The sequence below is a fragment of the Pseudophryne corroboree genome, chromosome 4, assembly GCF_028390025.1.
Source record: "Pseudophryne corroboree isolate aPseCor3 chromosome 4, aPseCor3.hap2, whole genome shotgun sequence".
NCBI classification, from domain to species: domain Eukaryota; kingdom Metazoa; phylum Chordata; class Amphibia; order Anura; family Myobatrachidae; genus Pseudophryne; species Pseudophryne corroboree.
Window position 1 is genome coordinate 749,253,797 of NC_086447.1, and position 72,089 is coordinate 749,325,885.

Consider the following 72,089-nt stretch of genomic DNA (forward strand, 5'->3'; position numbering starts at 1 on the left):
GCAGAATAGAAGAAAGAAGACACCTTTGTGGGGCAGTTTTCATTACTGTTTGTATACATGTAAAAAAAGTGGTTAAAATGTAACATTTATTGGGTAATTATTAAAAATGATGAGCTCAAGTATCTATATGGATAATTACAGACAATGGAGTTGATTCAATTGCATTGCAAAGTTACTAGCGCCCGGAAGGAGGTCCCGACTTTTAAATTCCACAAGCTGGTTTGTCCAACAATGCTTATACTCGCGCCTTAAACAAGGTCATTGCATTTTTTTCCCACGCATCTCCAGATCAAGTCTGATTTTTCCGAAAATCTTTATTTTTAGGAAAAAAGATAAAGTCACCGGGACTTGCTCTGGCACCCCGGCAAAACCCCCTCCCTCTCCCCTCCCTGAGGACTTATTATGCAATTGGAAGTTTCCAATTAGCTTATTCTGTAATTACTCAACTTCAAAAGTGGTGTCTTCGCCTCCAGCGTTGGGATCCGGGTATTCTGCAGCATGGTGTGTAAAAAGTGTGTGTGTGTATTAGTGTTTATTTGTGTGTCTGTGTGTGACCCCCTCTCCCCCCCCCCCATCTCCTTGCCATCCCTGACCCTCCCATCAGCCTCCTCCCCAGTATAAAGATGGAGGGAGACCACCAGGAGCATTGGAGACCAGCGGTTGGGTGAGTATCATTTTTTTTTAATACTCCGTAGGGTTTTCAGAACTGAAAACCCTGCCACCATTTTTTTAAAATTGGATAAAGCTGGTATCGCGAGTGCGCACACAGTACCTGCAGTAATCCAAATTTGGGCATGCCCCCTCCTCTCTGGAGGGCTTTGTGTCAGAACTTGAGTTCCCCTCCTACTGCACGTGCCCATGAGGAGTGATAATCTGTTATGGTCCCGAGACACCTCTACTGTGCATGCGCAGGCAGTGTCGGACTGGGGTATGAAGGGCCCACCGGGGTTAATGCAGTGATTGGGGCCCATACTTAGGGGTGTGGCCAGCCTACAAAGAGGGTGTGGCCAGCCTCCACGGAGGCTTGAAATGCACAATAGTCTTGTGCAGTGTAATGCAACACATCTACCATTTATAATACAAGTGCACAGTCTGGAACGTGATCCCTAGAGGAAGAAGTGGGCCCTCAGGCAGTGGGGCCCACCGGTGGCTTCCCCTGTACCCCTGTGGGCCATTCTGACCCTGTGCGCAGTTCTCTGGGAACATGGTGTCTACACTATGTTCCCAAGACATCTCTACTGCGTATGTGCAGGTCTCCATGAACATGGTGCCCACACTATGGTGGTAATTCAGCTCTGATCGTAAATGTGCTAAATTTAGCACATCTACGATCATTTACTCAGACATGCGGGGGGACATGCGGCTAGTCCGCGCCCGCATGTCTGGCTCTGCCACCCCCGTCCCCATCCCCCGCTCCCGCAAGGGTGCAAAAGCATTGCACAGTGGCGATGCTTTTGCACCCGCTGAGTAGCTCCCTGCCAGCGCAGCTCCTGCGCGCTGGCAGGCAGCTACTCGCCGCGTCCCAGATGGTCCGGACATGCCTTCATCTAACGCCGTTGGCACGCCCCCTCCCACCCAGCGACCGCCTCTGCCTGTCAATCAGGCAGAGGCAATCGCAGCCCTGAGATGCTTTTAGCATCTCACTGGACTCCCGGGGTGCCGCTGCAGCAATCCAGTCTGAATTACCCCCTATGTTCATGAGACATATTTACTGTCCATGCGCAAATCTCAAGGGTAATGGACATTTTCCTGGTGATTTCTGTCAGCAACGCTGGCCAACGTGGTACTAAAAAGAGGTTAGTTTGATAATATGGGTGCAAGGTGTTACCATTATAGATCTGCCAATGCTTCCAAGTAACTTTCACAAAAGCTGTGGATGTAGTGAAATGATATACTTTATAGGATTATATCAACAATACACAATAAAAAATATATAGAGAAAAACTATTATTCATTAAAAATGTCTTGTGTAAAGAAAGCAGTAACATTTTACAGTTTTAGAAAATAGTACTTTCCATCATAGAATGGTAGAACATGGTCTCTCTAAATTTCACAGATATTAAAACAAACAGAAAATTAGGGATTTCATTCGAGCCCTAATGGGAAGAACTTGTCTTAACAAATGTTCATGTATGACGGATATGGAGTCAGAATGTTGACACTGACGTAGGTTCAATACACAATTGTTGCGTTAAATAATAGGTCTCCCACAGGGTTTGAGAGAGTAGGAAGGGTGTAGTATGGTATGCCGGTGGCCGGGCTCCCGGCGACCAGCATACCGGCGCCAGGAGCCCGACCGCCGGCATACCGACACTGTGGCGAGCGCAAAGGAGCCCCTTGCGGGCACGGTGGTGTGCTACGTGCGCCACGCTACTTTATTCTCCCTCCAGGGGGGTCGTGGACCCCCACGAGGAAGAATAGCTGTCAGTATGCCGGGTGTAGGGATCCCAGCGCCGGTATACTGTGCGCTGGGATCCCGACATTCGACATACTGAAGACCACCCAGTGGGAAGACTACCTCCCATACTCATTGCCAGCAACTTTTTAAAAATGCTAATTTCAGAGTCCACTATTCCCAGCTATTTTGCTGTGATCCGTGGAATAGGCAAATGCAGGGGAGGGGAGGGGAGGGGGGGGGGTTCTGGTTGCCCGGAAACCCCCTCCTCTTGACAAGTGGCTCAATTTATGGCAACAGCAATGGTTACTAGAGCTGTCACCACATCATGCAGTTTAAGGGACAGAGCAGAGCTGCTGCACATGGCCGTGGTAGCAGCTTCTTCTACCACGTTTGCTGCGTGTGAGTCCTCAATCAGTGCACTGGACCAGAGCGTCGCTACCAGGAAGAAGAGACAGGGGCCTTACCATGTGGTGGGAGAATGTGTGCTTAGAAAGTGCAGTACTGGTTCTATTATATTTGTGTCTTTATTTTTTATAGTTTGTTTAACCTATTTCTGACCACTTATTTATATTATTTAAATATGTTTGATGCAGCCTATACTATAGACCATCTAAAGGGTTAAATATTAATACTGTATTCCATGTTCCACAGAGTGGGAGATTGTGGATTGTATTTGGAAACCCCCCTCTCGAAATCCTGCGTTTGCCACTACATGGAACCACTTGCACCACAGAGACCTGGTGATGCATGCTTCAGATACGTTCAGAGAGGAAAGGGGGGTACACACGGAGAGATCCGTGTTTAAAATCGAAGTAATCTGACTAGATTGCCTAGATTTTAAGCACAGATATGTCATGTGTATGCCCCCCAGCGATAGCGATGCGTGGCCCCGCGCGTTGCTATTGCTGGTGCTAGATTGGCCTGCATGCAGGCTCAATCTAGCAGGTTGCTCACTTCAGCGCTGTGTGAAGTGAGCAACCCCCGCCCCCTTCCCCCTCGCTCAGCACACATCACGCTGTGCTGAGCGGGGGGAGAGATGTGGGCTGAGCGGTCTGTGTTAAGATCGCTCAGCACACATCTCTCCCGTCAGTTCTGGCCTTTAGTGTGTTCATACATTCTCACTTGCTCTCTGGGTAGCATAGGAGACACATAGGGGGTAATTCCAAGTTGATCGCAGCAGGAATTTTGTTAGCAGTTGGGCAAAACCATGTGCACTGCAGGGGAGTAGTCATGGGCAAAGTGATTCACTGAACTGAGTTGAGACACATGACTCAGTTCAGTGAAGTGTCTCGAGTCAGTGTCTCGGCACATGAGTCATGACTCATTTGTATTTTAATGTATTGCAGAGACTGCACATGAATCAGTGAGTTGCACTGTGCTGGCAGATCAGTGCTGGACTCATGGAGGGAGTTATTCAGCTGCAGTGATTGTGCAGTGCATCTGGGGGATGCAGCTGCTTATGCACTGATTGTTAATAATATATTAACATAGATTCACTGTTATGTTGATATATTATTAATAACCACTTATTGCATACTAGTTACAGAATATGCACATTACTTCTGGTTGAGAGTAAGCTTAACACATAGTTGCCTACCCTCCCTCATTCTGCAGGAGACTCACTGAAATAGTAGCAATCTCCCTCACTCCCTGACTGGTCCCTCAATCTCCCTGAAAAAAAAAAGAACTCATAGATACATACATTTAAATGGTATCATCAGTGCCATTTCCCTATATTGGTTATAAGACACAATGATCCCTATGGCTACATGTGTTTTAAAGGTTTCTTGTGGCCACTTACAGTATATGGAACCTCTTGTAAAGCACAATACACAAACAAATCCTGCAAAATATGAGAGTCTATTCTTCAACAAGTAGATCTCACTAACTTTGGGGCTCATTTACTTTTAGAAGTAAGTCATTTTCATGACACGCCTCTCAGATGTAGCAGTACACGCCCGCACTGATAGGTGTTACTTTCACAATCTCCCTGAAATACTTTTTCAAAAGTAGGTAAGTATGGCTTAACAGCCATGAAACACATCATTCAGTCTGTAACTACACCAAATAAAAACATTTTTTTTTTAACTTTGCATACTTTGCTAATTGGATGATTTTAGGTGGCCTTGGTGTGGCCGGACCACCCACCAGCCACATGGTTAATGGTGGCTGCGGCACTGAAGGGGTTAACCCTCAGTGCCCGGCGCCATTATAGGGAAACTGGGCGCTTATTTTAAATGTACTGGGCGCTAGGCGCTGTGTGTTTTAAAAAATTTCTTTTTAAATATGTACCGCGGTCCCGGACCTCTCCGGCGACCGCGGCAGTGAGGGTGGCCCCGACGCACTGAGCAGTGTGTGTGCGCCGGGGGAGAGGGGAACCGCTGCAGCCGGGAGATCGGCATAGAGCACAGCCCCCCGTGCACCAGCTCCCTAGCGGCGGAGGCACGTGAAGGGCAGTGGGCACTGGGGACGCCCCGGCGCCTCAGCGCTCCAGAGACACAGCGCCACGGCAGCCGGGACAAGTGTCCTGGGCCGCCGGACTTTAGGTCAGGGGGGTGCGCCGCACGGTGCGGTGAGGACACCAGGTAGTGCCACACTCCTGCCAGCTCCCTGGACCCCAGTGGCAGGCAGGCAGGCTGGAGGATGGGGGAAGCCAGCCCCATACCTCCAGCACTGATAGAGCCCTAGCAGCCAGGCTGCAGGGCTAGGGGAGCCCAGCGCTGAGCGCTGGGCACAGTATTCAAAAACCAAATGTCACAACTGAGGGCCTGAGCTGACGGGAGGCAGCCTCAGTTGTAGGGACTGTCACAACTGAGGGCCTGAGCTGACGGGAGGCAGCCTCAGTTGTAGGGGCTGAGGTGTAATGGAACCTGGCAGGTTGTATCAGACCCCTAGACATGTAGAAGAATTGCCCGAAGGCGTGACCACGACAACCAGGAATAAAAGTCAATGATGTTTATTTATGACAACTCCGCAACACAGCAGCAGTAAAAGAAAACGTAAAAGTCAGCAAAGAATAAATACAGTTCCTGGGTACTACAGGATGGCAGGAGCCACAGGGCACTGGTAGTGTGAGATAGTTCTTATGATCTTCTAGATGGAAAGTCCTTACCAGGCCCGACTGTAGCAATGGAGATAACCCAGGATTGTGCCAGCTGGTGTTCCAGGAAAAGCTGGGTTGCTGAAGATAAAACAGCTGCTGTGGATACTGGCTGGAACCAGACTGTTGTTAGCACGGAGTGGATACTGGCTGGAACCAGTTAAATAATAAATGAACTTGGGAGCGATGAAATATGAACTGAAATGTAGAACTTGAGAGCGGAGAAATAATAATACCGGTGGAGAGTGGTAAAGTGTAGAAAGGACACCGGCCCTTTAAGGGAAGCTGTACTCTGCTGGAAGCTGAGCTGGAAGCAGGTAATGTTGTAGCTGGAAACAGATGAATCCACAATGGATTGGAGAGTCAGGCTACACCGCAGGTGGAATGCTGGTGCGGGTCTCTATGGTGGAAGTCTTGAGACAGGAGCTGGAACCTGGAAGACAATCACAGGAGAGAGACAAACAGGAACTAGGTTTGACAACCAAAGCACTGACGCCTTCCTTGCTCAGGCACAGTGTATTTATACCTGCAGCAAGGAAGGGATTGGCTAGGCAATTATGCAGATTAACAATACTGACAACAGATTGGAGGAAATGATCAGCTGACAGAATCCAAGATGGCTGCGCCCATGCAGACACTTGGAGGGAAGTTTGGTTTGTAATCCATGTGGTAATGAAAACAGTAATGGCGGCGCCGGCCACTGGAGACAGGAGACGCCAGGCTGACAAGTGCACATCCAACCACGCGGACACAGCGGAGGCCGCGGCTGACGTAATCGCCACTCTGACACTCTGCATGCAGAAGCTCAGGGACGGCGGCGGAGGCCGCGGGAGACGCCATGCCAGATGTAATAAGGCGTTACTGTGACAGCGTCTCAGAGAGACAGGAGAGGATGCAGGAATGTGAACATTAGGATAACAGATGGGATCCGGTCCTGGAGCGTTGAGCCAGCCTTAGGAGGCATCTGATGGGTAAGAAATGGCGTCCAGATACCCGGATCGTGACACCAAAACATTGTTTTAAAATGTAATAAAATGTATATTGTGATGTGAGGCACTGCAGTGCCTAGGTATGTGGAGCCTGTGCAGGGCACAGGCTCAGTGTATATTTAAAGGTAAAATGCACTTACTTGGTTGTGTGTCCCAGGAGGGGGGAATCCATGGCTGTGCAGGCTGATGGATTCTCCCAGACCTTTTCCCCAAAAACTGAATACTTTCCCTTCCAGCCTCACAGTTGAAAGTGGCATTAGAAGAGAGAGGAGAAGCTCAGCTTTGAAACAAGCTGAGTGGTTTTCTGGAGCTCCATGTAGATCACCCGTAGTGGCCAGGAAACCCTGACCGGGGATCTAGGCTGCCCAGCTCTGGAGCCCGAATCCAGGCTGCAGCCAGTGGGCTAGGTCCCGGGCAGGTTTCTGGAAGTCAGTTTAGGTGGGAAAACTTCCCCCAGCCTAGACTGAACGGCACTGGGGCGTATCCTGATCCTCCAGGATGGAACAGTCAAAGGAGAGTGACCACTCCCCACTGTCCATAGAGGACAATGTTAGCTGTGCATGTGACCAAGGCATGCACAGCCCATGGGTAAACATTGATTGGTTGTAAACCACAGGGCGGGCTTACCCCCTGTGGTAGTGTGTATTGGAGTAGGATAAAAGGAGGGCAGTTGCCCCATGAAAAGTGTATTGTACCATCTTAATTCTGCTGTAAACATCTTGCTGTACTGCTGAAGTTCTTTTCAGAACTATTTGTTGGCATTAAAACATCATCTGCCTCAAGAAGATTGCGTCATCTTGTGACCTACAGGGCTATGCAAAACATAGCCCCGTTCACCGGCTGTCTAGGGTGAATCAGCATCTCCAAGTTCCGCCTTCTGCCAGCTACCGGTAGCGGCCTAGTCAGGTGACTAGTGGGGATTCGTCAACACCACACAGGTGTGGTAACGCAGTGTGTCGGCACATACAGAGCAGAACCGTGGTTCCAAACGGCGCGGCAGGTTAGGAGTTTGGTGGTGGCAGCATAAACCCGCCCACAGCACAGTGGGTGGAGTCAGTAACAGGCAGTTACTGACGGTAAGCGGGAACCCCTATGTGGTCAGGTCCCGTGTGACCTAACCTTCCATTTTGTGCACTGGGGACGAGCCCGTCCGGTCACACTTGGATTTATTATAATATCCACTATCTAGCCTCCAGGGAGTTTGCCACCCACAATCATACTGAGCAGGATCAGTGAGCACTGAGCTGAGAGCCCTGTACCACAGGGGCTCCACCTCCTGCAGGCTTATGCTGCATGAATCAGATCCATCCACTGAGTCTACACAGTGTACAACTGTCTCAACTCACAGGCAGACTCAGAATGAATCATGATTCATGAAATGGATCAGGCACAGCAGCACAGCACTCAATGGGGGAGATTCAGTTCTTTTCACCCCTTTCCACACTCGTTCTGTTTCTGCCCCCAGGGACGTTGTATCATTATTTCAGCTTGCTACCCCCGGAGTAGTGAGGCACCCAACCCTTTACCATACCTCCCAACTGTCCCGATTTTCGCGGGACAGTCCCGTTTTTTGGGGACTGTCCCGCTGTCCCACCCACGGGCCGCAGTATCCCGCGGTGGGGGGGGGGGGGGCAGGTGGGAGGCTCTGTCTGTCGCTGCCCTGCTTAGCAGAGCAGCGGTGAATAGACGCTGTGCGCATGCGCACAGCGTCTATTCACTGAAGTCAGAGGGAGGGGGCATGCCAGCGGCTCACAGAGCGCTGGGCATGCCCCCTCAGTGACGAAAACGGGGGTGTGGCTCGCGATCGCGGGTCATCCCGCGAAGCCACTCCCCTTTTCCTTAGGTCACGCCCCTTTTTGGGAAGCCGCGCGTGTGTCCCTCTTTATACAGAAGAAATGTTGGGAGGTATGCATTACACAGTAAACCTGATTACTATATACGCAATATGCGCGATAATGGAGATCATTTTAGAAAGGAAATTGGGCGTGATATATCATTTGAATCTCACCCACTGACTGGTGAGTCGTGACTGCTCCCTCCCCCCTCCCACTGGGTGTCACCTGGTATAGCCTCTGGCCAATCACAGCTAAAGACACTCAGCAGAAGACACTGACTGAAGGACACACTGAGTTTCCTCCCTCTGGCTGAGAGAAGCTACTGCTGCAGCTGTCTTGGCTCATTAAACAGTGAGTGACTCGAATCATTCATACTTCCTGATGATTCAAGTCACTGTGTTGAGACAGTGAGTCAGTAGCCATCTCTACAGGGGAAACAGATTTAACATGTGCAGAGAGAGTTAGACTTGGGTGTGGTGTGTTCAATCTGCAATCTAAATTGCAGTGTAAAAATAAAGCAGCCAGTATTTACCCTGCACAGAAACAAAATAACCCACCCAAATCTAACTCTCTCTGCAAATGTTATATCTGCCTCCCCTGCAGTGCACATGGGCCCTCATTCCGAGTTGTTCGCTCGTTATTTTTCTTTGCATCGGTGCGATTTTCCGCTAACTGCGCATGCGCAATGTTCGCACTGCGGCTGCGTCAAGTAAATTTGCTAAGAAGTTTGGTATTTTACTCACGGCATTACGAGGTTTTTTCTTCGTTCTGGTGATCGGAGTGTGATTGACAGGAAGTGGGTGTTTCTGGGCGGAAACTGACCGTTTTTTGGGTGTGTGTGAAAAAACGCGGGAGTGGCTGGAGAAACGGGGGAGTGTCTGGGCAAACGCTGGGTGTGTTTGTGACGTCAAACCAGGAACGAAACTGACTGAACTGATCGAGGTGGCAGAGTAAGTCCCGAGCTACTCAGAAACTGCTAAGAAATTTCTATTCGCAATTTTGATAATCTTTCGTTCGCAATTCTGCTAAGCTAAGATTCACTCCCAGTAGGCGGCGGCTTAGCGTGTGCAATGCTGCTAAAAGCAGCTTGCGAGCGAACAACTCGGAATGAGGGCCATGGTTTTGCTTAACTGCTAACAAAATTCCTGCTGCGATCAACTTGGAATTACCCCCATAGAACACCCCTCGACTACCTATAAATATTGCATTTACTCCTGCCTATGATTGTGATCTAGAACAGATCGCTCAGGGCACATGTCTCCCCCCCGCTCAGCACACAACGGGAGGGAGACGGGGGATGGGGGGGCTCTCATTTCACCCAGCAGTGAAATGAGCGATCTCACTCAATTTGGCATGCATGCATGCCAATTCTAGAGCCGGCGATAGCGCTGCCACCGGCACCCTACACACGGAGAGATCCGTGCTTAATTTCAAAGCAATCTAGTCAGATTACCTGTCTCAAATGTCACTTGAACTAAACATTGTGAAACCTTTCAGGGAGCAATAGGAGGAAAGGAGAGATAGATATTTTGACTCTTAAATGCATTAAAGCAGGGGTTCTCAAACTCGGTCCTCAGGACCCCACACAGTGCATGTTTTGCAGGTAACCCAGCAAGTGCACAGGTGTATCAATTACTCACTGACACATTTTAAAAGGTCCACAGGTGGAGCTAATTATTTCACTTGTGATTTTTTGAGACCTGCAAAACATGCACCGTGTGGGGTCCTGAGGACCGAGTTTGAGAACCTGTGCATTAAAGGAAAGCTTGATAGTCAGCAACTGCTTATCTGCTGTGTAAGGGGTACCGACAGCTTTCCCAGTGACCTTAAGTGTGTGCGAAAATCTTTACCTTTTTACCTCAAAGGAGGAGCCCTAAGGAGAGCGAGAAGCTAAGCAGGGAGAGCTAGGGCCCTTTGGAATAGGATCAGCCTATCCCTGGAAACTTTACATATTAACATACAGTGGGCAGAGCTTGGTCTGTCATTTTAGCATTTACAGCACTAAGCAGGGCAGCATCAGAGGCAGGACGGGGCACAGAAGTAGGCTGATTATTCTCCTCAGCGCCAACCGTTTGACAGCATCAATCCAGGGAAGGACCACCCAGAGGTGCGGCCTGACAAAGATATATGTAAAAAAAAATGTAAAAGCAGTATTACATTTGCTTAAATACCATACCCTTCAACTGTACCTTTTTAGAAGGTACAGTACTTTTTTTTTATGGTCTGTATCGATTTTTGGCTCTCTAAACTTCAATTGAAAGTATAGGAAAAGGGGTGTGGCCACGTCCCTTTACCCATGGCCACGCCCCTTTCCTAATTTGTACCAATTCTTATGTGTAAAATGTTGGAGGGTATGAAATACCAGCTCTTTTCATCTCTTTGTGATTATACTTGAAATTCCGTAGTGAAGATGCATTGGATCCTCTACATCAGGCATTCCCAACCACGGTCCTCAAGACACACATCAACAGTGCAGGTTTTAGTGATATCCAGGCTGTAGCACAGATGGTTAAATCAAAATAACTGAGCTACTAATTAAGGGGGTCATTCCGAGTTGTTCGCTCGCTAGCAGATTTTAGCAGCATTGCACACGCTAGGCCACCGTCCTCTGGGAGTGTATCTTAGTTTAGCAGAATTGCGAACGAAAGATTAGCAGAATTGCGAATACAAAATTCTTAGCAGTTTCTGAGTAGCTCGAGACTAATAGGCCCTACACACTTGGCGATATTCTGAAAGATATGAACGATCTCGTTCATAAATGAACGAGAACTCGTTCATATCTTTCAGTGTGGAGACTTAAGCGATGAACGATGCGCGTCCCCGCGCTCGTTCATCGCTGGTCTCCCGTCGGCTGTGCATGCAGGCCAATATGGACGATCTCGTCCATATTTGCCTGCACTTCAATGCAGCCGGGTGACGGGGGGAGTGAAGAAACTTCACTCCCCCCGTCACTGCCCCCCCGCCGCCGGGTTGCTCGTCGGCCGTATCGGCCGTCGGGCACCTCGGCGGCGCATCGCCGAGTGTGTAGGGCCCCTTACTCCTACACTGCATTCAGCTCAGCCCGTTTCGTTCCTGGTTTGACGTCACAAACGCCCTGCGTTCGGCCAGCCACTCCCCCGTTTCTCCAGACACTCCCGCGTTTTATCCTGGCACGCCTGCGTTTTTCCGCACACTCCCAGAAAATGGTCAGTTTCCGCCCAGAAACACCCACTTCCTGTCAATCACACTCCGATCACTTCAACGATGGAAATTCTTCGTTCGGACGTGAGTAAATCTACTAAATTTGGTGCTAAATTACTTAGCGCATGTGCACTGCGTACCATGCACCTGCGCATTTTCGCCTTAATCGCTCCGTTGCGAAAATCGGCAACGAGCGAACAACTCGGAATGACCCCCTAAGTCACTTGTGCTGAAGCCTGGATATCACTAAAACCTGCACTGTTAGTGTGCCTTGAGGACCGTGGTTGGGAATGCCTGCTCTACATGCCTAGTCACCTCTTGACTGCTTCCCCCACTCCCCCGTGGCCAGCTAGCCCTGACCCCCCTACCCATTGCTGCTCCCGCAGTGGAACTCCCACCCAATGCATGCACAATGCAAAGATTATGTACCGGAATCCTGGATGCAAGGAAAGACAGGATCGCGGAGAGGCCATTTACCGCAGGACAGGTACGTTTCCGGAACATCATTATATCGTATCGATATAATGTGATCTATAGTGCTAGTTTCTGGTAACCATTCCTGATTGTACATCATACTTGCCTACCTGACCCTCTCCATGAGGGAGAAAATGCTCTGTTCCTGGACTTTCCTGGTAATGTATGATAGCCATCACCTGTGGTGAAACATCTTTCTTATCCATTAACCAGCTCACCACAGGTGATGGCAATCATACATTACCAGGAAAGTCCAGGAACAGAGCATTTTCTCCCTCATGGAGAGGGTCAGGTAGGCAAGTATGTTGTACATCAGAGCTGGCCAAACCAGTCCTCGAGATCTACCAACAGTTCACATTTTCCAGACTTGGAAAATTTGGGTGGGTTATTTTGTTTCTGTGCAGGGTAAATACTGGCTGCCTTATTTTTACACTGCAAATTAGATTGCAGATTGAACACACCACACCCAAATCTAACTCTCTCTGCACATGTTAAATCTGCCCCCCCTGCAGTGCACATGGTTTTGCCCAACTGCTAAAAAAATTTCTGCTGCGATCAACTTGGAATTACCCCCATAGTAAATTCATAGGGGTGAATTCAATTAAGGGCGATATTCCCACCTCCGTGAATAAGTGCGGCTATATCCCCCACTTACAGTACAGCTGTACCTACTGATCCCCATAGTGCTGCAGGCAAAAATGTGCAAGTCCAAGCCTTCAGAGCTCAGAGGGGCAAGTTAAGTGACCCCCCTCCTTCCCATTAAAAAAAAGAAAAGAGTGTATAATTGAGATTCCATATAGCTAACATGATGTCATGTGAAAGACACTATCTAGTTGCCAGCCACCAGAGTGACAATACAAGCAAGTTATAAAACACAATGTCAGTCTCTGTACGGGGGAGGGGTGGGGGCTGTGTGTTACTTAACTTTGGGAAAGTTATACAACTCTCCCCTCTCCTGACACGCCCATAACTGTAACAATATAACAGTGGCTGAACACGGCACCAACATACCCACACACACAACTGTGTACCCTGAAGGCAGACATGGAGTCCAGGAACTTGATGCTGCTGAGCTGGCTGGCTGTGCTTGTAGTGGCTGAGGAACCACCTTCATTTTGCAAATTAGACTGTCCTAAGTACCAGTTGGTGGAGCAATATGATGTAAGTGGGGAGAATGGGGCTTTTCTGCAGAGGTTGTAGTTTCAAGGGAAGTTAAAGCTTACAGTATCTGGTATCTATAGTATTTGGTAATTTGCAATGAACCTTACAGTATTTACCTATTTTCTGTATATATGAGCATATTTTGTGTTTGTTATAAGCATATTGTGTTGCAGGGATCAAACTATAAAGCTCCATTAAGTGTACCTTATTATATGACTGATTGCAAAGCTGACTAAAAAAAATGTTACGTTATGTTGGGCAGCACGGATGGTGTAATGGTTAGCATTACTGCCTCATAACATTGAGGTCATGTGTTTGATTCCCATTATGGGAACTGTGTGGAGTTTGTATATTCTCCCCCGTGCTTGCGTGTGCTTTCTCCGGGTACTCCTGTTTCCTACCACAATTCAAAAATATACTGGTAGGTTAATTGGCTCCCGACAAAATTAACCCTAGTGTGAATGTGTGTGCATAGATTGTAAACTCCACTGGGGCAGGGACTGATGTGAATGGCCACATACTCTCTAAAGCATATGTGTGCGCTATATAAATAACTGGTAATAGGATGCAAATGAGAGTCAATGATATTCTACATTTCTATATAGTCAGAAATGCATATCTAAGTATATGGGGTATATTCAATTGCAATCAAAAGCTGCTGTCGGAAAGACGGCAGTTTTGGTTCCGACCTATTCAATATACCCTCAAATTATCCGACAAGTCGCGAATTCCGACTTGTCGGAAAGCACGTGGATCGGCGGAATAGCCGCCGATCTGCGTGCTTCTGTCGGAAGCGGGGCCAAATCCGACAGGTTTTGGCCCCCTTTCTGACCATCTCAATCCGACTTTAAAAAAAGTCGGATTGAGATGAGGGGTGTAGTATGAGTTGCCGGCGGCCGGGTCCCCGGTGGCCAGCATATCGGCGCTGGGATCCCGACCGCCGGCTTGCCGACAGCGGGGTGAGCACAAATAACCCCCTTGCGGGCTCGCTGCGCTCGCCACGCTGCGGGCACGGTCGTGGACCCCCAAGAGGGAGAAAAGGTGTCGGTATGCCGGTTGTCGGGATTCCGGGGTCAGTATACTGTGCGCTGGGATCCCAGCAACCGGTATACTGAACACCACCCGAGATGAGGGAGCTGAGGAGGAGGAGACGGGGGAGAGCTGCAGGGAGATGGGGAGAGCAGCGGGGATACGGGGGAGAGCAGTGACTACAGCAGCTTTAGCAGGAGGATGGGGCACCGCCACTGCTCATGGCAGCGTCCACCCAGCTCCAGCAAGCGAGGTCCCGATTGCTGGAGCCGGGTGGATGTTACCGTGAGGTCTGGCAGCGGTGCCCCATACTCCTGCTACGGCGCTACGCTGTTGTAGCCGCTGCTCTCCTCCGACTCCTCACTGGTCGCCCTGTCTCCTCCTCCTCAGCTTCCTCATCTCAGTCTGACTTTTTTAAAGTCTGATTGAGATGGTCGTAAAGGGGGCCAAAACCTTTCGGATTTGGCCCCGTTTCCGACAGAAGCACACAGATCGGCGGCTATTCCGGCGGCTAAGTCGGATTGAGATGGTCAGGAACGGCCAAATCCTGTCGGATTGGCCGTTCATTGAATAGAAATACAAAAGTATCACCAATTCCTTTAGTGCAGCTTTCTTAAGAAACCTGCGCTACAGAGGACAACCTACTAAAGGCCCCTTGGTTAGGCTCTTGTATATCTGCTCCCTACCATCGTAAGGTGCGAAGTGTAGCAATAGTATTTCATAAAGACCTTCCTGTCACTATTTTGTCTCAAGTTGTTGACCCGGAGGGCCGTTATATCATATTGGACATCGACCTGTACCATACCCAATATACTCTAGTCAACCTCTATGCCCCTAATATAAATCCACATGTATATATCCAAGATCTTGGGCACATCCTTCAGGGCAGAACGAACCATTCCCTCATCATAGGGGGTGATTTTAATATGGTAGAAGACCCCTCTTTAGATAAATTGCCTCCAGTGAAAAGACCTTCTAACTTCTATGCCCATCTTTACCAATCCTTTAAATTGGACTTATGCCTGTCGGACCCTTGGCGCCTTTTGAACCCTACAGACAAAACTCAAACATATCTCTCAATGGTCCAGGGTTCCCTTTCACGTATCGATAGGATCCTTATTTCAGATAATCTACTCAATAATATAGCTCACACGGATATTCATGATATAATGGTGTCGGATAATGCTCCAGTCTCCATCTCCCTGACTCATCTGCACATGCACCCTCGTAGCCATATATGGAGATTTCCCCATTACTTAGCACACTCAGACGATTTTAAGACCTACCTGATTGGTCATTGGACTAATTATGTCGATGACAACCTTGAACACTGGGATGACCCTGTTCTTTTCTGGAGTGCCTCTAAGGCGGTTATGAGGGGTCACATAATCAGTTATGTCTCCCAGAAACACAGGCACTCTAGGAGAGAATATGAAGCACTTAAGGCTGAAATGCAAACCTCCTTTGTTCAATACACAAATGCACCTTCAGACGATACCAAAAACTCGTATAGACAAGCCCGCCAATTACTGGAGACATATCTTGCCACCAAGGCAAAACAATCGATTGACTTTACACGAAACAAATATTAACGCTGGGGTAATAGAGCAGGGAAACTTTTAGCAACAATGTCTAAGCCATTTAGGAAACGCCATGTTATTACTACTTTGAAACATCCCGTTACGGAGGCTTTATTGACTAAATCTTCGGATATAACTGCACAATTCCGCCACTATTTTGTAAATGCATTTCGCTCAACCCCTATTAATTTGGCCGACCAGATGACTATCCTTTTGGAATCAGTGCTTCCTAAACTGACGTCTGATCAGAGAGAAGCACTTGCTGGCCCAATAACTATGGATGAAATCAATAAAACCATATCTAACCTTCCTAATGGAAAGGTTCCGGGACCTGATGGTCTTTCGGGCGACTATTACCGAATTTTACAAGCCCACATTGCCCCGACCTTGCTAGAATTATTTAGGTCTATACACGAAAAGGGAGCTCCCTATTCCTCTTTCAATGATGCTTTCATTACCCTACTTCCTAAGCCAGACAAGGCACGCCTTTCAGGGTATTAGAGTTGGGTGTAGAGAAATAAGGATCTCTGCATTCGCAGACGATATTTTGTTGTATGTATCCAACCCGGAACACTCCCTAGATCAAATATTACACACAATTAATTTATATGGTTCCATATCCGCTATAAAAAGAGAAAGATTTCCAGCGCTTCACTTTGTATGAACCCAATAAGCTTTTTGTTATAAACAGATTTTATAAATATATTCCTTTTATTGTTGTCACAGATTATAAACACTTTAACAAATAAAAATGTTTTTTTTTTTAAATTGTGCTTGTGATCACAAGAAAGCATTTTTTAAATATTTGTAAAAATGCTTTGTGCAAATTTCAGTACATTTACTTAACCCACATGGACAATACACATACACATACAGACATTTAGACACATGTATCTATTACTGGTAACTGTTTCTGAGTCAGAGGGAGTTGACACACTTTGTAGCGGTTTACTCTACTCCCCTGTATTATAAGGAATGTTTCCAGCTTCCAAATGTCAATTTTTGCTGGTTTAATTTGGTGTTAGTACTAGTATCCTAATTCACAGTCTGTTAATAGGTAAGTTCAGGAGATGTGTCCCGTGATATTTCAATATCAGTTCAAAGTCTTATTTGCTGTTCCGCAATGTAATTGATTTAGTCTGCCGGCAGACTTTGACACTCTCTTACCGCGTCGTCCTCCTCCTTGGTCCTGGGCTCCCCGTTTACGGTGTCCGGCGTCAGGTGAGGGTTTGCAAACCCTCACCTGACGCCGGACAAGTCTGTGGCAATGCTCCTTAGGGGTACATTAACTCAACCTCGCTGGGCCTGCCATTTGTCTCTGCAATGGGCCAGAACATTTATCCCTTACTTGGGAATAATTCTACCCCGAAATCCGGTCAATTTATACCAGTTTAATATTAAAAAGGTAATACGTACTCTTATGGAAGATGTGAGACGTTGGGAACGCCTGCCACTCTCTTTCCTGGGGCGAGCAGATCTCTTAAAAATGGTAGCAATACCTAGAATATTGTACCCACTACAAAACCTTTCAGTACTTTTGACTAGAGCAGATACGGTTCACTTGAACGCTTTAATTAGGAAATTTATATGAAAGGGAGGGCGCGCACGCATAGCCTTACGGAAGTTACATAAACGAATGGCGGCATCAACTTCCCTGATGTCACTGGGTATAATTACTCAGCTCTCTTGCGACATTTACGAGACTGGCTACAGGAGACATCGATTTATACTGATGTCTCTCTGGAACAGGAATTTTTGAGGGACACTGCATTAATAGACTTGTTACATCAACATGATCAGGAAGTGGAGGAACATATCAAATTGAATACTTTGCTTTGGACAACGCGGAGGCTTTGGCACATCCTGCGTCACAAGGCTGGACTCAATGGTTTCTATTCTTTATATCTGCCCCTGGTCAAAAATCCTCAATTCCTAGACGGCATGGCTGCTCATCCCTTCACCCTATGGAGACTCGCGGGAATAGAGAATATTGGGTCTCTAGTGTCGGGGGAGAAACACCCTCTCACCTTTACAGAACTGTCCACTAAATATGCCATGGTTAGGCCATATCCTCTGGCTTTCCTGCAGACACGCTTTTATGTAAGCCACGTCCTACAGCATTTTTCTGACAAAGATTGGGATAGCCCCCTAGACGTCCTCTTGAAAAATACAGTCCCTCAACGTAAAGCTATCTCGATCCATTATACATTTCTCAGAGATATTATGGATCATACTAAAGTGACGGGAGGAGTTTCGGGGTGGTTGTCACACTTCCCTGAACTAACAATCTCAGATTTGGAAAAGGCCCTTCTGTATTCTCGCAGAACTCTCCATTCTAGCATGTAAACTGAGCTATTTTTAAACATATTTCATAATGCATATCTTTCCCCGCTACGTCGATTTCATATAGGAACCTCCATGACTCATAACTGTCCCAGGTGTCATCGGGAGGGGGTGGATAACTACCATTGCCTGTGGGCTTGCCCTATTGTAAAATATTTCTGGCACTTAATACGCAGATATGCTGAATTAAAATTGACAAATTATGTCCCATTTACCCCGGAGTGGGCAATTTTTGGAATGGTTAATCCTATGCTTCGAATAACCCCGGGTAGTAAGAAATTACTACTGGCCATAAGCGCAGTGGGTAAAAAAACCATATTGCAGAGTTGGCTTGATAATACACCCCCTCAGATGCCATTGTTTTTTAATAAACTATACTTTTTATTTCGAATGGACTGGATGGAGATACTCCTGCATAAGGAAAGGGAAGTGGAGTGTTTTTTTCACTCTGGGAGTCGTACATAGACACGCTCCCACTTACCACTAGAAATCAGATTCATTATAGTCTTAAGGACACCACATGGTATCTTACCAGGCTGATAACCCATGATCCTCCAATAGCCTTGGCGTAGGGGGAGGGAGGGGGACACTTACTCTTTGCATGTTGGCCGTTGTTGGGTTTCAGGACTCGCAGTCTTATTTGTTTTTGTATGTTCAAAAATTATTTTTGGGACATTGCTGTTGACGATTATTGATTTGTACTGATATACAATAAGTTTTCCTCGAAACCAAGAGATGTTCACTTCGAACACTTAATGTTATACTCAGAGTTACTTATTTGTATGACTGTTTCCACTATAACGAGAATTTGTATCAATGTATGATATCTGCTTTGTCCGCATTTTGCAACTGGACTTATCGAATCAACATTGTAACTACTGTGGTATGTTTGTATCACTTCCTTGTTGCCTCAATAAAAAAAAGATTAAAAAAAAAAAAGAAACGAAACCTGCGCTAAAGGAATTGGTGATACTTTTGTATTTCTTTGTGTTGTTTAAGTGTGTGTGACACTTATTATCACTGAATCCTAGAGCTGCGGTTAGCGCACTGTTTGGGCACACCTTTTTGTATTCGTTAATTGAATAGCCCTTAGTAGATCCATTCCGACAAATGCATGTCTGAATGGATCCGACTTTAATTGAATATACCCCTATGTATTTATTAATGTATATGTGTAATGTGTGCTGCCAGTCAATCTGTGCCCAACCAGCTCTTGTGGAACTAGATATCCCAATGCTTATAGGCTAGTGAGGCAAGCTGTGACCTGTTTTAAACAGCAGGAGTACCACAGGATGCCTTATAAACACTGCCATGGTCTATCTCAAAGTGCAGTATGTAACTGTGGTTTGCATGCCCTTACATGTAACAATGTGTGGTGGTTAAATGATGCGTGCAGTACTCTGTGCAGGGCGGTATTAAGGCCTGAGGGGTCCCGCATGCGGCCAGTAGGTACCCCCTTCTACTCTGCGCCATCTTCCCAGAGATATTAGAGATGATAGCTCATGTGTAAAAGATAACAAAGGCTCTGATACAATGCCAGAGAATTTTCTTTTGTGGCATCGGGTTTATCCTCAAGCACCCGCAACATGTCATGTTTCCAGAATTTCTGTTCTGTCTGTTGGAACGGTCTCTAGGTCGACCACACTTAGGTTGACAATGTCTAGGTCGACCATTATCGGTCAACAGGTTTTCTAGGTCGACAGGGTCTCTAGGTCAACATGTTCTAGGTCGACAGGTCAAAAGGTCGACATGAGTTTTTTACAATTTTTTTTAAAAACGTTTTCATACTTAACGATCCACGTGGACTACGATTGGGAATAGTAACCTTTGCCGAGCGCAGCGGAGCAAGGCACCTTTGCCCGAGGGGACAGGGTGCACTAATTGGGGTTCCCGGTTACTGTACAGAGAAAATGACAGCAATTTTAAAATAACAACTCATGTCAACCTTTTGACCTGTCGACCTAGAACATGTCGACCTAGCAACCGTGTAGACCTAAAATCCTTGTCGACCTAGTTACTATCGACCAATAGTGGTTGACCTAGACACTGCTGACCTAAGTGTGGACGACCTTCCATACCACTCCCGTTGGAACAGGTGGGATAATTATTGACCAAGCAAAAAGTCATCTTTGCATAATTAAAGACTTAGGGATTGGAGTTGAGAACCCCTTTTACAGCTGTTAATTAGAAATCAAATACTTTGTCCTTCATCCAGTGGGAAATTGAAACTTTATGTTCTGTATCATCTTGTCGTAGTCCAAAAGGTAAGAATTCTTTTTTTAGGATATTCCACATAAACAGTAATCCAGGTAATGCTACTAGTAGTCTGTGAATAATCTGGACTTTCATTTACCGCCAGTCAATAACCTCATGGCCAGCGTGGGAAACTCTTGTGATTGGCAGATAAGGTCAGTCTAGATTATGCTGCATTCACACCGCAAATGCCGGGTCCTACCCGGTAAGACAAACGTGTACTTACCGGGTGGGATCCGGCATTTGCGCTCCGTTGCAGGCTTCCCGACCCGGCAATATACCGGGTCGGTTGCCATGACAACGGAGGCCGCAGCAGCAGGGGCGGGGGTGGAGGCGGCGTCGGGAGATGAGCTCATCTCCAGCGCCGCCTCTCCCTATCTTGTGAATGGGAACCGTGTCGCATCGACACGGCTCCCATTCACACCGCACCTGACCCGGTAATCAACCCGGGTAAAACCCTTCTTTTTTACCGGGTTGATTTACCGGGTCAGGCGACCCGCTAAATCGCCCAGTGTGCTTTCACATCGCACACTGACCCGGTTCGACACGGCAATATGCCGTGTCGGTACCGGGTTATTTGTGCGATGTGAAAGGGGTATAACAGTCTCATGGATTTAACTGCTCCATAGTGTGTAGCCCTGTGGATTTTGTTTTTCCCTTAACCCTTTTGATATTTACGGAATAAGGGCCTAATTCAGTGACATGCAAGGAGACACCCAGCATGGCTGTGTGACCCGGCGCATGCGCAGTCGTGCATGGAGGATGACGCCGGACCAGTGGCGGAAGTCCCGGAGGACCTTCTCCAGTGCCTCTGGTGAGCTTCAGCCCCTGCGCGCCAGCCACTCACTGTGTACTGCGTTATGAGAGCAGCGCTGCAGTGTTTAGCTGCGGCACTCGATAATTTTAGTGGGGTGAGGAGGCGGCATTTCCAGCAGTGTCAGGCTGCAACATAAGGACTGTGGAGTGGGAGAGGAGGCTGAATGCTGCTGGAATGAGGAGAGTGGGTGAGGAGGCTGAGGCTGACAAGAGGAGAGAGAAGGAAGCTGGCATGAGGGAAATGGGAGAGGTGGCTGGCAGGAGGGGGGAAGAGGGAAGTCGATGAGGAGGTTGAAACTGGCAGGAGGGGAGTTGGTGAGGAGGTTGATAAGAGGGCTGTGGAGGCTGGCATGATGGGAGTGGGAGATGAAGCTGGCATGGTGGGAGATGAGGCTGGCATAAGGGGAGAGAGAGAGAAGGCTAGCAGGAGGACAGAGGAGGAAGTTGGCATAAGGTGAGATAAAGAAGCTAACCTAAGAACATTACTACCTAACAAAAACAAACTTTTCTGGCGAGGACGGATGGGTGGGGGGGATTAATGAGATGAGCGGGTACTCAAAATGAAAAGCCTAATCAAGGGGTACGGGAGAGAAAAAAGATTGGGAACCGCTGTTCTAGGCAGCTGAGCCCAGATCACCAGCATTACTACCTGGTAACAGTAAACATTTACAGCTTCTTTGGTCAATCTGGGTCCTTTCTGCACAGGCATAATCCAGCAATGTGCCAGTCATGCATGTACACTGCACATGGATTTGGGCTTCTCGGTGCAAGAAAAAAAAAAAAAAATCAAATGTAACAATTATACTTTTGTTAATTTTTTTTTAAACAAGTAATAAAGCTTTATTTGTTGTAATAGAGCATTTTTCCCCCCATTTTCCGATCTTTAATACTGTTATCCTTACATTATAATGGTGATCAGAGTACAGCAAAGGTACTTCGCCTTCTTAAGTAGGTACTTGGCCTTCGTAAAGCTCCAAGCGCTGGCTCTTCCTTTGCAGTGAATGGGTCCCGGGTCGCATCGACCTTGGATACCCGTTCACACTGCACTGTGAGCCGGGTTGAACACGTGTTCAACCCTGCTTGTTACCCGGATTGAAATGTTGGGCCGGTTATTTCAACTGGGTACTTTCACACTGCACAATGGGGGTCATTCCGAGTTGATCGCTCGCTAGCAACTTTTCGCAGCGCTGTGATCAGGTTAAAACTCGGCAAAACTGTGCATGCGTATGCACCGCAATGCGCAGGCACGTCGTACGGGTACAAAGAGGATCGGTGCTGGGCGATGGATTTAACGCAGAATCCATTCACACAGCCGACCGCAAGGTGATTGACAGAAAGAGGGCATTTATGGGTGTCAACTGACAGTTTTCTGGGAGTTTTTGGAAAATTTAGGCGTGTCCAAGCGTTTGCAGGGTGGGTGTCTGACGTCAATTCCGGGACCAAAAAGTCTGAAGTGATCGCAGCAGATAAGTAAGTCCAGAGCTACTCAGAAACTGCAGCAAACTTTTTTGTGCTGTCTGCTGCAAAAGCATTTGCATACTTGCAAAGCGAAAATACACTCCCCCATAGGTGGTGACTATCTGATCGCAGCACTGCAAAAAGTTGCTAGCGAGCGATCAACTCGGAATGACCCCCAATATCCCGGGTTGCTGCACGTTCACATGAAATAACACTGGATAGGCTCGGAGGCTGAACAGAGCGGATGTGCTCTCCCCGGGCTCTGGCTCTAGCTGTTAATAAAAGCCCTCCTAGGGTTCTCACTTCCCATTCCCTGCCTCCCCGTGCCTTCCAATTCCACCTAGCAGCCGGTGGGTGAGGTCCAGGGAATCGGGGAACGTGTTTACACTTTCCTGCAGATTGTGGCCTACATGCCCCCACCAAGCCGGGGCCTTGGGTACTTGATACAGCTGGCAGGGAGTCCCAGAGCGGTGAGACCGGAGCATCTGAGTGCTAAAGAACTGGCTGCGTATCCTGTGGGGGTCCTCTCTGGAGTTGCATTCCCCGCTGCTGCCATCTGACTGCCTGTGACTGCATTCCCCCTGCTGCATACCTGGTCCGGATTCCAGCTAGCAGCGAACATCTTTGTTCCTCATCCTCTGGTCCTTGGTGAATAGCTGAGCGGCAGCCGGGTGGTCAGCAGCAGCGTCCTGGTCACAGGTTGGTTCGTGACTGGCGCCCTCCACGTGCAAAACTCACCAACAAGTAATAGCGCCCAAGGGTGGGTGAGTAGAACATGCCCTCCAACATTTTACACATAAAAATCGGTACAAAGTAGGAAAAGGGGTGTGGCCACGTGTAAAGGGGGTGTGGTTGCGCCCCTTTTCCTATACTTTCAATAGAAGCTTGGAGAGCCAAAAATCAGTACAGACCATAAAGAAAAGGTACTGTACCTGCCAAAAAGGTACAGTTGGAGGGTATGGTAGAAGCAGTTAATTAGTTACAACCGCTGCAGTTATTGTGCTGATTGATGCCCATATTGACACAACAGCTACTGAGGGAGACTGCGTCTCTTCATATCTGTTATACTATTGTGATTAAGGACTCCCATTTCTATTAAGACTTTGTTTATACACGACGTGGATTTTTGCTGTCACTCTACTATTATATATAGCAAGCATTTCCACTATTGTTTTTGAAGCATTGGCTCCCTCTGGTGGTCATTACAGTATCTACACCATATTTTGTTTGTTTATTCTACAATATCAGCCCAGGACCTAGGGGGTCATTCCGAGTTGATCGTAGCTGTGCTAAATTTAGCACAGCTACGATCAGGCACTCAGACATGCGGGGGACACCCAGCACAGGCCGGACCACGTCCCCTAAACGGCGGCTTAACGCCACCGTCCAGCCGCCTCCCGCCCATCGGCCGCCTCTACCTGTCAATCAGGCAGAGGCGATCGCTAGGCAACGACGGCCCTCGGCCGTCTGGCATGCGCCGGCGCTTGCGCAGTACTGACCCGATCGATCGACTGAGCGATAAACTGCAGCGTGCGATCGGGTCAGAATGACCCTGCTAGTGGAAACACAGGGCTCTCATTATCATTCTTCTGGAACCCATAATGCACGTCTAATGCTACTATTTGACCTGCCTGGACCACTGAACTAACACCCAATAATCTCTCTGAAGATTGTATCCCTTTTTTTTTTTTGTCCTGTTTTCTGAATTTTCACTTTTCTTCACTGGCTTTTTACCATGTTGCAGAAAAAATAAGATTTTAAACCTACCGGTAAATCTTTTTCTCCTAGTCCGTAGAGGATGCTGGGGACTCCGTAAGGACCATGGGGTATAGACGGGCTCCGCAGGAGACATGGGCACTATAAAGAACTTTTAGTATGGGTGTGCACTGGCTCTTCCCTGTATGCCCCTCCTCCAGACCTCAGTTAGAGAACTGTGCCCAGAGGAGATGGACAATATGAGGAAAGGATTTTGTTAATCCAAGGGCAAGATTCATACCAGCCCACACCAATCATACCATATAACCTGGAATATATGCAACCAGTTAACAGTATGAACAAAAAACAGTATCAGTCAAAGACCGATTCTAACTGTAACATAACCATTATAAAAGCAACAACTATATACAAGTCTTGCAGATGTAGTCCGCACTGGGACGGGCGCCCAGCATCCTCTACGGTCTAGGAGAAAATTTTTTACCGGTAGGTTTAAAATCTTATTTTCTCTTACGTCCTAGAGGATGCTGGGGACTCCGTAAGGACCATGGGGTTTATACCAAAGCTCCCAACCGGGCGGGAGAGTGCGGATGACTCTGCAGCACCGACTGAGCAAACACAAGGTCCTCATCAGTCAGGGTATCAAACTTGTAGAATTTTGCAAAAGTGCTTGAACCCGACCAAGTAGCTGCTCGGCAAAGCTGTAATGCCGAGACGCCTCGGGCAGCCGCCCAAGAAGAACCCACCTTCCTAGTGAAATGGGCCTTTACTGAATTTGGTAACTGCAATCCAGCCGTAGAATGAGCCTGCTGAATCGTATTACAGATCCAGCGAGCAATAGTCTGCTTAGAAGCAGGAGCGCCAACCTTGTTGGCCGCATAAAGGACAAACAGAGCCTCTGTTTTCCTAACCCTAGCCGTCCTGGCTACATAAATCTTTAAGGCCCTGACTACATCCAGGGACTTGGAGTCCTCCCAGTGTCCTCAATTCTGCTCTATCCACATGGAAAATCAAATAGGGGCTCTTGTGGGACAAGGCCGCCAATTCGGACACCCGCCTTGCAGATGCCAAGGCCAATAACATGACCACCTTCCTCGTGAGAAATTTTAATTCTACTGTTTGAAGAGGTTCAAACCAGTGAGATTTCAGGAAACTTAACACCACGTTAAGGTCCCACGGTGCCACTGGGGGCACAAAAGGGGGCTGGATGTGCAGCACTCCCTTCACAAACGTCTGGACTTCTGGGAGAGAAGCCAATTCCCTCTGGAAGAATATAGATAGGGCCGAAATCTGTACCTTAATGGAGCCTAACTTCAGGCCCATATCCACTCCTGTCTGTAGAAAGTGGAGAAACCGACCCAGATGGAATTCTTCCGTAGGAGCCTTCTTGGCTTCACACCAAGATACATACTTCCTCCAGACACAGTGACAGTGCTTTGCCGTCACCTCCTTCCTAGCCTTTATCAGAGTAGCGATGACTTCCTCCGGAATACCTTTCCCAGCTAGGATTCGGTGTTCAACCGCCATGCCGTCAAACGTAACCGCGGTAAGTCCTGGAACACACATGGCCCCTGCTGTAACAGGTCCTCCCTGAGAGGAAGAGGCCACGGATCTTCTGTGAGCATTTCCTGAAGATCTGAGTACCAGGCCCTTCGAGGCCAATCTGGAACAATGAGTATTGTCTGCACTCTTCTTTGTCTTATGATTCTCAATATTTTTGAGATGAGAGGAAGAGGAGGAAACACATAGACCGACTGAAACACCCATGGTGTCACTAGGGCGTCTACTGCTACTGCCTGAGGGTCCCGTGACCTGGCACAATACCTCCGAAGCTTCTTGTTGAGGCGTGACGCCATCATGTCTATTTGAGGAATTCCCCAACGACTTGTTATCTCTGCAAAAACTTCTTGATGAAGTCCTCACTCTCCTGGATGGAGATCGTGTCTGCTGAGGAAGTCTGCTTCCCAGTTGTCCACTCCCGGAATGAAGACAGCTGACAGAGCGCTTACGTGATTTTCTGCCCAGCGAAGAATCCTGGTGGCTTCCGCCATCGCCACTCTGCTCCTTGTCCCGCCTTGGCGGTTTACATGAGCCACGGCTGTGACGTTGTCTAAATGAATCAGAACCAGTAGGTCGTGAAGAAGATTCTCCGCTTGTCGTAGGCCGTTGTATATGGCCCTCAATTCCAGTATGTTGATGTGTAGACAAGCCTCCTGGCTTGACCATACTCCCTGAAAATTTCTTCCTTGTGTGACTGCTCCCCACCTTCAGAGGCTCGCGTCCGTGGTCACCAGAACCCAGTCCTGAATGCCGAACCTGCGACCCTCTAGAAGGTGAGCACTCTGCAGCCACCACAGGAGAGACACCCTGGCCCTGGGGGACAGGGATATTTTCTGATGTATTTGTAGATGGGACCCGGACCACTTGTCCAGAAGATCCCACTGAAAAGTCCTCGCATGAAACCTGCCGAAGGGGATGGCCTCGTAGGCTGCCACCATTTTTCCCAGAACACAAGTGCATTGATGAACAGACACTCTCTTTGGTTTTAGCAGGTCTCTGACCATGTTCTGGAGATCCTGGGCTTTTTCCAGTGGGAGAACAACCCTCTTTTGTTCCGTGTCCAGAATCATGCCTAGGAAAGATAGCCGAGTCGTTGGAACCAATTGTGACTTTGGCAGATTGAGAATCCAACCGTGCTTTTGCAGCACTTTCAGGGAGAGCGACACACTCTTCAGCAATTGGTCTCTCGATCTCTCCTTTATCAGGAGATCGTCCAAGTATGGGATAATTGTGACTCCCTGCTTGCGCAGGAGCACCATCATCTCCGCCAATACCTTGGTGAAAATCCTTGGGGCCGTGGAAAGCCCAAACGGCAACGTCTGAAACTGGTAATGACAGTCCTGTACAGCGAATCTCAGGTACTCCTGATGAGGGGGGTAAATGGGGACATGAAGGTATGCATCCTTTATGTCTAGTGACACCATCAAATCCCCCCTTCCATCCTGGATATTACAGCTCGGAGCGATTCCATCTTGAATTTGAACTTTTTCAAGTACAGGTTTAGGGATTTTAGATTTAAAATGGGTCTGACCGAACCATCCGGCTTCGGGACCACAAACAGGGTTGAATAATACCCTTTTCCCTGTTGGACCAGGGGAACCTTGACCACCACTTGCTGTTGACACAGCTTTTGAATTGCAGCTAACACCACTTCCCTCTCCGGGGGTGAAGCTGGCAAGGCCGACTTGAAAAATCGGCGAGGGGGCACCTCTTCGAATTCCAGCTTGTAGCCTTGGGAGACAATTTCCATCGCCCAAGGATCCACGTCTGAAAGAATCCAGATCTGGCTGAAAAGTCGAAGGCGTGCCCCCACTGGTGCGGACTCCCTTAGGGGAGCCCCAGCGTCATGCGGTGGATTTTGTAGAAGCCGGGGAGGACTTCTGCTCCTGGGAACTAGCCGAAGCAGGTGTTCTCTTTCCTCTACCCTTCCCTCTGGCAAGGAAGGAGGAGCCCTGACCTCTTCTGGACTTATGCGACCGAAAGGACTGCATCTGATACTGTGGAGTTTTCTTTTGCTGTTGGGGAACAAAAGGTAAAAAGGTAGATTTACCCGTGGTAGCTGTGGCAACCAGGTCCGCGAGCCCCTCCCCAAACAACACTTCATCCTTGTAAGGTAAAACCTCCATATGCTTCTTTGAGTCTGCATCACCCGTCCATTGGCGGGTCCATAGAGCTGGTCTCGCAGAAATAGCCATGGCATTGGCTCTGGAACCCAGCAGCCCAACGTCTCTTTGAGCGTCCCTCATATATAAGACTGCGTCTTTAATGTGGGCTAAGGTTAATAAAATGGTATCCCTGTCTAGGGTATCAAGGCCAGCTGACAAGGTATCTGTCCATGCTGCAACCGCGCTACATACACATGCCGATGCTATTGCCGGTCTGAGCAAAGCACCTGTATGCGCATAAATAGACTTTAAAGTATTCTCCTGTCTGCGATCAGCAGGATCCTTGAGGGCAGCAGAGTCCGGAGACGGTAGCACCACCTTCATAGAAAGGCGTGTTAAAGCCTTGTCCACCCTGGGAGAGGATTCCCAACGTACCCTGTCCTGTGCAGGGAAAGGATAGGCCATAAGAACCCTTTTGGGAATCTGCAGTTTTTTATCTGGAGTTTTCCAAGCTCTTTCAAATAACTCGTTAAGCTCATGAGATGGGGAAAGGTTACCTCAGGTTTCTTTTCCTTATATATGCGCACCCACGTGTCAGGGACAGAGGGGTCATCTGTGATATGCAAAACATCTTTTATTGCAATACTCATACACTGAATACTTTTTGCCACCCTTGGGTCAGGGCCGAAACTAGGATTTTTGTCACCCGGGGCAAGGCAGTAAGCTGGCGCCCCCCCCAGGTGTAAATCTGTGTGCGTGTATATGTGTGTGTGTATGTGTATGTGTGTGTGTGTGTATATATATATATATATATATATATATATATATATATATATATATATATATATATATATATATATATATATATATAATATACATACATACACAGTACTCTATTCCTGTGCCCGGCACTCCTCGTGTGTAAATACCGTTCCCTGCTGCGGTGCCTTCCCAAGTGTGTCAACCCTGTGGACATGTGTGGCGCAATGAGGCGGCACTCACCAGACTTGCAAATAATCATAAGCATCCTTTATTGGAGTCCTACGTTTCGGGCCTCCGTCCGTCATCAGGGACAAGTATCACTACTGATTATTTGCAAGTCTGATGAGTGCCGCCTCATTGCCACACATATATATAGTATGCATATATATATGGGATGCAGTTACGTGGCCGATGCATGGGATCCCGGTGGACAGCATATTGATACCAGGATCCTGAAGACTGACAATGCCGCCAGGCAATACCAGTTAACAGGTGCTATTTCCACTCATGGGTGTCCACGACACCCATACAGCAGGAACAGAACCTGTGGCGAGCGCAGCAAGCCCACAAGGGGCTTTGTTGTGCTCGCCCCCTGCCGGCATTCTGGCGTCGGTATGCTGACCGTGCACCGGCCACGTAACCCCAACCCATATATATATATATATATATATATATATATATATATATATATATATATATATATAACTCCATAAGGTCAAAGGGCTGGTAGCTGCTGTAAAGCTTCTTATCTAGCATTTAGCTGGACTTGGTTAGACATTTGGGCTACAGATAAAGTAGAAAAGGAAATAATATCCCATACATTGATAGATATGTAAAATCACACGCATTCATACTGTCACACATCTAAACACATACACGCATGCATACATTCACTCACATACATACAGTCACACACCTGTATACTGTATATACAGATGGAGCCACGCTCATCTGAGGCGGCTCCATCGTAGGTGTGCACTCCCAGAGTGACTAGGCGATCCGTCCGCCTTGTCACGCCGGGAGTCCACAGAGAGGCTCCCATTCTGAGCATCTCCGTCTGGGCGCACGCGCCTGCCCGGACGGAGATGCTCTTCATTCAAGTGAACATATAGGTATATACATACATACATACATACATACATACATACATACATACATACATACATACATAGACACACAAGCACACATGAAGATATGTAGTCACACACCTATTCACATACAGTCACACACATGCACACATTCATACACACATATATAGTAGTTGCACACACATACACTGCCCCTTCACTATAACACACTCACTATTTAGGCTGTGCTGTGCTGCTGCTCTTCTCTCCCCTCCTCTCTCTGCTGGTGCTGGCTGGCCTGGCACTGAGTACAGGGTTGATTCTATTTCGGAGTGGGAGAAGGGACCTTCTGACGTATCTAGGGGAGGAGACACGTCACCAGGGGGAGGAGCTACGGGCGAACAGGGTACCCGAAAAGTACGCTCGCCACGCTTCGGGCTCGGTGGCTCGCTCCGCTCCGCTTCGCTCACCACCTGATTACTAAAGGTAATAGTTGGTGGCGTGGATAGTAGAGGAACTATCCCGCTGGCCTAGCTCCTTCCCCTTGTGTCGTAACCCCTCCCCCTTACGGAATAGGTCCCTTAGCCCACTTGATTCTAGCATCTACCCTGAGTACAGTGCCGTGTAGTTCCGCCCCCTTTTCGGAACTCCGGCTGTCATTTCACTTTCCAGCTCAGCAGTGCAATAGCGCACTGCTGCGGGGATCAAAGGCAGCAGGGGGAGGCTGGGGTAACTTATTCCCTGTGCCCCCTCTTAGGGCACAACTGGCAGCCCACGACTGTCCACATAGAAGAAACTAAAAGTAAACTACAGTTCCCGCAGCAGGGGCTTCTGGGAGCTGTAGTTTTATTTTAGGTTTCATCACAGTAGGTGGCAGCTAGTAGAGTCTGGACTGCCTTGTGCAGCTCCGACGGCTCTAAGGGACCTGTGCACATCGGGACTCGGAGGGGGTGTTAGGTGGGTCAAAGTGACCGTTGCGGCGCCCCCTCCTCTCCGGCGCCCAGGTCACATGCCCCCCTAGCCCCCCCTTAGTTGCGGCCATGCTTGGGTGCAATTTAGCATCATCGTAGTCGACACTGGAATCAGAATCCGTGTCGGTATCAGTGTCTACTATTGGGGATAGGGGACGTTTTTGAGACCCAGAAGGGCCCTGTGACCCAGTCCAATCCGTGGATTGACTCCCTGATTTCTCCCTGGACTCTGCTTTGTCCAGTCTCTTATGTAATGAGGCCACACTTGCATTTAACATATGCCACAGGTCCATCCAATCATGAGTCGGCGTTGCCGACGGAGCCACACCACTCATCTGCTCCACTTCCTCCTTGGACGAGCCTTCCGCTTCAGACATGCCGACACACACGTACCGACACCCCCACACACACAGGGATATATCTATAAGGAGACAATTCGCCCACAAAGCCCTTTGGAGAGACAGAGAGAGAGTATGCCAGCACACACCCTGAGCCAACTGACACTGGATTAAAACCAGATAGCGCTTTTATATATATATCTCAATGAAATACACTCACTGCGCCAATAATTGTCCCCCCCCCCCCCCCCCCCCCCCCTCTTTTCCAGCCCTCTGTCACTGAGTTCAGCAGGGGTGAGTTCGGGGAGCCAGCTTCACTGCAGCTTCTGTGGAGAAAATGGCGCTGTTAGTGCTGAGGGATCAAGCTCCGCCCCCTCCAGCGGCGGGCTTCGGTCCCGCTTCAATTTTCAAAAAATGGTGGGGGATCTCTGCATTTACTGCCCAGCAGCCTAATGTGCCCTTATATGCCAGTCCGGAGGTTTATTGCTGCCCAGGGCACCCCCCCCCTGCGCCCTGCACCTATCTGTGCTTGTTCTGTGTGTGTAGCGTGTGGGAGCAATGGCGCGCAGCGTTACCGCTGCGCGCTTACCTCAGTGAAGATCTGAAGTCTTCTGCCGCCTTGAAGTCTTCTTTTCTTCTTATACTCACCCGGCTTCTATCTTCCGGCTCTGCGAGGAGGACGGCGGCGCGGCTCTGGGACGAACGGCGGGGTGAGACCTGCGTTCCGACTCCCTCTGGAGCTAATGGTGTCCAGTAGCCTAAGAAGCAGAGCCTATCATTTAAGTAGGTCTGCTTCTCTCTCCTCAGTCCCACGATGCAGGGAGCCTGTTGCCAGCAGTGCTCCCTGAAAATAAAAAACCTAACAAAATTCTTTTTCATAGAAACTCTGGAGAGCTCCTCTGTAATGCTCCGTATCTCCTCTGGGCACAAAATCTAACTGAGGTCTGGAGGTGGGGCATAGAGGGAGAAGCCAGTGCACACCCATACTTAAAGTTCTTTATAGTGCCCATGTCTCCTGCGGAGCCCGTCTATACCCCATGGTCCTTACGGAGTCCCCAGCATCCTCTAGGACGTAAGAGAAACAAGAGGGCTTCACAGGCCTCAACCAATTGTTTTGGACCAAAATCTAAGGGCTCACAGAATCCCGTTCTCTCCTTCTTCTCCGTGCTCATCAGACGGGGGTATCGACACCCAGACCCAAGCGGTAATAAAAAGTCTGCTAGCAGGAGTTCAATCTGCGTTTAAACAGGAATTTTCTAACGCTATTTCAGAATTCAAGTTGAACCTCACGACTCTTTGTAGCCGAATGGATTCTTTGGAATCTAAAACAGATGACCTCTGCAGCTCCAAACATTGTCTTGATAAAGAAATTTGTAGATTGCATGAGGAGATGGAGGCTCTTAAAGAACGACAAGACGACCAATGGAACCGCTCTTGTTGAAACAACCCGTGAATCCGCAACTTGGCGGAATCGGTCTTTGGCCCCTCTCTGCCATCATTTCTGAAAGACTTTTTCAAACATCTTGTGCCATATCTCACAAATGGGGATTCTCTTTATGATAGAGCCCATAGAGCGCTTCTTGTGAAAACTTCTCCCTCTCAACCATACAGAGACGTCATAGTCCGTCTTCATTATTTCCTCTCGCAAGAAAAAATTCTGTCGCCCATTCGTGACTCTCCTGTGATTTCGTTCAGAGACATGCAACTACAAGTCTTTTAGGATTTGGCCCCTTCTACCATTCAAAAAAGACAGGACCTCCAGCCTGTGACTAGGATCTTATGGCAGCATCAGATCCGGTACAGATGAGGATTTCCCTTTGTGCTCCAAGTTTCAGTAAATAATTCTGTCTATACCGTAATAACTTTAACTCAAGGACAAGAGTTATTAGCCAAGCTCGATCTCCTTCCAGCATCATCTGCAGATGGGGCGGCGACCTCAGCCCATAAACCACAACACCTTCAACCTCCTTCGCCTGACTGGACAAGAGTAACCTGCCATCGTACTGAGGACAGTTAACCTCCCTGAACTAAGAGGGTACCCCTCAGAAGTTTGCTCTCACTACTTCAGGGTTGTGTTTCCCTGTTTTGCAAAGTCAATTGGTTGATGGAGGCTTAGCCCTCTATCAGAATCAGAATCAGCTTTATTGGCCAGGTATACTTGCGTATACTAGGAATTTGTCTTCGGTTTGCTATACAACAGCCAAGTAGGTAAAAGATAAGCAGGTGGTGGGGGGGGGGGGGGGGGGGCAAGTAAAGTCACACAGATAGTTATACCGTAGGGACACAAGTTAGTCACATGTACGTCTAGTCAGTCAATGTTCAGGAGTTCAGCAGGCGGACCGCTTGGGGAAAGAAACTTTTGAGGCTTCTGGTGGACCTGGCGGGGACGGCCCTGTAACGCCTGCCTGAAGGAAGCAAGTTAAACATGCTGTGGCCGGGGTGTAGCTGGTCTTTTACTATCTTCATTGCCCGCTTTTTAGCTCTGGACAGGTACAGGTCCTGGACTGAGGGAAGGTCTGCCCCGATGATCTTCTCTGCGGTTCTGACCACCTTTTGGAGTCTGCATCTGTCCCTCACGCTGGCGGAGCTGTACCATACGAGTATCGAGGAGCACAGTACCGACTCCACAATCGCAGAGTAGAAGAGGAGCAGAAGCTTCTGTGGGATGTTGAACTTCCTTAGTTGCCTGAGGAAGAACAACCTCTGCTGCGCTTTCCCAACAGTGGCGTCAGCGTTGAACCCCCATTTAGGGTCCCGGGAGATTGTGGTCCCTAGAAACTTGAAGGAGTCCACTAGCGATACCACACTGTCAGCAATCGTTAGCGGACGTGCACTAGATGACTTCTTCCTGAAGTCCACTATCATCTCGACAGTTTTGAGGGGGTTGAGCTCAAGGTTGTTGTGGATGCACCACTGGGCCAACTGGTCTACTTCCCGTCTATAGGCCAATTCGTCCCCATCCTTGATGAGGCCGATGACGGTGGTATCATCAGCAAATTTGATGATCTTTACTGATTGCGCCTCTGAGGTACAGTCATTTGTATACAGGGAGAAGAGCAGGGGTGAGAGGACACCGCCCTGAGGGGCCCCTTTACTAATAGACCGCGCTTGAGAGGTGAATTCCCCCGCTTTCACAACCTGTGTCCTATCTGTCAGGAAGTCTACTATCCAGGAACAGGTAGCTTCTGGGACCCGTAGGCAAAGTAATTTGGGGTGGAGGATACTGGGGACAATTGTATTGAAGGCCGAGCTGAAATTGACAAACAGGACCCTCGCGTAGGTACCGGGAATGTCTAGGTGCTGTAGAATGTAGTGCAGGCCCAGGTTCACTGCATCCTCGACACACCGATTCGATTGATAGGCGAACTGCTGGCGGTCCAGTTGGGGGCCAGTCACAGTTTTCAGGTGATTCAAAACCAGACGCTCGAACGTTTTCATGACCACAGACATCAGTGCTATCGGCCTGTAGTCGTTCAGGTTCGTGATAGAGAGTTTCTTGGGGACCGGGATGATAGTAGACCTTTTGAGGCAGGAAGGGACTTTCTGTAGCTCCAGCGATTTGTTGAAGATCTTGGTGAATATGGGGGCGAGCTGACCCGCACATGCTCTTAGGGCAGATGGTGACACTCCGTAAGGACCCGGAGCTTTCCTGGGTTTGGCCCTTTTGAACAATGCCTCCACCTCTTCTTGGGCGACTTGCAGTGCCTGGGGTTGGCCGTCGGTGTTCGGGGCATCATAGAGGTGATTGTTTGGGTTGCAGGGGACTTCTTTTGCGAACCTGCAATAAAAGTGGTTCATTTCGTCTGCTTGGTCTTGGTGCATGGTGGTGGACATCGATGTTTTCCTATAGTTGGTTATGGATTGCATTCCTTTCCATACAGATACGGGGTCATTGGTGGAGAGATCATTTGTCAGCTTGTCCGAGAACCGCTTTTTTGCTAGCCTGATTCCTTTAGTCAGAGAGTTCCTAGTATGGTTGTATAGTACTCTGTCACCTCTGCTATAGGCCTCCTCTTTGGCTCGACGAAGTTGCCTGAGATGGGCATTGAACCAGGGCTTTTTGTTGTTGTAAATGCAGTAAGTCTTGGTAGGTACACACATGTCCTCACAGTAGCTGATGTAGGATGTGACAGTGTCTGTCAGGTCATTCAGGTCAGTTGCCGAGGCTTCGAAGACCCCCCCATTCCGTGCAGTCAAAGCAGGCCTGGAGCTTCATCTTGGCCTCATTGGTCCATTTCTTAACAGTCTTGATGACAGGCTTAACCGCTCTCAGCTTCTGTGTATAGGTAGGGAGTAGGTGGACGAGGCAGTGGTCAGATAGGACGAGTGCAGCACGTGGGATAGACTGGAAGGCAGACTTGAGGGTAGTGTAGCAGTGATCAAGGGTGCACCCTTCTCTAGTGGGACACGTGACTTGTTGTTTGTACTTAGGTAGCTCCTTGCTCAGGTTAGTTCTGTTGAAGTCGCCCAGCATTATAACCAGAGAGTCCGGTGTTTTTGTTCTATGTCAGATATGCATACGGCCAGGTGGTGCAGGGCTTCATTCGCGCAGGCGAGGGGGGGATGTACACTCCCACAAGGACAATTGAGGCAAATTCCCGGGGGGAATAGAAGGGGTTGCAGTTGATCCTCAGCATCTCCAGGTGAGGGCTATGATCGTGACATTGGTGCACCATCCGTCGTTGATGTAGAAGCAGATGCCACCACCCTTCATTTTTCCTGAGAGAACCTTGGAGCGATCGGCCCTGAAGAGACTGAAGCCCGGCAGAGACATCGGGTTGTCCGCAATATGTTCGTCCAGCCACATCTCAGTAAAGCAGAGGACGGATGACCCTGTAATGCCTGACCCTGCGTTGCCAAGAAGGAGGGACAATTCGTCAAACTTGTTTGCCAGTGAGCGCACATTCAAAAGCAGGATCGCGGGAAGTGCAGACCGGTGCCCTCGCCGCCGCCACCTCACTAGGGCGCCTGCGTGACAGCCTCTCCTCTGAGCCCAGGTCCATCTTCTAGGGCCGACATGAAGGGCCTCCGTCATTCTCTTTCCGGGGCCGGCGATCCAGTCGCTACCCGGGCTGCGGGGGGGCGCGGCCGCTCGGTCATCCACTTTGGTGCCCATGACGTCTGCATCCTTGCCACACAGGGCAGCGAGGGCTGCAAGGGCCGCTGATCCGCCCGCCGACGGACCCGAACGTGTGGTAAGCACCTCGGGAGCGCTCCAACTTAGGAGGGCTTCCCTGCTGTATTTGGTCACCGGTGAGGTAGACAAGGGCAGGGGAAAACAAGGGGAAACAGGTATTTTGGCTGAGCTGCGTAGCTCCGAGGCAGCCATCTGCGGCGCCATCTTAGATTGTAATTGCTATAATCGTTGTTGCTGTAACCTATTGCTGCTCCTTAATACAATGGGTATATTTGAAACAAGTGATACTGTAAATAAAAAAAGAGGCCTTTGAAGTAGATTTCTTGTGGGAGTAGTGGTAATGTGTCCTGTAGAATGGCTCTTGCAAATTGAAGTGAGCAGTGACCCTTCAGTGATTCAGAGCCTGAATATGCTGTATATTAGTTGATTAATGCAAGAAGTCAGTTATTTTTTGCTCAGAGAACAGAGGTGAATGATGTCTAAGTGAGGGGCTGGATGGAGCCAAATATAGGTTGTAGTCCACAGTACCTTGTCTGGGATGTCCAATGCAGAGCACAGTAGATTCAAAACTGAAGGTTCCTCTAATGCATACATATTTGTTGTATTGTTTTCTAGATTTTGCATTTTCATATACATTTTGCACAATGTATTGTAGTTTTATGTAATATTCTTTCTCCTCTTTCCCTCTCTTACCTCCCCCATCTACCCCCTTTTTTTTCCCTCGCCTTCCTTTCCCCACCCTCCCTTAACCTTTTTCCTTCCCAACTTGATTTGACACAGTTAAGTACTTCTTATGTTGGGTTATATAATTAAGTATTGTAGTCGTTGCCGAATTTAATCATTATGGTCCATGCAGTCTTGACTAGACTACATAGTCCTCCCACTACCTCCCCATATTCTCTTCTTGATGTTGAAATTGCTTCTAATGTTGCTCACTTTTGTAGTGGTTCTTGACTGGGACCCATGGTTTAAGGGATTTTTCTAGTATGGGTTCTTTGTCTTCTTGCTTTCTTCTTTACTATTTTTTTCTTGTGGCTGTTTTTTTTTTTTATTTCTCCCTCTTTTCTTTACTTTTTCTTGGGGAGGCCTCCTTCAGGACCATATACAATATGTAGCGCACCATTTCACACACAACCATGCCTCTTAAATTATCTGTCAATGTTAATGGTTTAAACTCTCCTAGAAAGTGCACTGTTTTTAGGAGCCTGTAGGAGAGAAAAAGCTGACATCGCCTTTCTCCAAGAAACGCACCTCACTGGTTTACACACCCAGCTTTGGGGTAAGTGGTTTTCTCAGTCTTTGTTCACCCCAGTGGCTTATAAAAACATAGGGTAGCCATCTTAATACATCGTAATATACCATTTGTCCACACTCAAAACAGTGACAAATCCTGAAGGGCGGTTTCTTATGGTAATAGGCTCAATAACCCTCACTTTAGTATCAGTTTATGCTCCCAACAAGACCAATCTCTGTTCGTTGACTCCCTGTCTAAGCGTCTGGATAAAGAGGTGCAAGTTCATATTATTATGGGCGGCGACTTTAATACAATCATCGACCCATTGTTGTCACAGCCCTCACTGTAGTTCTCATATTTGGTGACTTACCTCTGCCATCTCTGTCCTGGATTCTGCATCTTTCTGCTCACTGGGATAAACAGCTTGCCAATACCATGAGTTTCCTGAGTCCTGAGTTCTCTGCCTGGAAGGTAAGACTTAACGAGCTCCACCTGTGGTGATTAATCTTCTGTGTGAATCTGAATTCAGCAAGTCTCTGTATGCTGTGCCTACACAGCAATCATTGTTGTCATTCTACTATATGCCTCTCTGACTCCAGGGGTCACCAGATACATTCTCCACTGTGCTCAGCAATCTGGAGTTTAGGACTAAAAGCCAGCATCCTCTGTTCATTTGTAGAAGTTCAGGCTTCAGTGTTCTTTTGGCCTGCTAGGCCTCACTCCACATCAGAGCCTAATCTAAAGTACTGACGTGACAGGGTCTGATCACCTGACCTGGAGCTATCCAATCATGTGCTAGCCTGAGACTCTCTTATCACCTGTCTCTGCTCACCAATCATCAAGGACCAGCAAGTATAAGTCTGGAGACTTGAGTTGCAGACTCTGCCAGTTCCTTGTGTCACACACAGCTCTGTGTGAGCTTAGAAGCTGAGCTCCCTAAAAGTAACACTTGCACTTCGGTTCCTGTAAAACTCTGCTCTTTTGCTACCCAGTCTGGATTACAGTTGTGTTACCATTGATATACAGTATTCGTCTAGTCTTAAAGCCATAGCCGCAGAATTCCACTGTCTCATCTTAAAGCTACAGCTGCAGTATTCTACAGTCTCATCTTAAAGTCACAGCTGCAGTATTTCTCCAGTCTCGTCTTAAAGCCACAGCTGCAGTATTCTACAGTCTCATCTTAAAGTCACAGCTGCAGTATTCTCCAGTCTCATCTTAAGGCCACAGCATTCTTCAGTCTCGTTTTAAAGCCACAGCCGCAGTGTTCTTCAGCCTTGTCTTAAAGTCACAGCCACAGTCATTGTTCTACTTACAGTTGCATTTCCAGTTATATCCGGTACCAGCCCAGATTACAGTTGCGTTCCAGTATACTGGTACACATCCCTGTTCACAGTGCGGTTCCCAGTCTCACCGGTAACCAGCCCAGTTCCAGTCTCACCAGTAACCAGTCCGGTTCTCAATCTCGCCAGTAACCAGCTCAGTTCTGCGCAACTCCAGATAATCTATTTCATAGTAACCTTGAGTACACAAGGACCTACTCCTGTGACAGTATATCCAGTTCAATCTCACCAATACATTCACCATCCTGCTATCAACACCAAGTCCCTGGTGATCCAGTGGTCAGGATACGGCTCCCTCTGCCGAGGCCTGGGTTCGATCCCCGGTCAGAGATTGCTCCTTCTTCTCACTGATTCCTACAGACCAGCCTAATATACAAATAGTCCTCCAGTCACCCGCACAGACTTCACTAACACCGGGTTCACAAAAACCACAGTCTTGACAATTGTTAGATAGAACCAATCCTCCTCCTGTTTCTGCGATGTCCCTGCCTAGGGCCTTTCAATGAAGATGAAGAGACGATAGCTGCTATACACTCTATGCGCACATCTGCTGCCCCAGGCCCTGATGGATTTACTGCCTAGTATTATAAATTGTTTGCAAAGGAGTTGGCCCCTCATCTTTCCTCCTTATTCAATGATATTCTGGAAGGAGCCTCTTTTCTGCCAGAGACAACCCAGGTGGATATAGTGGTGATCCCAAAGCCTGACAGCGACCCAACCAGATGCTCCAATTGTAGACCAATTTCATTACTGAATGTGGACCTGAAGATATAAGTGAAAATCTTAGCTAATCGCCTGGCCCCCCTGTTGCCTGGCTTGGTCCACCCGGATAAGGTTGGGTTTATATTGGGACGCCAGGTGTCAGATAATACCAGAAGAGCCATTGACCTAATTTATTCCAAACAAAAGCGGAAAACTCCCTCCCTTATTTTGGCCCTTGACACGGAGAAGACCTTTGACCGAATCTCCTGGCCATTTGCTTTCGCTGTCCTTGGTAAAATGGTATTCTTCAGTAAATTTCTGGATGGAGTCAAAGCACATTACTGCTTCCCGTCAGTGCAGGTTTCGGATTATGATTTTACATCTGCTAGTTTTGGGATTGCCAATGGTACCAGGCAGGGTTGTCCATTCTCGCCTCTAATGTTTACACTAGTCATGGAGCCTCTGGGGACAAAGATTCACAGTAATACAGCTATTCATTGAGTAAATATGGGCTCATCTGAACACAAAATTGCATTATAAGCTGATGATGTTCTGATTTCTCTTATGGATCCAGCCCTATCCCTCCTATCTCTTTTATCCAAGATCTGCTTGTATTCTCAAAACTCACGCTATAAAATGAAATTTCAGTATTTACTTGACTCACTATCACCATCAACTGTTTCAGGCAAATTACACTCATTTACTAGAAAATATCAAATCTGATCTGCTTGAGTGGTCCAATTATTATATCTCTTGGATAGGCAGAATAAATGCTGTTAAGATGAGCGCGCTTCTCGACTTCTTTATATGTTCCAAACCCTTCCTATATTTATCCCGCCCTATGGCCCTCATTCCGAGTTGATCGGTCGCAAGGCGAATTTAGCAGAGTTACACACGCTAAGCCGCCGCCTACTGGGAGTGAATCTTAGCTTCTTAAAATTGCGACCGATGTATTCGCAATATTGCGATTACTAACTACTTAGCAGTTTCAGAGTAGCTCCAGACTTACTCTGCCTGTGCGATCAGTTCAGTGCTTGTCGTTCCTGGTTGACGTCACAAACACACCCAGCGTTCGCCCAGGCACTCCCACCGTTTCTCCGGCCACTCCTGCGTTTTTTCCGGAAACGGTAGCGTTTTCAGCCACACGCCCCTGAAACGCCGTGTTTCCGCCCAGTAACACCCATTTCCTGTCAATCACATTACGATCGCCGGAGCGAAGAAAAAGCCGTGAGTAAAAATACTTTCTTCATAGTAAAGTTACTTGGCGCAGTCGCAGTGCGAACTTTGCGCATGCGTACTAAGCGGATTTTCACTGCGATGCGATGAAAAAGAACGAGCGAACAACTCGGAATGAGGGCCTATGTTTTTAAAACCTTGCAACGCCAAACTTCTCACTTCATATGGAATCGTAAACGTCCTTGTATTAGACGTAAATTACTCCAGCGTCCTTCTAGAGGGGGTTGTTTGGGTATCCCTGATTTAAAAAAAATTCCTCTACGCTGCGCGGTCTCTCACTGTGTACAATGGTGTAATACGGCTGGAGCGGGGAAAGTCTGGGATAAGATTGAGGCTTGTCACGCTCGGCGTAAGTTGGGGTTCCGACAACCGAGTTTTGGCTGAAGAGACAGCTACCTGTGAGGAGAGTAAACGAGGTGGCTTAATGTAATTCCTCCTCATGGGGTGGAAGCCAAACTAAGTGTTAACGTTGGCCGGAGGGCGTAAAGAAAAGGAAGACACCGTAGGAAGATAACTGTAGTTTAATGAATAATCAGGCTGTACACGAATATTGGAGAAATAGAAGAAACTGGAAGAATTAGAGTCTATAGTTAAATGACTTGAAGAGTGAAGCTGAAGAACTCCGGTAAAGAAGAAATGAAGACTGTGGTTTGTGATTGAAAGACGAGGCTGAAGAACTTGGACTTTGAAGAAATGAAGACGTCTGCGGGAACTGCCGTTAGCACCTGGAGCTTCTCTACGACCTGGGACCCCGTGAGCGCTTCCACGAGTGGCAACGGACTTAGGGGGTCATTCCGAGTTGTTCGCTCACTAGCAGTTTTTAGCAGCAGTACAAACGCTAAGCCGCCGCCCTCTGGGAGTGTATCTTAGCTTAGCAGAAGTGCGAACGAAAGGATCGCAGAGCGACGACAAAAAACAATTGTGCAGTTTCAGAGTAACTCCAGACCTACTCCGAGCTTTCGATCACTTCAGACTGTTCAGTTCCACATTTGAGGTCACAAACACGCCCTGTATTCTCCCACCCACGCATGCGTTTTTCCTGGCACGCCTGCGTTTTTTCGAACACTCCCTGAAAATGGTCAGTTGACACCCAGAAACGCTCCTTTTCTGTCAATCACTCTGCGGCTGCCATAGCGACTGAAAAGCTTTGCTAGACCTTGTGTAAAAATACTTCGGCCATTGTGAAAGTACGTCGCGCGTGCGCACTGCGCCGCATACGCATGCGCAGAAGTGCCGCTTTTTCACTTAATCGCTGCGCAGCGAATACATTTTTATCTAGCGATCAACTCGGAATTACCCCCTTAGACAGCATGACTGCAGCAGCGTTTAAGTAACCGATAGATGAGAGCAACCAGAACCAGGGAACCAGAAGTAACCTGGGAGCACAGAGCTGGAGAACCTTTCACAAGGAGGTAACTTGAAGCACTGGCACTCTCCCTCTGAGCCAGCCCCCTTTTGTAAGGGGAGAACATGCAGGATTGGCTGGACACAGATTGGGAACTTCATTGGTAATACTCGGGTCTCCAACATGGCTGCCCCCAGCATAGGAGACATACTTAGCTGTTAGCAGACAGCTTTAGCCAGCTTCTGTCTCTGACACACTATACTGTGTCACCACTAGAGGACCTTACCGCAGCGATCCTCGCTGCAGCGCCCGGCTCTCCAGACCCTCGACCCCCGGCCCATGGCAGCCGCACATCTGTCCGGGAGGACCCGCCGCCAGCAGCTCCCTGCAGCCGCGCCAACCAGTGGGACAGTAACCCGTGGGCTGACCCTTGAGTGGTCCTCTACCACCCTGTAGTATACCATTCGCTAGCTACTTGGGACTTGGTAAATAGATGGTTTAAAATGGCCCCACATCCGTCACCCCTGATTCCATTATTCCATAAACCGGCCTTTCCCCCTGGTTTGTGTAGGTCCTCTTTTACCACCTGGCCCTTGGGCAACATATTCTACATAACGACATCACTACTTATGCTACCTTTAATCAGTTCTCAGATATCCGTGATGGAATGGCAATCCCAACCACAGACTTCTATCGCGATCTCCAAATTTGACACTTTCACTCCATAACCACCGCAACGCTGGCTTAATCTCCAGCATCTATGTTCTATTAAGCAAAGACCCCAGTCCTGTTCGGGATTCACATGAATTAGCATGGGAAATGGATCTAGGACATACTATAAATAGTGAAGATTAGGCCGACATTTGGGATAATGCTGCTTCCAGTTCAATCTGTGTTAAAATCAAAGATTTTTTTAATAAATTGCTATACCGCTGGTACTATGTTCCTTCTCGTTTAAAGACCATGTTTCCTGACACTTCGGGTTAAGTGCTGGAGGGAGTGTGCAGATGAAGGCTCTTTTTTTGCAGATCTGGTAGTCCTGCCCCAAAATTTCTAATATTTGGCGGGAGATCACTACCTTACTCTCGCACCTATTCGAAACCTCTATTCCTTTTGATCCCCAGTACTTTTTGCTCCCCTTGACTCTTCTTAACCTCACTCGACACCAAAATAAATTATTTCGACATGCAGTTTCTGCTATGACCTGTCAAATAGCAGCGGACTGGAGAAACCTAATATCTTCCCATGCAGGAAATAAGTTCCTGAATATGGTATGTATACAAAATGGAATATATGACTGCTATCATTCGTAATTCCTCTAAATTATTTGATAAAGTTTGGTCCCCCTGGCTGGCATCTCAACAAGCTTCCTCACCATTTGTTACCTAACAGACCAAAGATAATGCTTTCAAATTTCTTGAGCCTAGAGGCCACCCCTTCCTTCTCTTCTTGACTTATTTTCTCTCCGTCTCTTTTTTGGTTTTCCTCTTTCTTCCATTCTCTATCGCCAGTTCTCTTTGACAGGTCGCCACACCGTCACCGAGAGAATTCCTTTTTGCCATTTTAGTTTTTAAAATTGGATTTAATCTGTTATTGTCATAATATATTACAATTTTTTTCTGTCATTTTAACTGGCAAGGCTTCCATGCGTATTTTGTCTAATGTACTTATTCGTTGATCCTCTCAATAAAGTGTGTTTAAAAAAAAAAAATTGCTGGCAGCGTAAAAGGATATTACTGATTATTTCACTGTAATTGTTTCTGTATCTTTCAGAAGTTTGAACATCGCATTTATGAAGAATCTCGCTGGGTAACCACCTCACTGAATGCGGATCACTATATGTTCGGAATAATGAACAGTTTTAGGCACCTGTTTAAATATATCTCAGGAGAAAACTCTGAAGGTGTGATGTGTGCTTTTCTAAATAACTATAATATTGTTTATGTACATAGTGCCGCCATTCTACACAGTGCTGTACAGGAAATGTTTGTCAGTTTCTGCCCCAGTGGAGCTTAGATCTAATTCCCCAACACACAGGGACAATAATGCTAACCACTGTGCACAGTGCTGTTCATAGCATAAATGAATTAGCGAATTAAACGTGTAGGTAGAAAATACTGCTACTGACATTTCACATAACCAATGTATAAATACAGCACTAGGTCATCTATTGTCTTGCAATCTGCAAATGCCAACATTCTAAAGTATGGCACCAATACACAGGAAGCATTTGGAGCAGTATATCAGTATAAATGAATGCATCAGACCCAGAGATGGGGCAATGTAGGAGGAACCAAGGTCTTTTGACTCTAAAGGAACAGTTGATAAATATGGTGAAAATAAGACTTTTAACATACATATATGGAGCTTGTATTGATGATAATTAATGTTTCGTCTGAAATAACTACTAGTAAACCACTATACTGCCAACCTAATTTCATATTTTTACCTGTTAATGTCAACAGGTTCTATATGATTATTGCAGTCATGTCTACTAATTAGTTAGTTGATCCTCTACAAGGGGAGTACTCCAATCAAAATTAGAAGTGCAATTTATAAATAGATTTATCTTTAATATATATTGATCAAAGGGGAAGTGACTGCCCATGTGCAGGTGTTATAGCCACCAAATGGACACGTGTCTGCCCTGGGTGTAGAGCAGAAATTTTCAACCTTTTACAACTCGTGGCACACTGAACAAGATTTAAATATTGCCAAGGCACATTCAAATATAATGGTGATGCATGGTGCAGTTGCGTGTTCTAGGATGTCATGTCGCAGCTTCTCCATAGGGAACGCCTGAGCCACATCTGAGAAAGCCAGAAGAGCCCAACACTGCCCGGGCCCAAAATTGGAACTGGCTCTGCAACCACTAAACCCACCAGTATTGATCATTCTAGGGCCTCAGTAGCGGCAACATACTGACGGGCCTGGCTGTGTTTCTATGGTGGCACACCTGGAGACTACTCAGGGCACACTAGTGTGCCAAGGCACAGTGCTTGAAAAACACTGGTGTAGAGTGTACAATGTGGCGACCAGTTATAGATACACCACTGTATGATCATTAGCCATCTATACACTTGTATATCCATATGTACATCTCCATCAGCTACAACATTAAAACCATTGACACATGGGCAATGAAGTGAATAACACTGAATAATTTGTCACAATGGCACCAGTGTAGGGGTGGGATATATTAGTCAGCAAGCAGAGCCGGCAACAGAACTCTTGGGGCCCAGTACACTGATGTTTTTGGGGGCCCCTCATACCTTCACGGTAGGTACAAGCTAGTCATCAGCCATCCCCCTGGTCGTTCTCCAGACCCTTCTTACCTCTCTGTTTCTCTACCCCATTTTCCTTCTCCTCTCTGGTTTTAGCCTGATCCTCCTCTCTGGCTCCAGCCTCATTCCCCTTTGGCTCTCCCGCTCCAGAGGTTTACCCACTTACCTCCTCTGCTTTCTCTTCATGGCTCCACTGCAGTTCAGCTACGTGATGTCTTGATGTCATGCTGTTGCACCAATAATAATAATAAAAAATTAATCTGCGGCCAAAGGGTAGCCAGTCCCTCCTTATGCCACAGCTGTCTGACTCCCAGTCCCTCTTCAACCCTCCAGAGAGAGACTGCCGTGGCTGCCAGGCTCCCAGTCTCTCCGCATGCCGTGCTGCTGGACTCCCAGTCCTTCTTCATGTGCTCACAGTGTCTGGGATAGAACACGAGGGGGGTGACACAGGGACAGAACACAGAGGAGGGGTGACAATGGCTGGGACAGAACACAGGGGGATGACAATGGCTGGGACAGAACACGGGGGAGTGACATTGGCTGGGACAGAACACGGGGGGGGGGGGGTGTAACAGTGACTGGGACAGAATACAGGGAGGGTGACACAATGTCTGGGAAAGAACACAGGGGGGTTTAGACAGTGACAGAATACGGGGGGGGGGTGACACAAATTTCTGCATATGGGGCTACGTAGCCATAGACTAGCCAGAGTGCCCATACTGTCCCCTGCCCACTACCGAAAGTGCCTACAATGAGCAGGAGAGCATCAGAACTAGACCATGGAGGTATTGAAAAAGGTGTGTGCATCGACAGGCGATAAAGACAATGTGATGCTCTGGGCAATGTTCTGCTTAGAATCCTTAGGTCCTGGCATTCACGTGAATGCTACTTGGACACATACCACCTACCTAAACATTGCTGCATAACTAGTATACCTCTTCATGGCAACTGTATTCTTTGATGGCAGTGGCGTCTTTCAGCAGGATAATATGCCCTGCCACACTGCAAAAATTGTACAGGAATGGTTTGTAGAACATAACAAAAAGTTTAAAGTGTTGTCTTAGGGGTCTATAGACTCTGGGTCTAATTCAGACCTGGTCGCAAGCAGGCGTTTTTTGCACTGCTGCGACCAGGTAGTCGCCGCCTACAGGGGGAGGGGGTAATCGCTGTGCAGGTGTGCGAATGCATGTGCAGAGAGCTGCACAAACAGTCTCTGCACAGCTCAGGACTTAGTCTTCCAGTGCGATGATCCAGCCCGGAGCTGACGTCAGGAACCCTCCCTTCAAACGGCTGGACACGCCTGCGTTTCTCCGGACACTCCTAGGAAACGGTCAGTTGACACCCACAAACGGCCTCTTCCTGTCAATCTTCTTGCGATCGCCGGTGCGATCACTTTCTTCGGCCATCCCGTCGTTGTCCTGTGCTCCCCATCACGCGCAGTTCATACCCAATCCCTGCTGAGCAAAAACGCACAGGAGCGATTGGGTCTGAATGACCCCCTATGTACTAAGCCTTGGATAGAGTAAGGGGTATATTCATCATCACTTAATTTATATAAAAGAGGTGAAAATTAGAATTTTCAGCTACTTTTGTATAAATTAAGTTAGTGTGCCATTCGTTAAAAAGGTAATGCAGGAAATATGGCTATCTGCTGCTTACCTTTCACTCTGACCCGCTGTCCCCATACACTACTCTGACCCGCTGTCCCCATACTCTAGTATGGGGACCAAATTCATCTAGCTCTGAAAATACAATATTTTCGGAGCTTGACGGTGGGAACATTTGCCATCTCCAGACATAGGTGTGCGCAGGAGGGGTGCCTGGTGCGCACAGGCACCCCCTAATGTCCGGCACCCCTATCTCACATGCCTGATGCAGCCGAGCAGGCTGATTACTGTCCCCTCTGCACTGCACTCTGTCAGGACTGCATTACTGACCGGACGCCTGGGTTAATCAAGGGTGCCACTGCCACCGGCTTTCAAACTCCCGGCTCCACCTCCATATATAAAAACAGCGTGATGTGACGTGATTACGTCATGCTGCTCGCATGCCCACCCGTCACACCCGCCACACGCCCACCTCTCTCCTTCTATGCTATGCCAACGCCAGCCACTGATGAGGATCAGCATGCAGCCAGCGTTCCACTTAGGAAGACAAATTCAATACTGGCAGGCGGCCGGCAGCAGCATTGACGCGTCACTCGTTTTTCCAGCAGCAGCAGTACTAGTCTGTGACTGTCAGTGCCAGTGAGTGGCTGACTTGTAAGTAAGCTGCTGCAGCTTGCAGAGGAAAGAGAGGGGGAGCCAGACCAGGCTGAGGAGGAGCAGTGTAATTGCAGTGAGTGCCATCAGGGGTGTTTGTTTGGTGCACACCACAACATCTGACAATGTATCTGCTTTATTAGGATTGGTACAAGGGTGGATATTTTATATTGCGATGACCATCAATAGCAGTGACGTGCGGTGGGGTGAGGCAGGGCCTTTCCTGTCATACTAACGTTTGTGCCAGAGTTTTGACTGTATAAAGTATATGAAAAATGCAAAGATTATGTTTGAAATATCTTCTTTGCCTTATTCTAAGAATTTTTATAGCTAAAACTCTGGAGTAAAAAGTCTATGGCAGGTGAGGCAGTGCCTCACCGGTCTAACTTTTCCGCACATCTCTAATCAAAACTCACCAAATTTCCAGTAGTTTATACTGCTGCACCTGTGTATAATGCCCATTTAAACGCTTTGGCTCATACATTGCATGTAAATCTGTCTCTGGTGCTAGCCAATGCCTCCTGAGCTATTTAGCTCACCGCACGTCCCTGGAATAGATGGTGCTAGACACGCCCAAAAGGCGGTGCTAGACACACCTCTCCGACGGTGCACCCCCTAATAAAATGTGCTGCGCACGCCTATGTCTCCAGATGGTGTTTGTGTGTGGATCCCGCTCATTCCCTATGGTAAGGACCCGATTGCAAAGGAGCCACTGTCCGGCTTCTTCCGCTGGAGTACGTGCACGTGTGAACCCACAGTCACACTTTCGTAATAGCACTGCTGAGACCAGACTTGGTAGTGCTAAGTTTCACCTATTCTAAAGTAGCAGTCAAAAGATTTGTGGGGACAGCTGATTTACGGATCAGCCGTCTCCGCGCCTCAGCAATCATGAATTGCTCCGGCATCTGCTATAAATTGAAAACTTAATTTGATAAATTGCATAATGAATATGCTCCATAAAGTGAATGAAGATAAAGTACAACAAACCAGCAAATAACTGTCATTTTTCAAACACATGTACAGCCTGTAATATGCCAGTTAGGAGCTAATACTGGTACTTTACCTCTGTGCACATTCTCTCTCTCCAAGGTTTAGTACGTAGACCCATTGGCCTCTAAATTCCCCAGATCTCAATCCGATCGTGCATCTGTGTGATGTGCTGGAAAAACAATTCCAAGCCTTGGAGTTAACCACCTTACAATTTCCAGGACTTAAAGGATCTGCTGCTAACATCTTAGCGCAAGATATCACAGGACACCTGATCAGCATGTGCTTATCAGCATTGCGATTCATACCGGTGCTTCCGGAGCGCACCAGCTCTCTGATCTCTTGGTTCAGCACACTGTAAGGGCAGCTTGTGGTACCCAATCACTGCAAAGCGGCGTGTGATGACAATGCGTCCAACGTCCTCTCAAGCCACATCAAATGCATTTTGTCACTTGGGATTTCGGTCGGAAGTGGGGTGAGGGTGGTGGTGTAACATATATATATATATATATATATATATATATACACACACACACACACAAACGTTGTGGGCCCGGCTCTCCCAATACAACAACAATCAAATGCTGCGGTGCCCTCCAGGAGAAGCACTTGAATCCCCAATGTAGCATAAGGTATGGCAGGCGGCACTCAAGCAGACTCCTCAATGATGATGAAAAAAAAGGTAGGTTTATTGTGCCAACATGTTCTCAGGGCGCCTGCCATACCTTTTGCTATATATATATATATATATATATATATATATATATATATATATATCTATCTATCTCCATCCACAGGTGCTTTATACGACAACATCCCTGTCTGCCTACTTTAGTGGAAGTGTGTCTAATGATATGTAATGGTGAAAAGCTCCTATTTTGGTGGAATCTGCATCCAATATCTACTCACAATTAAGAAAAATAGTTGGTAACATTACAAACACTCTGTAGGTCTTGTGGATTATTTACTAACTTTGCTTAAAGGTGAAAATTTGCACTAAAATCTATTTCAAAGGAAGAAAAAATAAAGACAGATAGGAGGACAGTTTGTGAGAATGCTAATTTAATTATTTTTTATTTATATTGATCCATAAATAATGTGTTTACCCTGTTTATCAGAAATTCATGCTAATTATCTCTTTACGGTTCTTTAGGACTAAAGATTAACATGACTGTGCCTGTGCTGACTGTTGTTCCATTAATAAAACCACCAACTGTTAATGCTACAATGTCCTTCTTTGTGCCACACGCACTGGAGAATCCCCCCACACCATCAGACCCTGCAGTATATCTTAAGAACTCCCCTCCAATGTCTGTATATGTCAAGTAAGTGACTTCTTTAGAATGTGTATGGCACAGACAGGACTGCATTTAAGGGGAACATAACACAGTGTACAGTTTCTTTTTGGGATATATTTAGGCAGTCTTGTGGAAATACTTTTCTGGGGCGCAATGTTTGTTAGTACATGCATGTATTTAAGAATGTCATGAGTGGTATTGTTTAGTATTAGGAAGAAGCTGCTAACTGTACATGGTAAGAAAGTAAGGCAATTTTGTTGTACGTTTAAATACTAAACAAAACAGTAATCACTAATCATAAAGCCTATGGAATGTGAATAGTAAAAATAAGAATAGTGGAAACTGGATGGAATATATACTGTACCTCTACTTATCAGGTTAGGCACATTCATGTGAATCCTGATATCCACAGATAAGTGATGTTGTCTATATAACATCTTATATGTTATAGGGGATTACATTTTATCTAACGCCTACTGTACTATTGCACCCGGATAAATGTAATTATCCATCAGGATAGCCAGAATGTGTAGATTTGGGATGGTATTGGGATGCCGGCAGTCTTAATACCTACAGAGACACTCAGGATCCCGCCACCTAGTAGGTAAGTATTCTATCCCTAATCTCTAACCCTAACCCTCTTTTCCCACAGCCTGACCCTCCCCTGCAGCCTAACCCTAATCCTCCCCGTTGATGCCTAACCCTGACCCCCCTTCCCGCAGCCTAACCCTAACCATCCCTGGTGGTGCTTAACCCTAACCCTCCACCTGCATGGATTACCTCTCCGCAGCCCCGGCAAACATCAGTTCAGGATCCAGGCACCGGGAATGTAATCCCTGTTGGGATCCCAGTGCCAGCGTTCCAAGCAGTGTCGGGATTGCGTCGTTAGTATTCTGATTTCTGACTGCTGGGTTCACAAACACCGGGATCCTAATCGGATCCCGTAGAGCTGCAGCAGGGCATACAGTTGCTCCACATCACCTCTACACGCCAAGTCCTATTGCCAGTCTGACTGTAGTTCAAGATTCCTTACTACTGTATAACCAGTGGTGCTGCGAACTTCCAAATGTGACTATGAAGTAAATCAACTCTATCCGCATTGATGTAATGAGCTGACGTTATCATACTGCTGACGGCTCTGCAGATTGTGCCTTAATGATGGGCTGCGGTCTCCTTGAGCAATGACTACTGCCACTAATCTACACCTTTCCATTATATCCAGTCTACAATCCAGGGACACTGTATATACAATTTATCTACAGCTTTGCTTGTATTACCTCTTCCACTTTCCACTAATTTTGAAATATATATATATAATTAGTTTGTGTATGTATGTATGTATATATGGATATGCATGTATATATCTATATACAGTATATAAAAATGGACGTATGTACTGTGTGTGTGTGTGTGTGTGTGTGTGTGTGTGTGTGTGTGTGTAATGCCTAGAGCAATTTACACCAAACTTGGTACACATATGACTTAGACTCTGGAAAAAAATACTGTGGGGGTAAGACACCCCTAGCACTCCTAAGGGGGGTGGGGGTGGGAAGGGGGTGATATGTACAAATCCATAGTTTTCGGCATAACTCTGTAATGCCTGGAGCAATTTACACAGAGGCACACATGGGTAGGGTCAGAGGCACCCACGGGTAGGGGCAGAGGCACCCATGACTTACAATCTGGAAAAGAATACTGTGGGGGTAAAGACACCCCTAGCAACCCTAGGAGTGGGGGAGGGGGGACATGTAATCCATAGTTTTCGGCATAACTCTGGAATGCCTGGAGCAATTTACAAAGAGGCACACATGGGTAGGGACAGAGGCACCCACGGGTAGGGACAGAGGCACCCATGTGTAAGGGCAGAGGCACACATGGGTAGGGGCAGAGGCACCCACAGGTAAGGATAGGGACACACACGGTTAGGGGCAGAAGCACACACGGGTAGGGTCATAGGCATACGGTAGGAGCAGAGGCACCCACGGGTAAGGGCAGATGCACATACGGGCAGGGGCAGAGGAACACACGGGTAGGGGCAGAGGCACCCACAGGTAAGGATATGGTACACACGGGTAGGGGCAGAGGCACACACGGGTGGGGGCAGAGGCACACACGGGTTGGGGCAGAGGCATACTTTAGTTTCGAAGCTAAGCAAGGAGACCTAGGGCCCTTTGACATAGAGTCAGCCTGCAAACCTAACATATTTAACATATAGCGGGCGGAGCTTGGCCTGTCACCCCAGCATTTACAGCACTAAGCAGGGCAGCATCAGAGGCGGGACGGGGCAGAGAAGGAGGCGGATTATTCTCCTCAGCACCAGCATTTTGACAGCATCAATCCGTGGAAGCCCAGAGGTGCGTCCTGACAAAGATTGTCATTATTCTTTAAATTGCTTAGCGAAGCCCGGGTATTCAGATAGTATATACTGTACATTACATATATTGAATGTCTATCTGCACTCACTTTGTGAATACACATGAGGTTATATTGCATATTTTGATCAAGCTGTGGATGCCCATCTTCCTCTTTCAGACCGGATCATACACTAATTATATTTGTAACTATACTCCCATACTTTAAAAAAAATTTGGCTTATTACTATTAGATCCTCTCAGTGTTATTAAAGTACACAAATTTATTAGAGTCATGGGTTCAAAGAGGAATGTCTCTTTTAGCACTCTTTCTGGTATGTATTTTGTGTGTGTGTGTACACACACATACACACACACACACACACACACACACACACACACACACATATAGAACTAAGGGAGACATGTACTAAGCCGTGATAAAAGTGGAGAAGATGCCCATGGCAACCAATCAGCTGCTTTGTATACTTTTATAGTATGCAAATTATAAATGTTACATCAATCCTGATTGGTTGCCATAGGCAACTTCTCCACTGGCTCGCTTCTCCACTTTTATCACTGCTTAGTACATCTCCCATTAAGTAGTGATAAAAATTAAGGGGTGATTCAGACCTAATCGCTGTGCGTTTTCGCAGAGCGGGCGATCAGCAACACACTGCGCATGCGTATGCACCACAATGCGCACGCGCGACGGCAGACAACCACAGGCATCGCCGGACAGTGACAGGCTGGTGCGAAAATTTCAGTCGCACAGCCATTCACAAAGTGATTGACAGGAAGAGGCCGTTTATGGGTGGTAACTGACCGTTTTCTGGGAGTGTGAGGGAAAATGCAGGCATTCCCAAGCGTTTTCAGGGAGGATTTGTGATGTCAGCTCCGGATCAGATCAGCCTGTTTTCATCGCACTGTAGGAGTAAGTCACAGTGGAAAAATCATTCAATGGTGAGTGAAGTGCGAACGGACTTGCTGCTGTCCGCTGACTGAGGTTTTTTTTTGCAGCTCGGCGTACACATGTGATCGCACACTTGCACGGCGAATATACACTCCCCTTAGGCGGCGACTATTTGAACACAGCACAACAAATTTAGCAGCCCAGTGATCAGGTCTGAATCACCCCCTAAGTCATTACACTGGCATACATGTATCAGACCTAACACTAAAACACACACATAGACACACTGGGAACACAGGGGTTGCTGATGCTTATCAGTCCCCGCTGTGAACTTGCATGATGTGTTCCATTGGTTACTGCTTTGGAGAGTGCATGGTGCATGCTAGATGAGATGTCATGCAGTAAGTGTCGTGCACCCAGATGCCACTTGGCACAGCAACTGAAGACAGGCCCCCAAATAGCTGCATTTCACAGTAAAAATAAAAAAACATAGGACAGAAAAGAAGAGGGCAAGCTAGATACAGACTAAGGGCTGGGTGACATAAAAGTGCAGGAAAGTGACAAAAATACAGCAAGCCACAGCAGATATATAAACACAGAGTAGCCCCAGCACATCCTGTCACAGAGTATATATCACATACATCCCAATGTAATGTGATCCGGTCAGGATCCCGGCTGTTGGGATACCGGCGCCAGAATCCCATCACTATTCAGAATGTCGTGTCCGACACTGTAAAGGTAAGCCGTGCGTGGTGGGGGGTGGTAGGTTTATGCTGCTCCAGGGGGGGATAGGGCTAGGCATTCCCCAAGGAGGGTTAGTGTGATGCTGCGGGGGGAGGGTGGTTAAGGATTAGGGGGCCAGGGAGGGAAGGTAAGTATACTTCCCTTTCCCTGTCGGGATTCCGAACATCGGGATGCCGTAGTCGGTATTTTGACCGCCGGCATCCCGACCGCCAGCAAATCAAACCCAACCCCAATGTAATATGTAATGGAAAAATCCTTTATAAAACAAACACCAACAGATCTAATTTATCTGTTCATTGTAGTTAGTATTGCATGTTAATAAAGTGGCCCTGTGTGGAGTTTGTATATTCTCCCTGTGCTTGCATGGATTTCCTTCGAGTGCTCCAGTTTCCTCCCACACTCCAAAAATATACTGGTAGGTTAATTGGCTTCCAACAAAAAGTTAACCCTAGTGTGTATGTGTGTGCATGTACACGTGTTTAGGGCAGACTAGATGGGCCAAGAGGTTCTTATCTGCTCTCAAATTCTATGTTTCTAGTCCTAATCATGCTTGTGGGACTTGCCCTTTAAAATGCTATTAATGGATACACTATTTGTGGATGTAATATTCTTTTTTTGTGCAATGAATGTTCTACAATTCTAATTACATTAGCCTCTGTCATCTACTGATACCATTGATCTTCCATTGCATTTTAGAACTTTCGGAGGCTATGCCTTTGACTACACATATTCCAAGAAAGCTAAAGCCCTAGCAGAAGAACTGAGGACTCTCGGGCTCCAGTTTGATGATTCATTCGTTCTACGTGCTGGCTATGATGCGCCTTTTAAACTATTCGACCGTCACAATGAAGTGTGGTTCTTGGCCAAGTAAACAAATAAATCCTCATTTGAGTAATCCCCCCTCAAATCTCTGTATCATTGTCTTGTGTGTTGCGTGTGATGATTTTCCTAACTAATTCTCTCACCGTCTAAACTTTTGTAATGTACATCTTTTTTGTAACCAATTAATTTTTTAACCACATTCAAATAAAGTAGAAGTCTATTAAAGAACCTGGCTTTTTATTTATTTTATTTGGCCAGAAAGAAAGTAGCCCCAGCCATATATTGTGAGGGGGTTAAAAAGACATTTGGGGGGGGCGTGGCTTTGGAGGACATGGAGTAGCACACAGGTTGTGTGTCTCTCCAGCTACAACATCCTGGAATCCCATCCTGTGTCCCCCCCCCCTGGGCCTGCAAACCGCCCCAATACCTACAGGGAAGTGTGGAGGTGCCCCTGTGCTGCTCTGGGACCCGTCTGTACCCCATCCGCAGTGGCAAAGCGGCTCCAGTGTGCGGAGGTCCGGGGCCTGCTGGACCACGTGAGGTGCCGCCATCCCCGCGCTGAGCGCCTGCACCCGGCTCCCGTCTGAGCGCTGCCTGCGCCGGAGTCCGCGGCTTCCCCTCTGCCGTTGCCGGGGAGATCGTAATAGCCGCTTCTCCTCCCTTGCTCTGTCTGTGCTGGGAGCGTCTTCGAGCGGTCCCCGGCCGTGACGCTGTCACGTGACCCGCTGCCGTTCTCCCCGCTTGCTCCGGCGACCCCAGTCAGCCTGTAATCTCCCGCTCTGACCTCCTGAACTCTGCTGCTGGGGGAAGAGGTACACGGCACAGCTGTGTGATATAAGTGCCTGTGCCCTCCCCACAATATAGTTGCTGTCCTGCCCTGTTCTGTTTCCCATAGGGACAGGGAACAATACAAGTGCTGCCTTGCTGTGCTCTGCTCCGCACAGGGACCGGGAGAAGTGATGTATTAACCCCTGGAGGGCTTACTTGTTGCTCTGTTTCAGTATCCCACAAGGCATATCTGGCCAAGATCCACGCTGCATGTGTCCCTCATGCTGAGGAATATCCTGTCGTGATTTATCATTCTGGGCTAGCAGAGGCTGATTATTCTGATACGCTATATGCTCACTGGACAGTTTTGATATACTACACTTACCCGCGGGCAGCGACTGGGCAATTCTGATATACTGCACTGCATTATTCTTTGGCCGCCCCTGGACAGTTTGTGCTATACTTTTTACTGTGATTTCTTGCCATCTGCCGTCCGCTCGGCTATAATGGTCAAACCGCATCAATCTGCCGCGGCTGCGGCGAAGTTAGAGAAGTTTGCCAGAAATCCTCCGACACGGTCCCAAAAGGGGGGTGGGGTGCAGTCGACCTCGGCGCCGCCTTCTCCGTCGGCGAGCTCCTCATCTCTGGAGGCCACCGATTCTGCTTTGCAAAAGGTGCTGGATGCGGTCACGGCCAGTGAAGCCCGCTTGGCCGACAGGATCGGTCAGGTCCAGGCGGACTTATCCATTATACACCACGACCTCCAGCGGGTGCAGGAGAGGGTCGGTGAAGTGGAGACGCGCATCTCCACGCTGGAAGATACGGTTACGCCTCTCGATAGACGCACTTCTGCTCTGGAGTCTCAGATGACGGAGGTACATAAAAAGATGACTGATATGGAGGGGAGATTGCGACGAAATAATGTCCGTTTCGTCGGACTTCCGGAGAAAGAGGAGGGTGCTTCCCCTGAAAAATTTCTTGAACGTTGGCTGTTGGATGCATTCGGAGCAGAGGAGTTCACCTCACACTTTGCAGTGGAGCGCGCCCATAGGGTCCCGATGCGTCCACTACCTCCAGGGGCACCTCCCCGTACGTTTATTGCCAAACTCCTTCATTATCGGGATAGAGATGTGATTCTGAGACTGGCCCGCACTAAGGGTCCTCTTAAGTGGAACGGTTCCCCAGTTTCAGTTTTTCCGGACTTTGCCGTCGACGTCCAAAAGGAGAGCGCTCAGTTTGTCCCTGTGAAACGCAGGCTGCGTGAACTGAATATCCCCTATGCCATGCTCTTTCCGTCTAAACTGCGGGTAGTTTCAGATGGAGAAACAAAATTCTTTATGACCCCTCGTGAAGCATCAGTGTGGTTGGACAGACGCTTTCCGGCACGGCGGGCGTTAGCCGCTGATTGAATTTATACATTTGATTTCTATACTTGCAAGTATACGGTTTCTTTTATGTCTGTTATGTTATTGTTGTACTGGCTCGGAAGGGTTGTATAGTTATTTGCTATGTGCTCACGTAGGGGCTCTCTGTTGCTCTTATAGGCCTTCACTGGGAATGGGTAGCTCTGTGGAGACGGGAGACTGTTAGACGTTAATTATACACTGTTCTTAGGCCTTATACTCTCGGTGTTTGTTTTGCCATAAAGTCTTTAAGGGGTAAACGGTTATTTAATTGGGGTGGGTGTAGTGGGTTGGGGGGGGATTTGATTTGAGTTTAGCTGGGAGATTCTCCTGTCTCAAGGTCATTATATTCTTGGCCCCCCTATTGGTTATAGGAATTTGGCCTTATTTGGTACTGGCGAGGTATGTTAAGGTGTTCTCTGCCTTAGCTGTTACGGTTAGAATTTAGGGTATTTTGTTGTTAGGGAACCGGGTATGCTGCTAGTTTTAGGTGGTATACGGGGTGGGGGTGGGGGTTGTTTTAGACTGTTACTATTGCTGTGTTTTTACTTTTCGCTGTGCAATGTGCTTATTTCCGCTATGTCTATGTCGCAACTAACTGCAGGCGTATCTTCTTTGGTACTCACTGGAGGTGGCTGGCCGCGGGTACTCTGCAATATTACACCATCTGCGGCAAGACATTAAGGGAAACATAGGAACAAGGGTCATTTGATACCCATATACCCAGGTACTTAAAAGAATCTACCCATTTAAGGGGGGTATGAATCACTGGGACCACCGAGACCGGGCCTCTAAGGGGAGTAATGGTGGATTTATCCCAGTTAATTTTGAGCCCGGAGAAGCGACCGTAGTTGGTTATTAAGTCAAGGAGTTTAGGTAGGGAGGAAACGTAATCATCCACGAAAAGTGCGGGACGGTGGCCTACTCGCTTAGGAGTTCAGGAGAGCCCCCAGAACCCCCTGGTCTCCAAGAGAGTAGAAAAGATATATATGAACTGTCTTCTATCTTCGTTCGAAGGTCAAGATTTGGGGGACTCTGCCCCTGACTGTTACTGGTAGGGTCAATTTGGTCAAAATGATATACTTACCTAAACTCCTGTATGTCCTCCAGCAATCCCCTATATATATTAACTTGAAGACATTTAGACAGATTGACGGTTTGCTCTCTTCTTTAATATGGGCCAGCAGGAGAGCGCGGTTGAGACTTGACGTTCTGTCCAGGCCGAAAGTGCTGGGAGGCTTAGCTCTCCCTATATTTCGATTTTACTATTATGCCGCTCAGTTGGCACATATATGGGAGTGGGTAAATGCCCCAGATGGTCTCACTATACGCTCCCAAATGCTTTTACAGGTCTACCCTGACGGCACTCCATTACAGTTGCTTCTCTGTGGGAACCCTAACTTGTCCAAGATCCCTATAATAAAACAGGCTGTCCTTGTATGGAAACAGGTACATGTTATCCTATTAGGCCAAGGTATTGACCCGGATACTCCTCTGGACAATGCCTTTGGCTTCCCAGAATTGGCTTTGCTGCAGGTTGGGGCGGTGTGGGGGAGGTGGGGGGTGACATCCCTGGGCCACCTGTATAACGATGGTATACTGAAATCCTTCTTGCTGCTTCAACAGGACTATAGTGTACCTTCTTCTCATTTTTACCGATACCTGCAGCTGAGACATGCACTTAACGCACAATTTCCCGAAACTCCTCCAATGATTGCTGACTCCCCGGTCAAGTCTCTCCTGCGGTCCCTGGGAAGTGGACATCTGGTGTCCAACATTTATACAGGCATGCTTCGATCTCACTATACTGACCCGTTGTCCCTTCTCAGGAACAAGTGGGAGTCTGACTTGGGTGCCATCTCTGATGAGATCTGGGAGGGTGCTTTATGTTCTCCCCGATTATCCACTACCACCACTAGATATCAACAAATCCAACTGTTTATCATACACAGAGTTTACATGACACCAGTGCGCTTGCGACATGTGGGGGGTACCCACTCCTCCAGATGTCCTAAGTGTGATAGCCTGGATGCAGACTTTTGGCACATTATCTGGCTATGCCCCAAGATAGCCGTATTCTGGTCAGGTGTTATTAACGCCCTGGTGTCAACGGGTATTCCCTCGTCGATATGCTCCCCGACGACATGTGTGTTATCTGCTGTGGAGGAGGATGCCCTGGACCCCCCTGCCAAAAGATATGTAATCAATCTGTGCGGCCTGGCCAAGGTGTGTATTGACAGGCTTTGGCTGGCCAAAGATGCGCCCACAATGCGATCCTGGGTCTCACTTGTAAATGATACGGCCTCTCATGAGAAATGTGTATACTTCGCTAGAAAGGCGGGGAAAAAATATCAGGACCTGTGGGGTAGATGGCTTGAGTCTCCGCGCTCTGGAATCCACAATGTCTGGGCACCCGCTACTGAGGGTTCCGTGTCTGGCTGAGTGGAAAATGAGACATGCAACGGGGGGTTAGACCGGGTGTGTGATTCTAGATTTACATCGGGTGAGCTGCCTCTCTTTGTCTAGGTAGTCCCCTGGCGCCCGCGGTCGGCCATTCCTTTGCCAGTGCTGCTGCTGTGTCATCTGATTAATAACTATGTTGTGTTGCCATAGACGACTATGTACAATATACAGTGCTCTGTAAGATCCATGCTAACATGCGATATTAATTCTAATTTATAATCTATGTCTTGGAATTTAAGCCTGCACTTGTTTTACTGTGTTAGCTGAACCCTAATTGAACTGGGAATCTGCGTATTCCCTGAGTCGGGGTTGTGTTGTGGTTTGTTTTGTTTGTGTGTGCTTTTTTTTTTTTGTACTTATGTCTTAGTGAAAATTTGAAAAATCAATAAAAAAAGTATTGAATTTAAAAAAAAAAAGACATTTGGGGATGAGGGTTGTCATTTGGAAGGTGACCCCCCTCTTTTCTGCTCAGGGCCATACCCAGGGCAGTGCTTCCAGTTCCACTACTCAATGCACACGGCTGATGGGGTGGCATTGCAGGGGCATCTGATATTGGTCCCTGTAGAGCCTGGCTGCAGAGCGTACTTTGTAAGGGGTAGTAGTGCCGCTGAGAACAAGGGTTGAGAGGTATTCGGTGTGTGCAAAGTCACCGGTGATTACTGCGGTAAGGGTGTGACTTTGGTGGTAATATAGAAGCGCCAATGTGAGCTGGGTTAGGATGCTGTAATGGTGGGTTTATGTAGTGGTGATGAGGAGCTGCATTCTCCAGCTAAGACACTGCCCCTTCTCATGGCAACCGTTATTTTAAAACTGCGTTAATGAAGCTGTAGTGGAAGACATCACTTCCAACTTCAATGAATAAGCGGGACGGTGGCCTACTCACTTAGGAGTTCAGGAGAGCCCCCAGAACCCCCTGGTCTCCAAGAGAGTAGAAAAGATATATATGAACTGTCTTCTATTACAAATATGTGTTTGAGGGGATTAATCAGATGTGGAAGCAAACCAAAAAAGCAAGCAACTGGACAAAACCATGTGCAGAGAGAGTTTGAGTGTGGTGTGTGCACACTGAAATCTAAATTGCAGTGTAAAAATGAAGCTGTCTAACATTTGTGGTCCAAATGCAAAAGCAGCCAGTATTTACCCTGCACAGAAAAAAAGTGACTTACCTCCCTTTTCATTGCAAAATGGTTTGTTCCAGATACAAACTTTTGTGCTTTTTCTGCCTTGGTTTCAAATCTGAATCAGGCCCTGTGTGCGCAGTCACTGGGGAATAATAATTCCCAGATACTGTGTAGATGGATAATCACAGCAGAGTGATATTCAATGAAGACACTTAGGAGTAAAATCTACTAAGGTCAGAGTTTTTTAGAATTGGTGATGTTGCTCATAGCAACTAATCAGATTCTACTTAACATTTATCTAGCTGCTTCTAGAAAATAATAGATTGAATCTGATTGGTTGCTGTGGGCAACAGCACCAGTTCTACAAAAAACTCCAACCTCAGTAAATTTACCACTTAGTTTTTACCCCCCATGTTAGTAACACTGGTAATGTAATTTAGCCCTAATCAGAGTCCTTTATTTCCAGAGATAATATATGGACTACTAGATGCCATGCCAGTAATCTAAATTTACTTCTCCTGCCTTTTTAGTGATAACTTAAACCACATATGTTCATGGCACTTTTCACACTATATATTGATAATGTATATTATCTTTACAGGAATAAAAGCTATACCTTAAACACACCGTAAATACACTTTAAACCTTTAGCCGCTGCTGCCGCTATACTTAGTTCACACTCTACGCACCTTTTACACTATTAGCATACAGAGTCCCGTACAGTGTACGGACTTTGCGTACACACGCCGCGCTGACAGTACAAAGTACTCTCAGCGCGTACACACCCAGAGATACACCCTAAACCTTCTACAGCAATGCAATAATAATAATACACTTTAAACCTTTAGCAGGGCAATGAGCACACGACACCAAATGTGATTAACCGCTGGGTTCCGACACCACAGTGGATTATTTCTGAAAGGGGGTTTACAATACAAATTATACACTACAATACAAGACAATATATAACAGAATAATGGCTACAGGTCAATGTACATACGTGAGAATATTCGCGTGCACTTCCTGGTCCAGTCCTCCGTCATCAAATAGATAATGTCGTGAGTCTTGTGTCTGGCCGGCCTGCAGCAGGCTTTATTTATACAAGTCTTCCAAAAGCAATACAATGGATACTGTAATCCCTTTGTCCATTGGACACAGGGATGCACTTTTACAGTACAGGAGAGGTCATAGGTTGATTTGAAAAGGTAGGCGATGTCTTTCTCAACTGCTCTTGTGGGTGGTCTCCTCTGGATTCCCGCCGCATACATAATATACAGTAAATACAGTTTATATCTATTTTCTGCTTCTGCACATAACTATCCGCAGGAACATGCGTTCTTCCGCAGACCAACACCGGAATGTTTCCCTTAAAATACCCTACAGCTGGATACCAAATACCACCTTATAACCTTAGTCTGTCCCCTCCTATCCTGTAAAGGTGAATCCCCTTGTTCTGCAACCATTTAAACAGCTATAACTTTCTGATGTGGTGCAAGGAGACTATGTGTACATTGTGCACTATTTGGATTAAATATGTAATGTGTTTTGATGGCTCTCCACGCGTACACAAACTCTGCCGTAAATACCCATACCACGCGCCGATGCGCAGGTCCGCGGGAGCGACCATACGCAAATTGCGGATATGTGCACGCACGGCAGAACAAGTGCACGCGCAGTGGGCATGTGTGTGCAGTTTATACGTGCTGTGTGTTCTTCAATATTTTTCGACTTTGACAGTCCACCCTTTGGCAGTCACCAATAACTGCCACTATCTAATCACTAAACAGAAAAATATCAATACAATATATACAGACGATTGGATGGTCGGAGGAGAGTTGTAGGCGGGAAATGTAGGACCTAGTGTGATAGTAAAAAGCATGTATGTATGAATCCATGTCTGAGGGGCATGTATCATCGTGCCGTATATGTTTTAGATAAGCTTCGAGGTATTGCGAAGTATACATTAAATCCTTCTTATCCCGTATTAAGGGTCTGTAAGTGGGCCGACAAACACTACCGAGCTCTTTTCGGCTTCTTGTTCCAACAAATGGGGTGCACATTTAGTTGATGATACATGGAGGGGGAACATATGTGAGTGCTAGTATATGTGGATATCACCTGTCGACTATGTGTGCCATTAACTGAAGGTTGTAGAGATGAAGATAAGACACATATCTAAAATACATTCACATAACATTTACATAAACATTCTTTGGTAGGGCTGATGTCTTTTCCGGATGGGTGTATCTGGGCAGAGGGGGAGACAAAGGAAAAACGGGTGAAAGAAACAGGCCATGGAATTCATTTGCAATCCTTATCATAACACTGTCTCTATGGATGGGTCGTAAATTAAATCTGCTGCTATAACAATGCCCTCGCTCCTTAAACTCATCAAATTTGTGCCGTGCTTGCGCCCCGTCAGAATTCGAACACACCTAAATATCAAGCCAATAATTATGACGACTCCCAGGATACAAAGGAGAAACTTTCCTACACTCATAATAACATTTTGAGCCCACTCTCCTAACCCTGAGAACCAATTTCGTAGGTTCAACAGGAGACCCAGCTGGTCAGCTCATTACCCACAGCGGTTAGGGTAAGGTTGTGTCTCCTTCGGAACTCCCACTTCAACTGCAAGATATCGTCCATTTTTTGATCGATGATCTCCGTGGGGTCGTCAGTGCTGTTTGTAATATACGTACAGCACTTCACACCATACTGAGTTGCCAAAGTGACACAGTACCCACCCGTCACGGCTGTGATATAATTAAGGACCATCCTGTGCTGGATCAGTTCCGTCTTGTAAGCTTGTAACTCCCTTCCTGTATACCTGAAGGTGTCGTCATAAATCTCAGTGATATTATCTATCAAGTTCGCTAGCGCATGGATATACCTATAATTTATAATTCCTCTGGCAGTACGGGTGATGTCTAATGCGAGAAGGAATCAAATCCGGTGGATTCGTGGATCAAATCAGAGGCTACGTGCTCTTTCCTCTCTATGAGGTGTCTCTTGACGATGTGTTCATAGTGAGTATGAGTATAAGGAGCCTGAGCACTGCGGTGAACATCTTTCATCTTATCATGGGTTATGGTCATGACCTCTGGCAACACTCTTCCAACATAACACAATCCCTCTGAGTTCGGGGCAAGCCACTTATATGCCTTCCTCCCACATATGAAATAGGCATCATCGGGGAGAACATAGGGGACAGAATATGACATTACCATATTACAAACTTTCCAAGTGAAAAACCCAATCCCTAGTTCTCCCATCTGCTCAGTACAAGTATCGGGCTGGATGATATGAGCACAGTACCCTGGTGATACTTCTCCAACCCACATGGTCTTGCTTCTTCGAGTATACCCTGTCACGATCCGGGTATCTGGACGCCATTTCTTACCCATCAGATGCCTCCTAAGGCTGGCTCAGCGCTCCAGGACCGGATCCCATCTGTTATCCTGATGTGTACATTCCTGTATCCTCTCCTGTCACTCTGGGACGCTGTCACAGTAAACGCCATATTACACCTGGCATGGCGTCTCCCGCGGCCTCCGCCGCCGTCCCTGAACTTCTGCATGCAGAGTGTCTGAGTGGCGATTACGTCAGCCGCGGCCTCCGCTGTGTCCGCGTGGTTGGATGTGCATCTGTCAGCCTGGCGCCTCCTGTCTCCGGTGGCCGGCGCCACCATTACTGTTTTCATTACCACATGGATTACAAACTAAACTTCCCTCCAAGTGTCTGCATGGGCGCAGCCATCTTGGATTCTGTCAGCTGATCATTTCCACCAATCTGTTCTCAGTATTGATAATCTGCATAATTGCCTAGCCAATCCCTTCCTTGCTGCAGGTATAAATACACTGTGCCTGAGCAAGGAAGGCGTCAGTGCTTTGGTTGTCAAACCTAGTTCCTGTTTGTCTCTCTCCTGTGATTGTCTTCCAGGTTCCAGCTCCTGTCTCAAGACTTCCTCCATAGAGACCCGCACCAGCATTCCACCTGCGGTGTAGCCTGACTCTCCAATCCATTGTGGATTCATCTGTTTCCAGCTACAACATTACCTGCTTCCAGCTCAGCTTCCAGCAGAGTACAGCTTCCCTTAAAGGGCCGGTGTCCTTTCTACACTTTACCACTCTCCACCGGTATTATTATTTCTCCGCTCTCAAGTTCTACATTTCAGTTCATATTTCATCGCTCCCAAGTTCATTTATTATTTAACTGGTTCCAGCCAGTATCCACTCCGTGCTAACAACAGTCTGGTTCCAGCCAGTATCCACAGCAGCTGTTTTATCTTCAGCAACCCAGCTTTTCCTGGAACACCAGCTGGCACAATCCTGGGTTATCTCCATTGCTACAGTCGGGCCTGGTAAGGACTTTCCATCTAGAAGATCATAAGAACTATCTCACACTACCAGTGCCCTGTGGCTCCTGCCATCCTGTAGTACCCAGGAACTGTATTTATTCTTTGCTGACTTTTACGTTTTCTTTTACTGCTGCTGTGTTGCGGAGTTGTCATAATAAACAACATTGACTTTTATCCAAGTTGTCGTGGTCACGCCTTCGGGCAGTTATTATTCATGTTACTTACATGTCCAGGGGTCTGATACAACCTCCCAGGTTCCGGTACATCTCAGCCCCTACAACTGAGGCTGCCTCCCGTCAGCTCAGGCCCTCAGTTGTGACAGTAAGCACTGACCTAATGAATCCAGCCGGAGACCAGGATCAAGCGGCCAGGCCGATGCAAGAACTGGCAGCCCGACTAGAACATCAGGAGGCTGCACAGGGCCACATCATCCGCTGTCTCCAGGATCTCTCTACTCGGCTGGATGGGATTCAGACAACTCTCCGTGGATCAGGCGCGTCTGGTGCGTCAACCACAGTGACTCCAGCTATAACCCCACCCACCTTACCCATTTCTGCTCCACGTCTTCATCTTCCAACGCCAGCAAAATTTGACGGATCTCCAAGATTCTGCAGGGGATTTCTCAACCAGTGTGAGATTCAGTTTGAGCTACAACCTGGCAATTTTCCCAGTGACCGTACAAAAATTGCCTACATTATTTCTCTTCTCAGTGGCTCAGCCCTTGATTGGGCATCACCGTTATGGGAGAGGTCCGACACCCTGCTATCTTCCTACACTGCCTTCGTGTCAACATTCAGGCGCATCTTCGACGAGCCAGGCCGGGTAACCTCAGCTTCATCCGAGATTCTCCGTTTACGCCAGGGGTCACGTACTGTAGGACAATATCTGATACAGTTCCAGATCCTGGCATCCGAACTGGCATGGAACGACGAGGCCCTGTATGCTGCATTCTGGCATGGCTTATCTGAGCGTATTAAAGATGAGTTAGCTACCAGAGACTTACCTTCTAAGTTAGATGAGCTAATCTCACTCTGCACGAAAGTTGATTTACGTTTCAGAGAGAGAGCAACTGAGCGTGGAAGATCATCTGCTCCAAAATCTTCTGCTCCTCCTCCTCGTCAACTGTCACCATCTAAAGATGAGCCCATGCAACTTGGCCGTTCCCGTTTAACTCCTGCTGAGCGCCGAAGACGTCTCTCCGAGTTTCTCTGTCTCTATTGTGCAGCTCCGTCTCACACCATTAATGCCTGTCCCAAACGTCCGGGAAACTCCAAATCCTAGCTCGCCAAGGAGAGGGCCGGCTAGGAGTAATGATCTCCTCTCCATCTCCTCAAGATTGTAATCTCCCAGTCTCGCTTCAAGTTGCTCAACGTTATCGGAACGTCATTGCCCTCCTTGATTCCGGAGCAGCTGGGAACTTTATTACCGAAGCCTATGTTAAACGGTGGTCCCTACCCACCGAGAGACTTCCTTCGTCCATTTCTTTAACTGCCGTGGATGGCAGCAACATTTTTGATGCAGTTATTTCTTTAAGGACTCTACCAGTTCGTCTGAGAGTGGGAGTTCTTCATTCTGAACTTATTTCTTTTTTAGTGATTCCAAGAGCCACACATCCTGTGGTCCTGGGCCTTCCATGGCTCCGTCTTCAGAATCCTACAATTGATTGGACGACTACGCAAATCCTGGCATGGGGTTCCTCCTGTGCTGAGACATGTTTGTTTAAAGTATTGCCTGTCTGTTCTTCCTCCCCCAGGTCGTCTGATGTTCCACCTCCTCCATATCAAGATTTCACGGATGTGTTCAGTAAAGCTTCTGCTGATATCCTTCCTCCTCATAGAGAATGGGACTGTCCGATTGATCTCGTTCCAGGGAAGGTTCCACCTCGAGGCCGAACTTATCCGTTGTCTCTGCCTGAGACGCATTCTATGGAGGAATATATTAAAGAGAACCTAGCAAAGGGGTTCATTCGACCTTCTTCTTCTCCAGCCGGCGCAGGCTTCTTTTTTGTAAAAAAGAAAGATGGTGGTCTGCGGCCGTGCATCGACTACAGAGGTTTGAACGACATTATCATCAAGAACCGTTATCCTTTACCCCTGATTACTGAGCTCTTTGACAGAGTTAGCGGAGCTACCATCTTTACAAAGCTGGACTTGCGAGGTGCATACAATCTCATCCGGATCCGTGAGGGTGACGAGTGGAAGACCGCCTTTAACACCCGTGACGGACATTATGAGTACCTCGTCATGCCCTTCGGATTGAGCAATGCTCCAGCTGTCTTCCAGCATTTTGTCAATGAGATCTTCAGAGACATTCTATACCGTCATGTCGTGGTCTATCTAGACGATATCCTCATTTTTGCCAACGATTTAGAGGAACATCGTTTTTGGGTTAAAGAGGTTCTGTCCCGTCTCCGTGTCAATCATCTCTATTGCAAATTAGAAAAATGCGTCTTTGAAGTCAAGTCCATTCCGTTTCTAGGGTACATTGTGTCCGGTTCCGGACTAGAGATGGATCCTGAGAAACTACAAGCAATCCAAAATTGTCCGGTACCCTTAACCCTCAAAGGGGTCCAGAGGTTCTTAGGGTTCGCCAACTATTACCGAAAGTTTATACGAGACTTTTCCACCATTGTGGCGCCTATTACTGCTTTCACTAAGAAGGGTGCTAACCCGTCCAAGTGGTCTGAAGAAGCCATGCAAGCATTTCATCTTTTAAAACAAAGGTTCATCTCTGCGCCTGTTCTGAAACAGCCTGACATCGACTCTCCTTTCATCTTAGAGGTGGATGCCTCCTCCGTTGGAGTAGGAGCGGTGTTATCTCAGAGGGCTAAAGATGGCCATTTACACCCTTGCAGTTTCTTCTCCCGGAAGTTCTCCCCAGCTGAGCGCAACTATGCCATTGGCGACCAGGAGTTGCTAGCCATCAAGCTCGCTCTAGAAGAGTGGAGGTATCTGTTGGAGGGAGCTTCTCATTCAATCACCATACTTACAGACCACAAGAACCTTTTATACCTGAAGGGCGCACAATGTCTCAACCCTCGTCAGGCCAGATGGGCACTTTTCTTTTCCAGGTTCGACTTTAAACTCCAGTTCTGTCCGGGCTCTCAGAATCGCAAGGCCGATGCCCTTTCCCGCTCATGGGAGCAAGAAAATGAGTCAGAGTCTTCAGACAAGCATCCTATTATAAATCCGTTGGCATTCTCCACGGTAGGGATGGACTCTACGCCCCCATCAGGGAAAAGTTTTGTGAAGCCGATGCTAAGGAAGAAGCTCATGCATTGGGCCCATGCTTCCCGTTTTGCCGGACATACAGGTATCCAAAAAACCCTGGAGTTTATCTCTAGGTCCTATTGGTGGCCAACTCTGAAAAAGGACGTCTTGGAGTTTATTGCATCTTGCCCAAAGTGTGCCCAACATAAAGTATCCCGCCAGTCGCCTGCGGGGCAACTGGTTCCACTATCCGTTCCCCGTCGACCATGGACCCACTTGTCGATGGATTTCATTACAGACTTACCCATGTGCAACAAGTTCAATACCATCTGGGTGGTAGTTGACCGGTTCACCAAGATGGCACACTTCATTCCTCTCACCGGTCTTCCGTCAGCTTCCAAGTTGGCTCAAGTATTCATACAAGAGATTTTCCGACTCCACGGTCTTCCTGAAGAAATTATCTCAGATCGAGGAGTTCAATTCACAGCCAAATTCTGGCGAAGTTTATGTCAAGTCCTCCAAGTCAAGCTAAAGTTTTCCACGGCTTACCATCCTCAGACCAATGGTCAAACCGAGAGGGTGAATCAGGACTTGGAGGCCTTCCTCCGCATCTATGTGTCCTCCTCTCAAGATGACTGGGTTCAATTACTTCCCTGGGCCGAGTTCTGTCATAACAACCAGTATCATTCTTCATCTGCTTCAACACCATTCTTCACTAACTTTGGATTCCACCCTAAAGTCCCTGAGTTCCAACCGCTTCCAGCAACTTCTGTTCCCGCAGTGGATATCACCTTGCATCAGTTTGCCAATATCTGGAAGAGCGTACGATCAGCTCTGCTCAAGGCATCGTTCAGGTACAAGAAGTTTGCGGATAAGAAGCGTCGAGCAGTTCCTGCTCTCAAAGTGGGTGATCGGGTATGGTTATCCACGAAGAATTTGAGGTTAAGAGTTCCCAGTATGAAGTTTGCACCTCGCTATATCGGTCCTTTCAAGATTGAACAAGTCATAAATCCTGTTGCTTACAGACTCCAGTTGCCTCCCTTCTTAAAAATACCCAGGACATTCCATGTTTCCCTGTTGAAACCGCTGATCTTGAATCGGTTTCATTCCTCACTTCCTCCAACTCCGAAAGTCCAAACTCAACGAGGCGTTGAGTATGAAGTGGCCAAGATCCTGGACTCACGTCACCGTTACGGTCAACTACAATATCTTATTGACTGGAAGGGTTATGGTCCTGAGGAACGTTCATGGACCAATGCTTCTGATGTCCATGCTCCTGCCTTGGTCCGGAGATTCCATTCCAAGTTTCCTCAAAAGCCAAAGAAGTGTCCTGGGGCCACTCCTAAAGGGGGGGGTGCTGTCACGATCCGGGTATCTGGACGCCATTTCTTACCCATCAGATGCCTCCTAAGGCTGGCTCAGCGCTCCAGGACCGGATCCCATCTGTTATCCTGATGTGTACATTCCTGTATCCTCTCCTGTCACTCTGGGACGCTGTCACAGTAAACGCCATATTACACCTGGCATGGCGTCTCCCGCGGCCTCCGCCGCCGTCCCTGAACTTCTGCATGCAGAGTGTCTGAGTGGCGATTACGTCAGCCGCGGCCTCCGCTGTATCCGCGTGGTTGGATGTGCATCTGTCAGCCTGGCGCCTCCTGTCTCCGGTGGCCGGCGCCGCCATTACTGTTTTCATTACCACATGGATTACAAACCAAACTTCCCTCCAAGTGTCTGCATGGGCGCAGCCATCTTGGATTCTGTCAGCTGATCATTTCCACCAATCTGTTCTCAGTATTGATAATCTGCATAATTGCCTAGCCAATCCCTTCCTTGCTGCAGGTATAAATACACTGTGCCTGAGCAAGGAAGGCGTCAGTGCTTTGGTTGTCAAACCTAGTTCCTGTTTGTCTCTCTCCTGTGATTGTCTTCCAGGTTCCAGCTCCTGTCTCAAGACTTCCTCCATAGAGACCCGCACCAGCATTCCACCTGCGGTGTAGCCTGACTCTCCAATCCATTGTGGATTCATCTGTTTCCAGCTACAACATTACCTGCTTCCAGCTCAGCTTCCAGCAGAGTACAGCTTCCCTTAAAGGGCCGGTGTCCTTTCTACACTTTACCACTCTCCACCGGTATTATTATTTCTCCGCTCTCAAGTTCTACATTTCAGTTCATATTTCATCGCTCCCAAGTTCATTTATTATTTAACTGGTTCCAGCCAGTATCCACTCCGTGCTAACAACAGTCTGGTTCCAGCCAGTATCCACAGCAGCTGTTTTATCTTCAGCAACCCAGCTTTTCCTGGAACACCAGCTGGCACAATCCTGGGTTATCTCCATTGCTATAGTCGGGCCTGGTAAGGACTTTCCATCTAGAAGATCATAAGAACTATCTCACACTACCAGTGCCCTGTGGCTCCTGCCATCCTGTAGTACCCAGGAACTGTATTTATTCTTTGCTGACTTTTACGTTTTCTTTTACTGCTGCTGTGTTGCGGAGTTGTCATAATAAACAACATTGACTTTTATCCAAGTTGTCGTGGTCACGCCTTCGGGCAGTTATTATTCATGTTACTTACATGTCCAGGGGTCTGATACAACCTCCCAGGTTCCGGTACATCTCAGCCCCTACAACGGAGGCTGCCTCCCGTCAGCTCAGGCCCTCAGTTGTGACATACCCATACCGAAAATACCTTCCACTGTTGGCTATTTGGCGTACAAGTTCAGAGTCTATGGGTATCCTATCAGCTCTGTGCGAAAAGGCCATTGTCTGGTTATTCCACGTCACTTCCCAATTTCCCGGTTTTCGGTAATTGGAAATATTGAAACGTAATAAGGATCTATCTACATGATACTGGTGGAGCTTCAAACTAGGGGGCCTAGAAATATTGAATTTCTTGTCCACCGGTCTCCCACCCCGTAATTCGAGTACCTCAGCTATTGCTAAAGGGTACGGTACTAATCCTGACTTGCTCTGACCTTGAGGTACTTGTGAGCACACCCAGCATTCTGTCTGGTTTAAGACCTTGCCCACTAGTGAGTGGTAATCACTCAATGGATGACGGTCCATGTTGATATTAAGGCTGGACTGACATCTCTGGATGCACCCATCCTCGACTATGTTCTCACAATTCCTACAAATGCAATTTTCCTCAGCCAATAACCCTTCACAGTGCCTCCGAGCTCCCTGACTACCAGATCGCTTTCTGATACTCGCCTTTGCTCGAGTGATGTGTTGCTCTTGAGATTCTACAAATCCATCCCTGCCATCAGAACCCATTCCAGATCCTTTCTCGACCTCTCTGGGACCCTCACCGAAACAGACTGTCCTGGTCAACAACAGGATTAACAGGAAAACCCGAAACGCAGTCTCTTGGGGTAAGTCCATCTTGTTAAGGGAAGAGAAGGGAAACAAGAAGGGGGGGGGGGAGAAAGAGAAGAAGAGAAGGAGGGTAGTGGGGAATGGAGAAAATAAAAAAACTGGTGCGACAACCGCCTCTGGTCTTGTTGTTCTCCGCGCTCAGGTGCCGTCTCAACAGTACTGCCTCTCAACCTTCCCGGAACAGACACTCCAGTGATACGATGTTCTCTACACTCTGTTCTTTGTCACGGGTTCTCTCTGGGTCAGCGACCTTCTTACAGTGGGACGAGTGGACCCAAGTCTCTCTTTCGGCAACCTTTAATGCTGTTGTGCTGGTTAGCAAGACTTGGTACGGTCCTTCCCACCTGTCAATGAGGCAACCTGAGCGTAGAAAATTTCGAATCATTACATAATCCCCAGGTTCAATGTCATGACAATTACTGTTCGGTAGGTCAGGAATCACCAGCTTTAGATTTCTATTTTGATTCCTCAGCTGCTGGCTCATCCTAACCAAATATTTTACAGTCACTTCGTTATTGCATTTCAAATCATCCTGGGGGTCTATCATTACATGAGGTTGTCGGCCAAAAAGAATCTCAAAGGGTGATAGGTTAAGGGGGTA

The 72,089-nt window shown here is 47.5% G+C and overlaps 1 protein-coding gene across 1 annotated transcript; it reads left to right on the top strand.

Annotated features, from left to right (window-relative positions):
- The first annotated feature begins 12,968 nt into the window (after positions 1–12,968).
- Positions 12,969–55,014, top strand: LOC134910298 (heme-binding protein 2-like). Its single transcript, XM_063918155.1, has 4 exons — positions 12,969–13,137; positions 43,900–44,029; positions 49,812–49,983; positions 54,661–55,014. The coding sequence occupies exons 1-4, from the start codon at positions 13,021–13,023 to the stop codon at positions 54,833–54,835; spliced, it is 594 nt and encodes a 197-aa protein (XP_063774225.1). The 5' UTR covers positions 12,969–13,020; the 3' UTR covers positions 54,836–55,014.
- Positions 55,015–72,089: the final 17,075 nt, after the last annotated feature.

Coding starts and splice junctions, on each gene's coding strand:
- LOC134910298 (XM_063918155.1), top strand. CDS start 13,021: ATGGAGTCCAGGAACTTGATGCTGCTGAGCTGGCTGGCTGTGCTTGTA. Junction 13,138..43,899: donor AGTTGGTGGAGCAATATGAT/GTAAGTGGGGAG, acceptor TGTATCTTTCAG/AAGTTTGAACATCGCATTTA. Junction 49,984..54,660: donor CCAATGTCTGTATATGTCAA/GTAAGTGACTTC, acceptor ATTGCATTTTAG/AACTTTCGGAGGCTATGCCT.